The sequence below is a fragment of the Mercenaria mercenaria genome, chromosome 13 (assembly GCF_021730395.1).
Source record: "Mercenaria mercenaria strain notata chromosome 13, MADL_Memer_1, whole genome shotgun sequence".
Classification (NCBI taxonomy): Eukaryota; Metazoa; Mollusca; class Bivalvia; order Venerida; family Veneridae; genus Mercenaria; species Mercenaria mercenaria.
The window spans coordinates 32,491,087-32,559,746 of record NC_069373.1 but is presented as its reverse complement, the minus strand read 5'-3'; the positions used below and the strand labels follow the sequence as shown (position 1 = coordinate 32,559,746).

The following is a 68,660-nucleotide window of genomic DNA, read 5'->3' as shown; positions in this document are numbered from 1 at the left end:
AGAGCTATTCGGTAGAATTACGTAACTAACTCTCTATTTTTTGCACTGAAATAAACCAAAGAAAATGTTTGTTTTGAAATTACGATATATAAATTACGCATTGTTCGTTTTGAATCTCCCTTGAGATCTTAGGAATACCGAAACGTCAACTGGATTATAGTGCACGGTTATGGCAATATTTCTTTGGTAATTTTAAAACACTTCCGGCGAATCGGGTAAGGAAACAGCTATGGCCACGCAGTGCAGCGTAAAAAAAGGGATGGGGTGGGGTGGGTGTTTTGGAGCGGGAAATATCCAATTTCTAAATTATTCGGGAGGACGTAGCTTCTATCCCATACCTTTTCTCCAATTATTCAGGCTAGTAGTTTGTATGTTTCAACCGGTTTTGCTTTTAAAATTGCGTTGAAAAGCACCGCATTTGTCTTGTAAATTTTCAAAATTTGTCGGGAATGACCCCCAGACCCCTGTTTATAAATTATACAGACAACTAGAGTTTACTTGTCAACTTGATTTGCTAAAAGATTTTGTTCTGAAAGTGCTTTGAAATGCACCATGTATCTAGTCCATTTCAAAAATTCTCGGAGAGGACTCATACACTGCTGAAATTCTAGATCTTGGCATGTAAACATACCATACTCTGCGTCATTTTATATTTGAAAACTGTTCAAAAATAATGTTCCTTTCACCATCGTAACCATACTCTTTCCCGAAAATCCTTGCCTTGGTGTTTTTTAGGTTGCTATCATCTAATTGTCGGCGATCTGATATTGTTAGCGGGGATCATTTGTTTCAACTCGATTATCTTGTCATCGTTAAATTTCGTTCTAATCTTCAATCTTCGAACAAATTCTTACTTTTAATATATTTTTTTACCACTTTGACATTTAACTGCCACCGCCTTTATGATGATAACATTTTCGAAAAATACCAAACTACAATATATTAACTTGAAAAGCGGTAGGTTGAAAAAACTTTGGTCTTGTCAAAAATATTTGATAATCAACATGTTTACAAGTCTTCCAAGTAACCTAAGTGAACATATCAAATGTTACCAAGGAAGTCTCCAATGTGCTGCTTTAGTTTATCATTCGCTATCTATTGCAGCCTTACATGTCAGGTTGTCAATACGAAATATACATTAATTAATTAATACTTAAACAAATACCAAGGCACGGCACAGATGTTAACGGTCATGATAAACAATCTATGTCCTCAGAGCGACTCTGCCAGGTATGAGTTGAAACCCTTTTTAAAATTGACTCCAGAGGGGTCAGTATATCAAAATAAATATCTATAGATATCTTTTTGAAATGCTAGAGTGGATGTCTAACATTGTCTAACAGTCCCAAACCTCTGTATAGGGATTAACAACTGAATACTAGTGATTCATTTCTCAAATCGTTATTTTTTTCAGTTGGCCCAACTATTAAATATTGCTGCAATAATTGCAGTGATATAAGCGGGGCATAAACAGCTTTAAGATAAACTTCGGTTCTAAACCTCGTTAAATCGTTGAAAGAAAAGTCTGTGTTGTTTGATCAGTCATGATTAATCAGCTGTAGATAAGATAAGTATTTCAAATTTAACTTTTTTTAAAGTAGTTTGTTTAATTTGCTCTCCATATGCGAAAAAACTTACAAACAAATAAGGCCGTTATCAGCTAAAGTAACTTAATGTATTTTTTTTCTTAATGCATGCGAAAATGAATGTTTCTTCTACGCGATAACCCTGTTTGAGCAAATTTGAGCGCCTAAAAATGGGTAAAGTTTTCACGTCTGAGGCGTATTAAGGTGCAGATTCAATTGCGGGATTCAAAGAAACATTATTTAAGTTCACATCTTACAACATAGTTGCGTTAAAAGAAACATGAAAAAGCTAAACGCCTGAAGATAACATTCATCGATTGCACTTCTTTCCAGATTGTTTATTGTCATAATGCTTGTTTGTTGTAGGCCTACATGCGTATTATACGTGTGTTGGAAAATGATAACGGGTTTTGACAGTGTCCGTTGTTATTTTCTGATTTTACAAACACACAGCCACTAAAGAGCAAGCAAAATGAAAATGATTGTTTAAGCAGTACACGTCTTACCCGAATGAAAACTCATGAAATGAACTTCGTGATTATATTGAATGCTTTGGCAATATCAAAATACTATTAGTGCAAGGTTATAAGTAAATGGTATAGTTTATATTAATTTTTACATTGAAATGAACATGGTGCCCACCTTGAAAAAATTATTTGATTGAATACAATGAAATACGAAACAACTTCTTCATAATTATATAGTTCTTAGCGAGGATCAATATTCTCAACTAATATGATTGAATTTGCATTTGTAAAATGTCTACTTGACTGATTTTTAGCTCACCTGAGCCAAAGGCTCAGAGTGAGCTATTGTGTTCGCTCACCGCCCGGCGTCCGTCCGTCCACACTTTCCTTTAAACAACATCTCCTAAACCATCAGACTAATTTTGATGAAACTTCACAGGGATGATTCTTGGATGGTCTTCTTTAAAAATTGTTCAAAGAATTGAATTTCGTACAGAAAGGAAAAACTCCTTGTCCAAACCCGCAAGGTTAGGGCTTTGATACTTATGTAGCATCATCTAGTGGGTCTCTACCAAGTTTGTTCAAATTATTCCCCTACGGTCAAATATGGCCCCGCCCCGGGGGTCACATGGTTTATATAGACTTATATAGGGAAAAAATCTGAAAATCCTCTTGTCCAAAACCATAAGGCCTAGGGCTTTGATATTTAGTATGTAGCATCATCTAGTGGGCCTCTACAAGGATTGTTCAAATTATTCCCCCAGGGTCAAATATGGCCCCGCCCCGGGGGTCACATGGTTTATATAGACTTATATAGGGAAAAACTTTGAAAATCTTCTTGTCCAAAACCATAAGGCCTAGGGCTTTAATATTTAGTATGTAGCATCATCTAGTGGGCCTCTACAAAGATTGTTCAAATTATTCCCCCAGGGTCAAATATGGCCCAGCCCCGGGGGTCACATGGTTTATATAGACTTATATAGGGAAAAACTTTGAAAATCTTCTTGTCCAAAACCATAAGGCCTAGGGATTTGATATTTATTATGTAGCATCATATAGTGGGCCTGTACCAAGATCGTTCAAATGATCCCCCCTAGGATGAAATATGGCCCCACCCGGGGGGTCACATGGTTTATATAGACTTGTATAGGAAAGAAACTTTCAAATATTCTTGTCTGAAACCACACGACCTAGGCTTTTGATATTTGGTATGTAGCATTGCCTTTTGGTCCTTTACCAAGATTGTTCAAATTATTCCCCTGGGGTGAAAAGAGGCCCTGTCACGGGGTTCCCTTGTTTTACATAGACATAGATAGGAAAAAAACTTTAAAAATCTTCTTGCCTGAAACTGTAAGGCCTATGCTTTTGATATTTGGTATTTTGCATTGCCTAGTGGACTTCTACCAAAGTTGTTCAAATTATGCCCCTGGGTTGAAAGAGGCCCTGCCCTGAGGGTCCCAAATTTTACATAGACTTATATAGGAAAAAACTTTAAAAATCTTCTTGTCTAAAAGTTCAACGCCTATGCCTTTGATATTTTGTATGAATCATTGCCTAGTTGATCTCTAACAAGTTTGTTCGAATATGCCTCTGGGGTGAAAAGAAGCCCAGCCCAAGGGGTCACTTGATATATGAGTTATATAGGAAAAAATACTTCAAAAATTATCGGATCATATTTCCTAGACTGTTTAATAATAATTACCTGATGACCCCAAGTGATAAGGGTCACCCGACTGTGACCTTGACTTGCTAACCTGTTTTCTTGTTTTTTAAGATACAGCCTTGAAATTTGGATGACATGTATAGTTTTGCACACCGATCTGAAAACTGCCTTTCAGTGACCATGAATGTGACATACTGACCTACTTTCTTGTTTTTAAGATACAGCCTTGAAATTTTGATGACATGTACAGTTTTGCACACTAATCTTAGAACTTACTTTCTTAGTGACCATGGTTATGACTTACTGACCTACTTTCTTGTTTTTGAAGCTTTAGCAAAGAAATTTGTTCAAGAAAGCAACTTAACTCAGGTGAGTGATATAGGGCCATCATGGCCCTCTTGTTTACATTTTTTGTTGTTGGAGGAGCTGTATTAAAACAATAACAAAAAAAATCGATACCATGGTGATCTAATCTTCTAACATAAAATTCTACTAGATTCTAAAAAACTTTTGATGGACTTGAGGTTACTGTGAAAAGAAAATATTTTCGATGAAAGATCCCGCCCACGCCATTCTTAAAATAAAACGTATAAAATATGTTCTTCTTTTCAGACTGAGTAGTTGTTTACAGTTCTGAAATATCCCTTGATCTTGATATTTGTGCGAACGTTTAACAAATATTGTACAAATAGAAAACGCATTATCAAGGTTTTCTTATACTAGTAATTATTTAAACTGAAATTACTGTAATATTCAAAACGAAAATTAGTGTCAAGGGGACTGTTTACCGTGCATTGACAATATTATCAATGCCGATCAGGTATGAAAATAATACCCCTGTCAGCCTTGCACATTTTCTTTAAAGTGAAAATGGAAATGAGATTGCATGTGTTATTTTTTTTTTTGTTAAAACTCTCTAAAGAAAATATAAAAGGATATGGGTATAATATTACTTTAAATTGAGACTTTTATTGATATGGTTTTAGAATGAATTATTAATTTTGTCGTTCTGATATTACAGATATGGAGCGTATACTTGTAACAACAATTTTCATATTGTGCTTTACCCTGTGTCTCTCTTTCACCGTACCTCCTGGGGTGGAGGTCAGATGTCCATCTAGATACCGTGTGCAGGTAGGTCCTCTGTAATTTATTTCTGCCATTCAACAGAGTTTAAATGTTCATCTCTCTACAGTGTTCAGGTAGATGCTGTGTGCTTTATCTCTCAGTCAACGTACCTCCGGGTATGGTTAAGTTACCGTTTTCAGATTGAGGCCATTATCTCAGTCAACGTACCTCCTTGGGTGGAGGTCTGAAGTCAGTTAATGTAGATGTTATATTTTCTGACAATGTTTCAGTTAGTGTTTCGTGTTCCGTGCTTTATCGGTCAGTGTCTGCATGGATCGATCTCGGGTGTCCATTCAGATACCAGGTGCAGATATGTACCCTGTTTGCTTTATTGGTCACGGGCAACGTTACTGCAGGGGTCGATCTCACGTGTCCATTCATATATCGTGATTAGGGAATGTGTTTTGTGCTTTATCGGTCACAGACAACATGTTCAGATACCTTGTTTACGTTGTTGCTGTCTCGATCGGGACAGAGGACGTGCCTAGATAGTATGCTCAGGCAAGTCCCCATTGTCTTCCTGAAGTGGATATTGATGCGAAGGCAGAGTTTATGTTCCAGTAATAGTGTTGAATATGGTTGTTTGAACGCGCGTACATTTGTTTATTTTATAATGTTGACATGCATTCATTTGTTTCGTTATTTTCAGGCTGTTAGCGACAAGGCTGTTCAGTTTGAAGTAGTAGATAACAAGACAGGTAATGAGTTCGACCTTTTTTGTTAAGTAGTTAGCTGGCACGAAATAATCTAGATATAAATGGGGGAAAAAAACGTTAAACGTTAACAATGAGATTGGTAAGCGGGAGACACATAATTGAAGGATCTTGGATGTCTGATAACACAAGAAAATGCGCAGTATCAGTGATTTTGCATTAATTTTGTATTTTCATTCATTCACAGCCACTTTTGTCTTTATATTTCAATCACCCGTGCACATAATGGTCATATTCAGGTATGTATGGTATGAGACATTGTAATCAAGCATATTTATGCGCAGACGGAAACTGAAACTGTTCCAGATGTGCCCCGTGTACTGAATTTTTTAATTGTCCTTTGGCGTGAAAAAGGTACTGAAATCCATGTCGAGAGAAATTAATCATTAGTCTAAGAGCTGTCCCTTTTAATGATTTCGCTAAATCCGCTTCTTAATCGTCTGTTTATCAAATACACCGCATTTGCAACACGTGCATTATTCAATTTCAGAATGTGATAGACTAACGAGAGCAAGGCAAAGGAAAGGGATCAAGGACACTGATGTAGAACCGTCTATCACATTGGTCTACAAAGACGGACATTACAGGGCCAATATAAGCTGGGAGTTCTATCTGCGTGGTATGAGCTTAAATGAGCTTAGAACAAGGCAAAGACTGGTATATTTACCAAACACCGGCAAACCGATATCTATTTATCATATTGGCCCGACACTCAGCCGGTTTCAACATGTAACCGCTAACTGTCAGAAACTATATCCGACCGATACCAAAAACCATATTTTACGAAGAAAAAAAAAACCCACACAACATATCGGTCCAGTATGGGTCCGATAAAGAATGCTTGCTGAGTATGTAAAGACCGTTTCTTAGCTAGTGTTTAAAGAAGTTCTCACAGTTGTAAAGAGTTATTCTTTAAGTCCGGATATTACTGCGAAAAGATTTTTCTTTTGGCATAATGTATGGTAAAATTAATAATATACGTCTTTCCAATAAATATACTTTCAAATGTAATTTTGGTTAAGATTGGTTTACGATTTGACTTATTACTACTGTAATAAAGGTTGTGAAAAGTATAGTGAGCATGATCATTTTGAAACATGCCACTGATCAAATAGAATAGAACATAGATAACGGATCCTTTCGAAACAGACCATCTGCAACTCTGTCGTTCTTTTCAGGAAAAAGACTACCGAGGGTGTTTCTTATAAATCTCACATTTTATGACATCAAAGACAATCAACATCCTAAATATATGAATGATTCATGTGTATTACTGCGGCTGATTGGGAACAGAAAAGTGAAAACCAAGGTAAATACAGTGGGATAGAAGTATACCATGGTGTAAATGTTTAGGTCTGCTCAACCCGGGCTGGAGGGCGTGGACGGTAGCATGCAATTCCACTACCGTCAATGAACTGGGCTTAATCAATCCGAGCCTGCAACATTTTTCGTTTTTGTCGTGTTGAGCGACCCGTGGAGTTTCCACTTTTTCTATTTTACCATTGGTTCTACCGTCAGGGGGATAGAAAACCATTCTTGGATAGAAAGGTACAGTGATTAACCATTAGGTCTCCTGTCCGTTGGATAAACATTTACTATGTTTTAACATTGGTTCTAACGACTAATGTAAAGAATGATAGAAATGTACCATAATTTACCATTGGTTCTAACGACAAATGTAAAGAATGATAGAAATGTACCATAGTTTACCATTGGTTCTAACGACTAATGTAAAGAATGATAGAAATGTACCATAGTTTACCATTGGTTCTAACGACTAATGTAAAGAATGATAGAAATGTACCATAGTTTACCATTGGTTCTAACAACTAAGGTAAAGTGGGCTATAAATATACCATGGTTATCCTTTTGTTCTACCGTCAGTGTGATATATAGAAGTATACCAAGATTTACCATTGGTTCTATGGTCGGAGGAATAGAAATATAATATATCTTGGTTTACCATTGGTTCTATGGTCAGAGGAATAGAAATATAATATACCTTGGTTTACCATTGGTTCTATGGTCAGAGGAATAGAAATATAATATATCTTGGTTTACCATTGGTTCTATGGTCAGAGGAATAGAAATATAATATATCTTGGTTTACCATTGGTTCTATGGTCAGAGGAATAGAAATATAATATATCTTGGTTTACCATTGGTTCTATGGTCAGAGGAATAGAAATATAATATACCTTGGTTTACCATTGGTTCTATGGTCAGAGGAATAGAAATATAATATACCTTGGTTTACCACTGGTTCTATGGTCAGAGGAATAGAAATATAATATATCTTGGTTTACCATTGGTTCTATGGTCAGAGGAATATATCTTGGTTTACCATTGGTTCTATGGTCAGAGGAACAGAAATATAATATATCTTGGTTTACCATTGGTTCTATGGTCAGAGGAACAGAAATATAATATACCTTGGTTTACCATTGGTTCTCTGGTCGGAGGAACAGAAATATAATATACCTTGGTTTACCATTGGTTCTCTGGTCGGAGGAACAGAAATATAATATACCTTGGTTTACCATTGGTTCTCTGGTCGGAGGAACAGAAATACAATATACCTTGGTTTACCATTGGTTCTATGGTCGGAGGAACAGAGGAACAGAAATATAATACATCTTGGTTTACCATTGGTTCTATGGTCGGAGGAATAGAAATATAATACACCTTGGTTTACCATTGGTTCTATGGTCAGAGGAATAGAAATATAATACACCTTGGTTTACCAATGGTTCTATGGTCAGAGGAATAGAAATATAATACATCTTGGTTTACCATTGGTTCTATGGTCAGAGGAATAGAAATATAATATACCTTGGTTTACCATTGGTTCTATGGTCGGAGGAATAGAAATATAATATATCTTGGTTTACCATTGGTTCTATGGCCGGAGGAATAGAAATATAATATATCTTGGTTTACCATTGGTTCCATGGTCGGAGGAATAGAAATATAATATATCTTGGTTTACCATTGGTTCCATGGTCGGAGGAACGGAAATATAATATACCTTGGTTTACCATTGGTTCGATGGTCGGAGGAACGGAAATATAATATACCTTGGTTTACCATTGGTTCTATGGTCGGAGGAACGGAAATATAATATACCTTGGTTTACCATTGGTTCTGTGGTCGGAGGAACAGAAATATAATATACCTTGGTTTACCATTGGTTCCATGGTCGGAGGAACAGAAATATAATATATCTTGGTTTACCATTGGTTCTATGGTCGGAGGAATAGAAATATAATATATCTTGGTTTACCATTGGTTCTATGGTCGGAGGAACAGAAATATAATATACCTTGGTTTACCATTGGTTCTATGGTCGGAGGAACAGAAATATAATATATCTTGGTTTACCATTGGTTCTGTGGTCAGAGGAACAGAAATATAATATATCTTGGTTTACCATTGGTTCCATGGTCAGAGGAATAGAAATATAATATATCTTGGTTTACCATTGGTTCCATGGTCAGAGGAATAGAAATATAATATACCTTGGTTTACCATTGGTTCTGCCTCAATGCGGTAGAATCACAACATGTTTTACCATTTAATTACCAATAGGTCTCAAAACAGGTATACATACATAAAAAAGTTAAGACAAGAAGCGAAAGCTGTAATGTAATACAAGACATACTTTTTACACAGAATGCATAAGGTTTGATTATTACGGTATATTACGGTATAATCGGGCCATGTGGTCTAGAGTTATGTGCTCTTGATCGATTAACTTATTTTCCAGATTTATATAGAATACTTTTTTTCCATAGTACAGTACATATTGAGAGGACAAATTGTTATCCATTCACGCAAAAATGACTGCTAATGGGAGTTTGAGTTGTAAATATATTGTGAGCGATCTAAGGCCATCGTGACCCTTTTGCTTTTCAAAAAAAATGACGAGAGATGTTCATACCTCAGCTAATGTTATTATAAAATCAGGTATTGAACGCAAAACATTTGTTCACTTGATACATTTCAGCATCAAGTGCAGTTTTATTTTGACTGTCTGCCACTGCTGAAAGAACCGGACATCGGCCTGGTGGTTCAGTTGTGGAGCTATTCTAGACAAGATCGCCCTTGTAGATCCCTGCGTTCCTTACCACAGGGGAAAAGTAACTGCGGTCCAAATGTCCAGTGTTCGCAAAAGTACAGCTACCCCATTTCTGAAAGTAAGAAATTTAAACACTACATTTTATGTTTAAATAATATTGGCGGTGTATTTAGATGAGCCTAGTGACTGGTCGCCTGACATAGAGGCTCATATACTGTAAAAATAGGTCTTGAACCATGTTTTACATAACTGACTTCTACATGTGCTCACATGCGCACATTTTTGTAAAGGAAATCAAGGGAGATAATAACACAAGCTACAAATAAAAAAGAAAACTATTAATTATATTTCTTTAATGTAGAGATAGGCCCTAAACTTTTCAATGATAGAATTACATTAAATAAAGTCTAGAAATTAATTTCCAAGTCCTTGAAATAACCAAAAATGATTTCACAAATGTGAAGTTTATGATAGTTTTGTTAATATCAATAACAGAAGTTTTAATTTTTAATTTAAAGTTGTGATCCACAAAGAATGACAACTCTTGCCTTGGGCTAGTACTTATAAGTAGAGATCTATTAGTTTACTTCCCTTGCAATTACACAATTGAGTGGAAAATGAAAACTGTTTAAGACACAATATCATACTTTTTTGCACAACAAAATCATTAAGGATTTATTCATTTGTGTTTGATTTACCCCTCAAGACATGGTTCCTATGATTCTGTCAACTTACATATGGTAAAAAATTAACTTTTAACAAGCCAGTAATAAAACGAAGTACCAGTAGGTAAATAATAGTGCAGATAATACAGTTTTGCTTGTATCAAAATGTCACAATAGATCCACTTTTGTAATACAGAACACCTGGTAGGATTAGTAAAGGTGCAATTATATTGATCTCTATTTCCTATGCCTATTTAATGTCTTACATTACTTGATAATAACAACAGACAGATCTGTGTTCATTAAGTAACGATAGTGTGTCAAATATAAACTGACAAATCTATTTTTAATATAACTTCAGATGCCCACACATACATACAGTGTGCCTGTTATAGAAAAAATCACGGGGTGCCAAAATTGCACTGGAAATATGACTACACAGACGAAGTATTCTATATCAACTTTACAAATGTACCACCGTACCTGAATCATGCAGTGATAGACATTGTTGATGGACATACTGAGGACAATCTTGGTATCATTGTAAGTTTCGCTACACTGCTTGCATTGATTAAGACTTAAATTCCTTGCATGTCCATAACTAGTTGAAACATGCTGCTTTGGGAGAACGAATGTATTTACTATTTTATATATGTAACAGAATACTAAAAAGGTAGTTGTATAAAAAATAAAATGCACTTACATTAGCTTAATACTTGTTAAAAGGCTTTAATCTAAAATATAATTTGATATTCGATACAAAGGAATGTTTAGACTTTTCCTCTTTTTACTGAAGTTGCCTACCTACAAAATATGTGAAAGTTTATGAGTTGTCAGCAATTACTATTTCTATATCTTGACAAAATTCACATCTAAGGCACATCTTTTCCGGAGACCATTGTACTATCATAATCAGACCTTATCATAACTATCAATTTATAAAAGCTAAATCAGAAACCAGTACAATTTTAGTGGCGTATTTTGGACATTAAAACAAAAGATATGTTGGTATCTTTTACTGTAAATAGATTAGTTATAGACCATACTGTAGTTATGTCTTTTACAGGAAGTGAGAAAGTCCAACATGCGAGATGGTGAAATACATGAAAAATCTGAAAAATTTGGACTAGGCAACTATACAGTATACGTATGTGTGAAACTAAAAGTATGTAGAATTAACTTACTAATCGTTAACATAATACATGCTAGTTTGGTTCGAATAGGGGCTAGTGTAATAAATTCATTAGACGATTCACTATTTCATATCTAGTAGGTGTAAAATATCGGTATATTGACCGCGTGGAGCTATGTCATTTTTGCGTTTGAACCTGTTGAAACCATGAGACCTTTCAGTAATTTGACTAATAAAAAGGATTTTATGGGCAACATTGTTAAGTTATTCTAATTTCTTTGTGTTACTTTATAATTCAGTAAGCAGACGATATAATGGCACTTCTTTTAACTTTAAGGTTAACGAAAATTTTCCATTTAACTATTACACAAATGCAAATATAACTAAATTAAAGTTCTAAACATGCCTGAATGAAAAAGGCTCAGACGAATGTATCAGTTTATCAGTCGGATAACCCTAAAGTACATACGTCGCGGACATTATTTTGTATAACTAGTGTGGTTTTCAGTAAAAAAAAAATCAATTTTCTGCAGTGAATACTTATAAATACGCATGTTTATAGCCTACCAACCGTTATACTAGTATAGTTTCGACATACAGTATTATTTAATAATATTTCCTTTGTTGTATGCTATGACCTCTAACCACAATTTACGGAAGAAAATCAATTTTAGTAGAAATTTTCCATAGAAATTACCATAAGAAATAAAATTGGCGATTTGAAATACTTATATCAAAACAGTGGTAAGTTCATGAAGAAAGAGAATTTAAAACTAATGTTTTTCTCGTTGGTGCACTTGGTGAATTCTGTTCCACATACTGACCCTGTATTAACAATTGACAACTATCTCTTCTTTTGTTTACGGTGATGGGTAATTCCGACTAAAACAGTTTGCAAGTCTTTGGATGGAGGAAAAAGCAAAGAAAGCAACCCTATTTTATATTGAAATAATTTTAAAGTGGACCTTATAATTCAATTAAAAAAAGATAAGGGTTAACCTATTTGAAATATTAAAGTAGGGAGGACTGCCATGCTTAGTTTAAGAATTATGTGTTAGTCTGTTGCATGATTTACTTAAAATTATACTACCAGTACTGTTTGGTTTCAGATGCGTGCGGAAGCATGGAGGGGACATCTGATTTTTTTATTTTAATTTATGTCGTGGCCACGAGTTATAACTAAGAAAAAAAACGAAAAACAAAAAAAATGTTATCTCGTAGCCACGAGATATAATAAGAAAAAAAAAACCCCAAAAAACAAAAAAAAAACAATATCTTAATTCGTGGCCACGAAATAAAACTAAGAAAAAAAACAAACGAAAAGCGATATTTTGCTAATTCGAAATATAACTAAGGAAAAAAAAAACAACAAAAAAACAATATTTTGCTAATTCGTGGCCACGAATTTTTTTCTTAGTTATATTTCGTGGCCACGAATTAGCAAAAAAAAATAAATATCGTCTTTTGTTTTTTCTTAGTTATATTTCATGGCCACGAATTAGCAAAAAATCGTCTTTTGTATTTTTTTCTTACTTATATTTCGTGGCCACGTATTAGCAAAAAATCGTTTTTTTTCTTAGTTATATTCGTGGCCACGAATTGGCAATAAAATCGTTTTTTTTGTTTGTTTTTTTCTTAGTTATATTTCGTGGCAACGAATTAAGAAATTGTTTTTTTTTTTCTTAGTTGTATCTCGTGGCCACGAGATAACATTTTTTGTTTTTCGTTTTTTTTCTTAGTTATATCTCGTGGCCACGACATAAATTAAAATTAAAAAATCCGATGTCCCCTCTATGCTTCCGTAGATACGTGAAAAGACTGCACACTTTTTATATAAGGCTGTGTTTTCCATTTTATTTTGTCAAATACAGTGTCATCAAAACATAAACTAACACGCGTGTTTTAACATAGTTAGTTCCCCTTGTTTGTCCTAACTCACATTTCAGTTCTTAAAAAATTTACATAACTTCTATGTAAAACACTCCCTGCATGCCCAGTTCACTTTCAGTGGCCGTGGAACATATTGCATAGAGACACGTATCATTGATCAGTTGTTGATAAGTAGCTGTACAGTCTTACATTTGCAACACCCAGTTTCGCCTGTTTGACGCAACATAATGGACAAAATGATCTGGTTTTTGCAGCTACTGTCCAACAGAGAACGATTTTATAAGTTCAGATGAAATGAAGCATAAGTTAGCAGTCTCCAGTGCCAGTTTAGAACTTGCTTCTTTCAACAATAGGTTACAGCCTAGATGAGCACCCATGATTTAAAGTACTCAGCCTGAGTCATATCCTATTGCAGAAATATATGACGACATTTGAACACTGTTATCCCTAAGGTTAAGACAAATGTAGATAGAATATAAATATTTGTTTCTCATACACACAGTAATTTACGTTCAGTTCAGCATGTGCGAGAACATTTGATCTAATATTAATTATACATTTGAGCCGCACCATGAGAAAACCAACATAGTGGTTTTGCGACCAGCATGGGTCCAGACCAGCCTGTGCATCCAGGGAGTCTGGTCAGGATCCATGCTGTTCGCTAACAGTTTCTCTAATTGCAATAGACTTTGAAAGCGAACAGCATGGATCCTGATCAGACTGCGCGGATGCGCAGGCTGGTCTGGATCCATGCTGGTCGCAAAGCCTCTATGTTGGTTTTCTCATGGTGCGGCTCATTTTATGAGGCTCTTACCTTTCATTCAGCTTTACCTGGAATGTTCGGAAGCTGGAAGTACGGAGTCTCTATACAGTGGTGAAATTGATGACAATTGCTGTGTCCGTGGTAGCAGCTGCGATGGCAGCGATTATTACATCTACAGTGACCAAAAACTCAATGGTATCTGCGTTTTTACTCAACTTTCGTACTCTTGAATGACACAGTGATACCTGGATTTTAAAACCTACTCAAGAATTTTTTTTAATGTATTGCTTTGTTTAAAGCTACTAGTGCACAGTTTTTGGAAAACTATTTTTATATGTATACTGATAAACAATATATATATCTGACTGTAAGCAATAAAAAACATCATATCATATATCATATTTAACCAGTACTTTTCCCCGACCGGGGTTGTTTCTAGAAAAATCCAGTCCCTAATTAGATTATTGGTACGCTACTGGTTTGAAAACCAGTTTCGGGTACTATAGGATTGCGTATTCCCGTCCGTCCGCACTTTCATGTCCGGCCCATAAATGTCACCAGTTAAGGTACTTTAAGATCACTTGGCACAAATGTTCTCCGTTATGAGACGTGTCTTGCGCAACACCCTGACCCTAGCCTAAAGGTCAGTGTCACAGTCAGCAGGATGTTTTGTCCTGTCCGGTCTGTAACTCAACCAACCATCAAGACATTTTGATATAACTTGGCACAAAACAATATTTTATGTGTATTTGTACTTTGTAGCTTTAGATTACAAGCATTATAAACTTAGGACTATTGCCCTTGTCATATAAAATAGAATATTCCAAACACAGTTAATTGATAAAATGTTTCATTAAATTCTTTTATAGGAGTTTCAGAAACAAAACTACATTTCTGTTTAGTTCTGACTAATGCGATGTAAGATGCGTATAAAAACTGTATTTTCTGTTTATTTCATCGCAGTTTCACGAAGTAAATCAGAAAAAATAACTACTGTGAAACAAGACATTTGGGATGAGGAAAAGCTAGAGACAATACTTGGAATTGTGGGAGGCATAATACTTACAGTAATAGTTACAACCGTGACATTTTTCATCTGTCGCAAACGGAAATTACCCGAAAGTAGAAGTTGTAGGCCACCAACAAATGAGATAGGTAATATCTTGATGAAGTCATGCAATGTTAGAAAGTTAACACTGTTTTAGATATATGTTTGGTAATACCGATTTCTTTCTACATTTTAATTTCCATAGCTCAGTTTTCTAGCATTAAACTGCTCTTCTTGTCGCTTTTCATGTGTTTTAACAGACGTATTCAAACGTGTGTTGGCAGAGAGATTCTCGCGCTCAAGTGCTGTTAAAATCTTTTTAGATATGCGCGTTCCGTGTCAAAGCGCAAACGTATTATGGGCCCAAAACAGATGATTCAAAAGGAAACGACATCAGCCTAATAAAACGCCGAAATTACCGCCGGAATTCATGGAAATTCATTGACGCTGAGGGACAATAAGTTCATTTTTTTTGTTTTTAGGCTTTTTTATGCTAAAATAGTGTTAGCGCATGTTCATTTCGTGTTATAATATTTCAGAATACATCGGGAGACGTTGGTACCCTCGCCCTACCGGGCTTCGGCACCGAACAGTCCCTTTGGATGATGCAGATGTTGTTATATGAAACAACATGCGTTATTCCTACAATAATACATACATAGATATGTTAATGTCAGATTGACTTTGTCGAAAGACAATAAAATCAGTACATTGAAATATCTATTGAAAATAACTGTACAGCATATAGAGAGCTATTGGACATAATTTTTGTTATAGGCAAATATATTTTGTAGCATTGCCACCGCCCTCCCTCCTGAAAAAAGTCTTCATCTGTATAATTCCCTAATCAAATATTTTATATAGTGGTATTTATAACAGGAAGTTTTTCCTTTTGGGTTCACTGAAAATTGCGTTATATGTGCGCTCGCCTTGAGATAATTTGTTATTGTGCTTAAGGGAGCAGTTACATTTGCTCATTGTTCTTATCAAATTGTATCGCATATTTTTATAGTGTTCGTATACCGTAAAAGACACCTTACTTCTATTATAGAAATGAGTGAGCTTTCTCCCGAACGAGTGCCACTCAGAGATGAGCCACTCAGAGATGAGAATCAAACACCGTTCATTATGACAAACAATATTCGTATTGAAACAACATTAAGTCAAACACAAGGGTTGGAGCAATCCGCAAACCATCCAGTACCAGTGCTCACTGAAAGCTGTCAACGAACAGAGAACAATCAGACCAGAACAACATTTAAGAAGTACCAGGTAGTGTTGCTCTATCATCCAGATGCGGACAACCCAAGGCATATTCAGAGGATTGCAGACTTCGCACAAACTTTGACTGATAAATATGGAATTATTATAGAAAGAAGTACAACTGAAAACTGGGTTGACTTTGCGGAGACGGCCTTTGATAGGTTTCGTAATATTGTATTAATAATTTCCAGTGGATTATACCGCATGCTTCGTCATTATCTACATTCGGAACAAATACCCGAAGAACTACTTTCAGCACGTAACCGAGAGATAACGCCATGCATTGTTCTAAATAAAATGCAAACTCAAATTCAAGATCATTCAGAAGTGCAGCATTGCTCTAAACAAAAGGGTATTTGTCTCCACATTGTAAATCTGGACAACAGAGGGGACAATGACCGTGTTCTAGAGCATTTTCTAAATGATCATCCTTTTTTCAAAGAACATTCCCACTTGTATGAATTTTATAGAACTGACTTATATTCAGAAGATCTCACACCGCTTATAGAAAATCTAAAACCAAGCGTACAGAAGGAAATGCCACAGGAATTGCAACGCAAATTAATGCAGATAAACGCGGAAAGTGCGAGCTTGACAGATACGGTTTTTAGTCCTTAAATTCATCATATTTCAGACGTTTAACTGTTTTCATTTGACCTCTAAATATTATTGAATAAACATTATCAGAGAGACTTTCATTGGTGGGATGTCCACACCGACCTGAAAAACGTTAAATGTGCGCTCGCTTGGAGATAATTTTTTATGGTGCTTAAGAATGTAATTTTGATCGGATGTTTCTGGTGAAATAGAAAACTGGATCAGAATCTTACAGCGACAAAACATGAAACTGCATTTTGCTTTTGTTTTTACGCTGAGATATTACCATATGTACATCTATCTATTAACGGGCGGGTTTGTAAAATACCGCTGCAGTAAAAGGACAATTATTTGATACCATGATTGTGTAATTTTTAACTTGTTTCTGTAGATCACTTTATAACCTTGTAGCCGAGTAGTGTTGAAATAGTAACTTGACTTCCATGTTTGTGCATAACAATCTTTGTATATAATAATCTACCTCAAGTACAGATTAAAATCCATTTCCGTCCATATGACTTCTGTAAGACTAGGATAGATTTATTCCTCTATCCTCCTACAGATGGTTGTGAAATATATAAGGTTTGTTTTTATATGTACATCACTAGGATAATTGAATTGTCCTTATTTAACTATATAAATGAAAAGTAACTGGTGTAGAAAAGAGGAAACCCTTTCCCCAGTTTTATTTATAATATTTAAGACAGAAAATATGGTTTGTTCAGCTGATCGAGTCGTAATCTATGACACATGGGCAAAGACATATTTCACTGGAGTGCAAAAACTAGATAACTTATGTTTTATTCCGAAAATAACATTTTCATTAATGTGTTCTAAATAGACCTACAGTGCGTTTGACATTTTGAAATATTTTGATGATTTTTCAAAGAATGCAAAACTGTGTGTGAATTCAACACAAAATGTTAAGTACAAAAACTTGAAAACAACACTTATACTGTTCTGCATATATATTTTTGATGAAGATATATATGTTATACTCTAGATAACTCTATCCCAGAAACTTGACTTTTTATTAAAACATTGCATAAGGAATATACTGTAAAGTCATCCTAAAGTTCAAAAGATGTAGCAGTTTGAGATCTGAGTAACTTATTATTACTCGTGGGTAAGCTTTACTGTTGAAACAGAAAATTAATATTTTTCTGCCATATCTAAAATCATATGCCTACAACGTGTAAAATATAAACGAATTGTGTTGTAAACAAGTAGGTATCAAGAAGACCTCAACTGGGGTGGGGGAGGGATCAATAATCAGCACCTATCCTTATCGATTTTCGTTTTCAAGAAAGTACATTTTAGTTTTGTTAAAATAAGCAAATTGATGGTCCAGGAGTTCATTAAATGTTTCGTTGTCTTGCGCAGTCTTATACCAATACAGTTTAAAGCATACTCTTTGGTACCTACAAACTATGTTCCTTATATCCTTATCAAGTTATTGAGCATATTTGGTGTACTCATGCTTCAGATTACTTGTTTTAATTTATGCAGTCATTTATATTAGAAATTTAGCGGATGATCGTTTTATTGATACTGTCTCAGTAAGAAAATAGCGAGGCTAGCACCCCAACGCTAACTATACCTTCCACAATGTTTTATAGTGTTTTTATCATGATAAAATGTATTTTGTTGATTGGATTTGAAGCATTTTTATATGCTGTATCTTAAAAAAGAGGCAAATTGCAGATGGCTTTCTTAGTAGCTCTGGGTTCCAAAACGAGTTATCTAGTTTTGCACCAGGTGACGATATGTTACATATTGGTTTACCGCGTTCACAATATTTAAGAGGAACAAAAATTTCACAACCAGATTATAAACGGAGGTGTCAAGGAAGTAATTTGTAATGGTGTTTATGTTGTATTTTATGTAAAATTTTATTTTTACACAGTTGCCTATTGTGCTCAAAAAGCTTCAATAATAACTTTATTTAAATAGTCTGACATTTTGACAGCAGCCAGTCTAACATATGATCCTCTAACACAGAATTCTACTAAGTAATGTACAAACATTGCATTAAATGTTTCTTTATTGTAAATATACCCTTTCTTCTGTGGACAAAAATTGAATTTCAATGGACATCATCAGACAGTTTGCAAAATCAGTTTTTTGGACTGAAAGCATTATCATTCTATTCTACCGCCATCTTTAACCATGCACTTTTTATATGTATTTTTACATTATTAAAACCCTGTAAAGTACATTTTTGTCGACAACTACTACTATTTGTATGCAAATAATGGATAATTATCTTGAGGGGTGCTGCACATTGCATTTTCTCTCATGAACAGACCTAGTCAAACCAAGTCTGCTTCTGTTTTTGATAGGTTTTCGTTCTTTGCCACCAAAGGATCTTCTTACAGATTTTATTTATCATTGTTAATACCTGAAAGGTCATATTTTGCAAATATTTTTATGTATATTTTCTTCGTGTTTATAGTTAGAACAAACTGTTACTGACATTATTTGGGTATAACTTTGTTCAAACGTTATGAATAATATGTTTTTAGTTCGCTTGTTTAGTCAGTTCAATAATTATTATGTAGTTGAAGTGTTAAGTGTAAGGGGGGATGAATTTCCAGCTTTGTTGCACTGCTACAGCAATATGATAATATGCTATTGACTGTTACCATGTTAACGGCCATCAGTTGCATCGTTATGTTTTTTAGCTCACCTGTCACATAGTGACAAGGTGAGCTTTTGTGATCACCCGTCGTCCGTCGTCAGTCCGTGCGTGCGTGCGTGCGTCAACAATTTCTTGTCTGTACGATAGTGGTTTCATTTATGATTTTATTTTAACCAAACTTGCACACAACTTGTATCACCATAAGATCTCGGTTCCTTTCTTGAACTGGCCAGATCCCATTATGGGTTCCAGAGTTATGGCCCCTGAAAGGGCCAAAATCAGCTATTTTGACCTTGTCTGCACAATAGCAGCTTTATTTATGATTTGATTTTTACCAAACTTGCACACAACTTGTATCACCATAAGATCTTAGTTCCTTTCTTAAACTGGCGAGATTTCATGATGGGTTCCAGAGTTATGGCCCCTGAAAAGGCCAGAATTAGCTATTTTGACCTTTTCTGCACGATAGCAGCTTCATTCATGATTTGAATTTAATCAAACTTGCACAAAACTTGTGTCACCATAAGATCTCGGTTCCTTTTTAGAACCGGCCAGATCCCATAATGGGTGCCAGAGTTATGGCCCCCGAATGGGCCAAAATTAGCTATTTTGACCTTGTCTGTACAATAGCAGCTTCATTTATGATTTGATTTTAACCAAACTTGCACAGAACTTGTATCACCACAAGATCTTGCTTCCTTTCTTGAACTGGCCAGATTCCTTCTTGGGTTCAAGAGTTATGGCCCCTTAAAGGTCTAAAATCGGCTATTTTGGCTTTTGCAGCCATATAGAGACTTCATTTATGGTTTTATCTGATACAAACTTCCAAAATATCTTCAACAACAATAAATCTTGGATTCCATGACAAATCAGATCCAGTCGTAGGTTCCAGAGTTATTTTATATCTGATTACCTCCCCTGATTGTAGTCAAAATGGATTTATATCAGTAAATACTTATAGGACTTATTTGAAATTTCATTATTGTTATTAGTTGGACTGAGACAATCAGAGTAGATAACTATGGACTGATTTTATGTCAAATTACCTCCCTTTATTTCAAATTAAAATGGGTATATCTCCGTAACTAATGAAGATACTGATCTGAAATTTCATTTATGCCAACATATTTATTTGGCAGATCCTTCTTTTGTTCACTTACAATATATTTTTCTTAATAACTTCCCTTTTACGTTACTATAAATAGCTTATTTTTAGTAACTTTTTTATTATTGGCCGTAGGGAAAAGCCGAGACCACTTTTCTGTGGTACAAGATGGATGGTACCTCCAATTTTTAGGTGTTTTTGACATATCTATACATTGTAAGAATTTTTTTCTTCTTTTTGGTTAAATTTCTTCCCTTTGTTGTTCCTGTCCTTTGGATTTAGATATTTTTCTGAGGACCTTCTTGTCCTCAAGTGCAATGATAACAGGTGAGCGATATAGGGCCATCATGGCCCTCTTGTTTATATTTTACCACCCAACTTCTATAGACAAAAGCATGTTGTCGTGTCTCCACTGGTTTAGCGGCAGTGTGTATATATACCAAAAGATCTTGTACTCCGTGTGCATTTACGTAAGCGAAGCTTCATTTTGTTTGTGTACTTTTTGTGCCCTCACCCCCAATTTTTTGTCTTATGTTATATTTTGGTGGGGGAGGGGCACTTAGATTTGCCAATGTCCGTACTTCTGTCAAACGAAAGGACATTTGTTAGGTACAATATATCTAATTTTATTCATTCCGTACTGCATAATGGATAATTTTTGCTTTTTTTTGTGCTAAAAGAAATACCCAATAAATGTCCGTTCGTAAGACCGTCTGTCCATCCGTCCGTCCGTCCGAATTTGTGTCGTGCATAATTATCTAAAAATATTTGACCCAGAGTCATCAAACCTCAAGGGTTGTAGATAGGGATGTGAAGTTGTGCACCTTGGTTTGACCAATGTTATGACCCTTGACTTAATAAAAAAATGTCTGTTCGAATTTGTGTCGTGCATATCTCAAAAAGTATTTTGCAGCTTGTGAAGTTGAACACTTGGTGTTCTGTTTACGGACCTCAATTCTGGTCTTTGATTAAGTGAAAAATATTTATAAAGTGCTCCAAAGTTTGTGCTCCATATCCAGCTTAACAACATTTGACTTGATTTCACTCTGCAAGACCAAAGTAATGGTCATTGTCTTAGTAAAAAGTATGCATTAAGGGAATGAAAGTTTGTGTCCCATATATTTCAAAAAGTATTTGACCAGGAATCATGTGACTTTATACTAGTGTTTTTCATTTGTGCACCTGGGATTTTATTTATTCTTACCTTCTACCCACGCCTTTCTCCATAAATATCTTTCATTTTCTTTTATCTTGTGTTTCTTGTTATGTTCTGTGGTATCCATAGTCTCTCCCCCACCTCCTCCACTCAGCCCGAGGTAGTATAAAGGTTTACTTAGTGGTAACATTATGACCATACAGTGACAGGAAGTAGGGGCACCGGTGTCCTATAGACACACATCTAATTTATATACACTTTACATACTTGGGCCTCTCATTTTCAATGTGTTGCATTTTGCCACACCAGTTTAAATAACCTAAGTTTTATATATTGGGCAGCATCTTTTGTATTTTGAACGGGCGGTATACTGATGAGATTTTTATTCAAACAGTTCAGGTTTTAGGAATGGTAAGGAAACATTTTATGAATGATTCACATTTGCAGTATCAGCGGGTTTCCTGACCAGTTAGACAATTCCTTTGATATTATACATAATTTCAAAAAAGATCAGAAAATTGGCACATTGGCATTTATAATTGTTCAAGTATTTTGTTCAGTTCTGCGCAATGAAGTTTTGGGAAACAAACATGCAGTTTGACTCAGTTCGTCGCTAGCTTCGTGTGTAACTTTAAAAAGACACAACAGTTGTAAAAACTTTAAAAAATCAACATTAAACAAATGGTTCGAAGTTTTCTATTAGGGAAACAATTAACTAGACTTATAATAGTGATTTTTCTACGATACTTACATTTTTGCCTATTACATTAAAATGATTCATTCAGAACTGTCTTACTGCCAACAGAATGATGTTATAAAGATCAATATCCATGTCAAAGAAAACCTAATGATCAAACAGTAGGACAGTCAAACGTTTGAAAATAGTCATATGCTCGCATTTTTCAGAAACTGTTATACTCTCCAATTATCAGTTATTGGTTTAAAAATTCAATAAAAACTTGCATTATAAAAGCCATCGTAACTAGTTTCATTTTTAGAATTTTTGACTTTCTGCACCTGTTATCGGGCACTTCCAAACACGTTTTAGAAATAAAATAAAATGACTTAATTATTAAATACATAATGTCTCAGTCAGGAGGTATAAAATACTTTGCGGATACAATAGTTAAATTCAGCTCTTTTATTCGTTACACTGTTCCCACTTGACTTTATACAACCGAAAGTTTTGTTTGCCCCACTTTCGTTACCCTTGAATACAAAAGCTTCAAGAAGGCTTTCAAACATAAAATGCTGTAGAAACGCAGCTCTTACAAATGTAATAGTTTTTACTTTTAAATGCATATTCAGGTAGAACGGGTGAACAATCAAAAAAAAAATCTCTAATGATCATAGAAACGTCGTAGAAACTGATTTTTATAGAATAAAGCATACATGTTTTCCCTTTTCGGCGTTTCCTATTGAAAAAATAAGACACCGAAGGTAAGGTTTAAATTGACCCGTTTTCACGTATTTTAATGATTACTTATACCGTCAGATAGTGACTTAGATCTATTGGATAAATGACTGTTTTCTGTTACGTAACTTGAATATTTATGCAACTGTATACTTAAAAATTCAGATTTCGTGAAAGCTTTGATTTTACGTTCTACTGTATTAACAGCGCAAACAAATTTGAATTTTATATTAATGTAGGTTAATTAGATTTTGGTCAAAAAGTGAAACACGTCGTAAAATGTTGCTCAAATATGACCGGCCACCTCTTATACGTTTGCTTGTTTTTAAACCCATTTATTTAGGTCAAAAATATATTAACTATTGGTTGTCATTATTAACTATTGGTTGTCATAAATTTTCTTGTTAGATCTATGAAAAATCAAATTTGAAAGATTCTTATGATTTTAACCTTTACTTCTTAGTGTATGATGGTTACAATATACATGTATAGACTGTTTGCGTTATATTCTATTAAATGACATATGCTTATTGTAAACTTGATAAATATTATGATATCAGTATGGTTGTTAGCTCACTTGAACTTTGGGTTCGGGATCAGCTTTTAGTATAGGTCTAGATGATCCGACGTGCAATGGCCATCGTCAACCTTGCGCCAATGTTTTTACTAAAAGTAAACAGAATTACATCGAAGTTGGTCTGAGAGGCCTGAGAGGTCGTGATATGAACCTCTCTCACGTTTGATTAAATGATTCCGCTTCATTTGACTACAGAACTAGGGTCCGTTATAGTCAGATATGGGAAACAATTTCAGAAACAATTGACGGACGTTAACCAAACTTTTCAATAAGCATCTTTGTATGGACTTTTCTCAAAACGTTCATATAGTTTAGTTGACCGCTCTTAAGGCCTGCTAGAACTTATTTAGAAAACAATCTCCTTTAGCTTCATGGGTGTTCAGTGTACTTGGAAGAAAGGTTAAGCGGTCACGACCAGATGAGCGCTCTAAGGCTTTCATATCCCTCTTATTTCGCTCAGATAATATGCATTCAAATATGGTCTCTGTGACAATGTACATATATATACATTGACTGCCTACGTTATACAGTCAAACTTGCTCAAGAGACCATGTCTGTTAAGGGACCACTTGTATTAAGAGAACTTTTGAGTTCCTTTTTGTGTTGTTAAAGAACAAATGATATTGTATTAAGAGACCACGACTTGCCATTTCCTTAACGTAATTTGACACTGTATTCTGTTTTAGAATTAATCTTTTAATTAACATGTATGCTTAGTTAATCTTGGCTGTCTCATTCAAACTATTGTTTTCTTTTTTCAATAAAACAATGATATCTTGAACAATTGTGTAATCTTTTAAACTATTTTGACCAGAGATAACATTGTGTCACTCAAGAAGGCTGAAGTCTTGAATCAAATATCAAAAGGAGTTGTCAACCGACAACACAGCTTGCCGCCTAAGGTGGAACGTTTATGAATGGGGGATGTATTTTTGAATGTGTAATGTTTGGTGGGCGGGATTGGTTGAGTAAGAAACAATACGGAATTGAAAACACCATAAAACAAAAGTAAAAATAGTATAAAAGTAAAACAGAAAAGGCTAACTAAAAGAACTAAAAGTTGTGTTATCAACTAAGCACGACCTTGACAACGACACTGACGCCGACGCTGTGAGTTGTGACACTCAGCACGGTAACCTAAAATTCAGTGCAAATAATTGAGTACTTTCCCTTTTTAGTATTAAATTGGGACGGTGATCAGAAAACGTTGTTCAGTGGGTTGAATCATTACCCCGCCCCCACCCCGCCAAAGGCGAAGGGGATATTAGAAATGCTGTCCGTGCGTGCGTGCGTGCGTGTGTCCGTCCGTCCGCAACGATCTTTGTCCGGAGCATAACTCCAAAAGTACTGGAGGGATTTTCTTCAAACTTCATACACTGATAGAACACATTGGGAGGAAGTGCAGTGTGCAAGAACAATAACTCTACCCTGCCTATTTTTTGAGTTATTCCCCTTTATCTTATTTTCTTAAAAAAATTGTCCGGAGCATAACTCCAAAAGTACTGGAGGGATTTTCTTCAAACTTCATACACTGATAGAACACATTAGGAGGAAGTGCAGTGTGCAAGAACAATAACTCTACCTTGCCTATTTTTTGAGTTATTCCCCTTTATCTTATTTTCTTAAAAAAATTGTCCGGAGCATAACTCCAAAAGTACTGGAGGGATTTTCTTCAAACTTCATACACTGATAGAACACATTAGGAGGAAGTGCAGTGTGCAAGAACTCTACCTTGCCTATTTTTTGAGTTATTCCCCTTCATCATATTTTCTTTAAAAAATTTGTCCGGAGCATATCTTCTTCATGCATGGAGGGATTTTGATATATCTTGGCACAAATGTTCACCACTACGAGGCGGAGTGTCATATGCAAGAACCAGGTCCCTAGGTCTAAGGTCAAGGTTACACTTAGAGGTAAAAGGATACAAGAATGAAAACCTTGTCCGGAGCATTTCTTCTTCATGCATAGAGGGATTTTGATATAACTTGGCACACATGTTCACCACCACGAGACAGAGTGTCATGCGCAAGATCCAGGTCCCTAGGTCTAGGTGAAGGTCACAGAGGTCAAAGGTCAGATACAAGAATGACTTTGTCCGAAGCATTTCTTCTTCATGCATGGAGGGATTTTTATGTAACTTGGCACAATTATACATCATCATGAGACGAAGTGTCATGCGCAGTTCCCTTCTTTAGAATTACTTCCCTTTGTTGTTACTTTAAAAAGCTTTTATTGTAATTTTTTCATTACTAGTAGTAGGGAAAAATCGAGACCACTTTTCTGTAGTACAACATGCATGCTACATCCAATTTTGAGGTGTATTTTGACCAATCTCTACCTGGTAAAGATTTTTTTGTGGACTTACAATTTTTTTTTTTAATTTTTTTAAGATTAACTTCCCTTAGTTGTTACTATAAATAACTTATATTGTAACTTTTTATAACTGACCGTAGGGAAAAAACAAGACCACTTTTCTGTGGTACAATATAGATGTTACTTTCCAATTTTAGGTGTAAGGTATCTCTACCTGGTAAGGAGTTTTTTTTGTGGACTTAGAAAAACGAAAGACTTACAATGATTACTAGACAACCACAAAATTAAAATTCCATTTGCAAATACAGGTGCTAGTGTAAAGAAATTGCTGTGACGGGCGCGGGCGTATATTGTGACATTCTGGCACTCTTGTTCCCTGTTAGCTTTCCATTCCTTCTTTTTACAGTAGCCATATAGAAAAACATCATAGCTATACTGTTCATGAAAATTAATAACATTTAGCAGTAAACCACCTACCACTGACTTATTCTTTCTTCCACATCTTTAAAACCCCTGATTCGGACCACAACTAGACGGTTCTTCAAAGCTTTCCCTGAAATTAATACTTTCAGACACTAACTTGCCAGGAACTTTAGCCTTCAGTTATAATATGCCCGGCGGGGTGATTAGCCATGTCTAACATGGCTCTTGTTATACATGAAAAGCGCATCCAACAATTTGACTCGATAGAAGATGTTCAAGACCCTCAAACATTTGATTATAACATGATCCCCGGTCGGAACTCATATTTACAAAGACAGTATGATTAAAGACAATACGTCTGAAACCTTTCTTCCTCCATTTCTAATGAATTAATTAGGAGGTGATGAACAACTCTGCACATTCCTAAAATTGGTAGATTGACTAACCAGCAACATGTTTCATGGTACTGTTATAAAGCTACCTAGGACAATCTGCCATTTGTATCAAGCTTGAATTGTAATATTTGCTTGAAGTCCCGTTCCCCGTCTATAGGTGCAATACAGGAAATTGTTGAAAAGCATTTCTTCCAGTGTTTTGATTTGTTACAAAATCTGTCAAACTTAAATGTTATCTGTTGCCGCCTATCTTTCTCACCCCTTAGGCTAGTATATTTCGAACATAGAAAGCTTGACAGCTGGAATCTTTTTGTGCCATGCACAATTTGTGAATTCAGTCTGCGCATCTTGTCAAACATGAAGTTATTGTAGTCGAGTGACATTTGGGTCAATTATATCAGTAAATTTCATACACTCGTGACTTATTTGCTTCTTAATATATAAATCATATTTAAAAAAAAAACGAAACATATCTATAGTGATACAGTTTATCAGTGACTAAATAAACTCTATATAGTTAAGCATATGAAGAATAATTTTAGACAGTGTTAAAGATATCTAAACCAAAACTTTTGTCCTTTCTTGTGTATCTGTTTGCTAGTAGTTCATGTCGAATTTGCCGATCATATTCTATCGTTCATTTTGTATGAAAACTTTAACCATCTCGTGTGGGAAGTGATGATCGGCACTGATGAAACGATGAAATACGCATATATGATACGAATACAAAAACATAAATGTTTCATCAATGTGTGAACGTCTCTGCTAAAGCAGTCACATTGCTTGAAGTAAAAGATATTGGAATTACACAAAAATAAACGTTTTTTTCCTCTTTCTGTACAAAAACCAAGTAATGTATAAATATTGGAAATAAAACTGCATCGCCATTTTATCATAACGTTAAAATTCAATCCGGCTGAATGTTCATAAGAATTACACGGCAAGTTTCTGCTCGCTGCCGTCTGCATATCGTACCGTCGGCGGGTCAGGATATAATGCTGAACCTGACGGATTGATCCCGACGGAACTGGTTCCTTGATAAGGAGGCGGAGCCACAGGTTGCCGTGTTGTTACGTGCGGTCCAGGCTGGGTGCCAGGCTGAGCAACCTGGAACGGTTGGAAAGGTTGTTGAGTTATGACAGTTGTAGTAACGACGCTCGTCGTGGGGGCTACGTTTATTCTGTCGTCATCGTCTACCTTGTTGTTATGGTAATACTCAACTGAAATATAAAACAAATTCTAGACGCCTTAAAATTGCACACTCCTGCATATCAAATTCAGTATAAACTTTCTTAATCTTTTACATCATGCATCAGATATCACTTCTCGGTCATATAAATTTCTTTTCTTTTATAAGTAGGAAAATAAGAGAATATGAGGATCGTATATGATTGCATGTGTACGACAGTATTTTCTAGCCTACCAAGTGAATATTAGAATAATTAATTTTTAAAAACTTTTGTTAAGTATAATAACTCTGCTGTGATATTGATTAAATGATTATGTTCTCCCTGTTGTATTGTTAGTGTTTGAAGTTGTCCTTTTTAATCCTCGTTATTTTCTTGGTTCTCTTTATTGGATGGTAATTTCATTTAAATCAGTGAAAAGATAAAGTAATTGAAAGACTTTTGAAACATTGATATTGCCTTAATATAATTATTGCAGTGTCAGTTTAAGTTAGTCAATTCTAAAGAATTGCCAACACTCTTTTATTTACAACATACTGTTGAAAAACGGCGTTAAACCCAAAACAAACAAAACAAAACAAACCTACCACTCATCATGATAAATAAGATTCCCCAATAGCAACTCCAGCACCATCCAATAAACATGGCAAGTGTAACAACCAGTTGGAGGAAGCCTATTCCACAGTTCGCCAAGCAGCTTATACCCTTAGATGATTGCTCCATGTCTTCCGTCCTTCCAAAACATAACATAAACAGTCCCGCAATAGCTGTGCCTACAATGTGCAAATGTATTAGATTAATTTAGCCTCCATCTATTAGCACCATGCTTTTATAAGGGAATGTTTTCGGGGAGACGTGGGGTTGAAAACAAGATGAATGTGATGGAGTAATTTGAGGCGGACGTTTAAAAAACACGACACCCCGTTACATGGTGCAGACAAGAAACAGGATTAAAATGGAATGTTTCAAACAGTTAATTGCATGATTATCCAGCACATAACTAATTTAGCCCGAGAGGAATAAAACGACGAAATACTCGTTATGTGATGTGAAAGTTTTCTTATTTTGAATTGTTTTTTTTTACAAAGTTCTATAACTTCGCTAGTTTCAGTTTTACATAAAGTGTCCAATATAATTTTCTGCATGACGTTGCTGAAACGTTAATGGGCTCGGCTGATTCGTTTTTACGCGATGTTGTCAGAGTAAGGATTCGCACCAGAGTATATAGAAGTACTAACCTATGTGAAACAAAAACTGTTTAAGGAAGTAGTCATAATAGAATTTTAATTTTAGGTGTTTTAGAACATTAAACTCCGCCAATTTTTAAATACAGTCCACCCATGTGCCGGACACTTTTGTGTATACACATTTGTTATCAGCGTGCCGATTAACATAGTGTAAAATTGTCGTGCTTAATGTGCATTACATGGACACAGCGAGGCCAATAATATGATACGTGAAACACACCTTACATTTCTGCTAGCGGTAACAATTACATGTTTTACATAATTACCAGGGGTTTCCAAAGCATGTTGTCAATGTCCCACAATAAGATCGTGTGCAAATTGATATATCTCTACTTAAACCCATTGCATGATTGCAAATAATTGAGCCTAATTATCAACTGTTTGAAATTATGGCATACAATTATATATGATAATATATAAGAAACAGCTTAAGTACATTGACTTGATTGGTTTTATATATAGTACAGTATGGAGTAGAAAAAATGTTAATAACTGAATAAGAAATCATCGCTTTCAACATATGCACGTACGAAAGTACCTAGACTCACAGAGCTCAATTTCTGCTTGAATAGCAACACATTACGAAAGTATTTCATACCTTTTGAGTCAAGTGTTCTAGCTTTGAACACTTAACCGATATTTAAAAGGCTAGGACTAGATAATACTTTTAGCATTGCATCAATGTCAAAAATTCTAAATAATTGTGTGTTTGTTTTTCTACAGTGTTTGAAGCTAATTCATTAGCTGCCCGTCTCCTGAGTAAGAAAGTGTGTCCCGCAACAAAGTTTCGATCTGGCCGAATAGACAATATAATTAGGCACTGATCGGGGCACATAGACAATATAAAGTACTAGTAACGTATATGCACTGACTGGGTCATATTGACAATATATGTAAATTTATATGCACTGATCGTGTTGCATTGACAGTATGTGGGAACGGATACGCATTGATCGGGTCACATAAACAATATATGTCAATGTATATGCACATATCGGGCCATAAAGATAATATATGCTAACGTTAAGCACTGATCTGGCCGCAAAGACAAAATGTACTAACATATATGCACTGATCTGGCCGCATAGACAATATAATTATGTTAATGTATATGCACTGATCTGGCCGCAAAAACAATAATTTATTTAAGAAATAATAAGTTTTCAAGTGTGGTTTATCGTAGATTAACCCGTGTTTTGAGTTCTTATGTGTAAGAATATCATGAAGGGCGTAGGCCTGAGTGATATATTGTTTCGCATAAGAACGAAAAACTAGGGTTATTCTACTATAAATCTCACTTGGGAACTTCTTATTTCGATTCTAATACGACATACTAGTATCAACAGTGTTAGAAAAAATGGTAACTTCCTTTTACGACCGTGCTACGCACCTGCATCGGATGACGTCATTACACGCGATTGGTTTATTGCAGAATAACCCGAGATAGATTTTGCTCTACATGTATGTAGGTTATTCGCTGGTCGTGTAAGAATATGTATTAACGTATATGCACTGATCTGGCCGCGTAGACAATTTCTGTCAATGTATATACACTGATCTGGCGGCGTAGACAATTTTTGTCAATGTATATGCACTGATCTGGCCGCATAGACAACATACGTTAATGTATATGCACTGATCTGGCCGCAAATAAATAATTTATTATGTATGAACGTAAATGCACTGATCTGGCCCCGCAGACAATATATGTCACTGTATATGCACCGATCCAGCCGCGTAGACAATATATGTTAATGTATATGCACTGATCTACCCGCATAGACAATATATGTTAATGTATATGCACTGATCTGGCCCGCAGACAATATATGTCAATGTATATGTACCGATCTAGCCGCGTAGACAATATATGTTAATGCATATGCACTGATCTAGCCGCATAGACAATATATTTTAATGTATATGCACTGATCTGGCCGCATAGAGGCCCCGCATAGACAATAAATGTTACTGTATATGCACTGATCTGGACGCATAGGCAGTATATGGTAATGTATATGTACTGATTTGGCCGAATATACAATATATGTTTATGTATATGCACTGATCTGGCCGCAAATAAATAATTTATTATGTATTAACGTATATGCACCGATCTGTCCGCGCAGACAATATATGTCAATGTATATGCACTGATCTAGCCGCGTAGACAATATATGTTAATGTATTGCACTGATCTGGCCGCGTAGATAATATATATTACTGTATATGGACTGATCTGACCGCATAGATAATATTATGTTAACGTATCTGCACTGATCTGGTCGCTTATACAATATGTATTAACGTATATGCACTGTTGTGACCGCAGTGTGACGTATATGCACTGTTGTGACGATGTGTATTAACGTGTATGCAGTGATCTGGCCGTATAGACAATATATGAAAATGTTTATGCACTGATCTGGCCGCATAGACAAAAAAATATGTATCAACGTATATGCACTGATCTGGCCGCGATAACATTCTGTGTTTATTTATATCTACATAGACAATTATATTCACGTAAATGTACTAATCTGGCCACGGAGAGAAAAATGTTAATGTTTATACATTCATCTGGTGACACGAGCAATATAATTATGGTAACGTATATGTACTGATCTGATAACATAGACAAACATGTTAACGTGTATGCACTAATCTGGCCACATAGATAATTCATATTAAAGTATATGTACAGTGCTCGTCACACAGACAACTTATGTTAACATATACATTTTGTATGCACTTATCTGGCCATATGGACAAAATATCTCACCGTATATGCACTGATTAGGCCTCATAGACATATGTTATAGCCGCATAAACAATTTATGTTAGCGTATATAAACTGATACGATAATACTTACCCAGACCGGGTATAAGAAAGTTGAGAACGCAGCATGTTATAGCCGCTGGCATTGGTAATGCTGGGACCCAAAATCTTTCCGTTTTTCCTTTGTAGTATCCTGATCCCATTCCGAACCCCCATCCTGACCCAAAGCCAGAGCCGTCGCCTCTACCGATTCTGAAGTTTTATAAACAGTTCTTTTGTTTTTGCTCGTACAAATGTCATTTGAACCATACTATACACAAATATCTATCTATCGTGTCCAAAATAAATGTCGCGTTTTCGGTTTAATACCCAATAGAAATACTTCTATTCCATTAAACATTTTTGTAACAAAAATGTAACACCACTTTTATGTACAATTGTTCATATATTGATAATATATTAGAACAGTTAGTCATCTGGCGTATGGTTTTTGCCATACAAAGTGACCTTGCCTGTGCCAATGGCTATGCAAAGTTACCTTGCCTGTGGCAATGAAATTGTAAAGCAACCTTGCCTGCGGCATTGTCCAAGCAAAGAGACCTTGCCTACGGCATTGGCCTTGCAAAGTGACCTTGCCTGCGGCATTGGCCTCGAAAAGTGGTATTGCATACAACATTGGTCTTGCAGAGTGACCTTGCCTGCGGCATTGACCTTGCAAAGCAACCTTGCCTGTGGCATTGTTCTTGCAAAGCAACATTGTCTGCGACATTGACCTTGCAAAGCAATCTTGCCAGCGGCATTTGTCTTGCAAAACAACATTGTCTGTGGCATTGTCATAGCAAAGTGATATTGCCTACGGCATTGACCTTGCAAAGCAACATTGCCTGTTGCATTGTCCTAATAATGTGACTTTGCCTGAAGCATTGACCTTGTAAAGCAACCTTGCTTTGGCATTTTCGTAGCAAAGCGATATTACAAACGACATTGACCTTGCAAAACAACATTGCCTGTGGCATTGTCGTAGCAATGTGACATTTCCTAAGCAATTGACCTTGCAGAGCAACCTTGCCTGCCACATTGTACTAGCAAAGTTACATTGCCTACGGCATTGACCTTGCAAAGTGATATTGTATGTGGCATTGTCCTAGCATCTATCTACATGACTCTAGCATGAGACACGTCTAATCATTTTTAGCTTTTGCATTAATTATTCTTTGAATCTCTTCAATTGTTTAAAAGTTATATTTATTACACTCTTTGGACGGCCGAAATAACTAACTAATACATGTGCGGGCGCCGGACAGTATGATAACAATAGATGTCTCGCTTTCTGGAGCAAGAAAATAAAATCGAGTAAAAATATCACCCATTTTACTTCCTGCCTATACACAATTACCATTATATTCACGCTCTATTACAATTACACATCTATTTCTTATCTTTAGCTCGACTATTGAAAGAATAGTTAGAGCTATTGGACTCACCCGTGCGTCGGCGTCCACGTCCCGATTTGGGTATGTTTTTGTATGTAAACTGGTATCTCACTGACCACTAATGGGAATGGATTGAAGCTTCACACACTTATTTACTGTGATAAATTGATCTGCACTACACAGGTTCCATAACTCTATTTTGCTATTTTTACAAAATTATACCCCTTTATCAACTTAACAATTTTGCGGTTTAAGTTTTTATGTAAGCTGGTATCTCAGTACCCACTTAAGGGAATGGAATGAAACTTCACACACTTGTTCACTATCATGATCTGACCTGCAGTGCACAGGTTTCATACCTCTTCTTTGTATTTTACAAAATAATGCCCCTTTTTTGACTTAGTAGTCTTTGGTAAAGTTTTTGCATGTAAGCTGGCATCTCAGTACCCACTATTAAGAATGGATTGAAACTTCACACACTTGTCCACTGTAATAGGCTGATATGCATTGTATATGTTCCATAACCCTGTTTTGCATTTTTACACAATTATGCCCCTTTTTTACTGTTATATTCATTCAATTGAATGGGGCTGTTGAATAGTCGAGAGTTGCTGTCCTCCGACAGCCCTTATTAAATTTTCTAATATAAAATAACTTGTACAAGGGCGTAGTTGTTTGTTATTCTAGCCGCTCATACTAGAAAGTATATAACATAGATTGGTAACAAGCTTAGTTCATTTGGTTTGTCTGTATTTATAATTTTCAGTTAGGTGACAATAAGATTTTTTCTAAAAAAGCGTTGAAAACAGATTCATGTTCATAAGCTGTACAACGTGAAAATGATCGACCGTTTAATAAAATAATACGCAACATGAACATTCAAAAATATTATTTTGAACTTTCGAGAATATTATTTTTATCGTATAAATCAATTAACGAAACAGTTCTTACCTTAAATAGTAATAAGTGATTTGATGCACTCTCTCCTTTAATACTCAATACAAGAATGTTTTACAATTTATTGCATTGTGCCAAATATCGTTTCTGGCATTCTTTATTACAGTTTGTCCGATCATAAAAATCATTGATCATTCAAAACTTCAGTGTTTTCTTAATATAATTACAATATTATGTACACTCTAAGGAAATTATAATAATTGTAGAATTATCAACAAAAGCATTCAAAACTTTTAACATGATCCTAATTGCCTAACGACTCTTGGGCAGTAATTTGTAACAATCAACGTAAAAAAAGAATGTTAATTATGTGATCTACTTGAATCCATATATTAAATAACCTAATAATATAAAGCGGGTATAACACAAAAAAAAAATATAAATAGACATTTGAAGCAATTAACCTGGTTAACTTAAACGTTATTTCATGAGGCTTTTTGTGGGGGTGATGGTATGGAAAAGTCAATCTCTGTCAGTCTCTACCGGGGATGACATTTAGAACTATTGCCCAAGGATTATGTTTTCTTTTTCATGGAATGTTGGTGTACTTGTTTTCAGTGGCTTCTTCTGATCTTGCCGTAAATGTTATGGGCGTTTTCATTCTGAAGTCTGAATTCTGCCCTTTAAATACACACGTCTGGAACGAAACCAAACGTTAAGAAATGACAATATTGCCTGCATTACAGTTGATAAAAATAAACAGAATGTTTAAATATTCCAGATTGTGCAATATAGCCTTATGAAACCACTATATCAATACTTAGAAAATCAATACACATGTATGTTCAACAATTTTGTTATTTCAAAAAGAGGACCAACAAACGTCAATATAGTAAACAAACGATGTTAGCGTATGGAGACAGAGCTATCTCCTTGGTGACACGACTATCTCCTTTACAACAAAAAGTAAATATTTATCAGCCATTTCGATTTTCGGTGCAAATTTTAATTCCAAATTAATTGTATTCGTTAGGGCTACCTCATGCCTAGTCGGTTTGCTTTTTGATACCAGTTAAAAGACAGTTATGTGACAACGAATATGCTTTCATGACAAAATGGCCAGATTCACCGTTAGATCAGCTATTTATATTAATTGGTAAATATCGACCACAAATCAGAAATACATTTATCAATTTTAAGTGGCCCGTAAAGTTAAATCAATCCTACATTGCCTACCATTCCACGATTTTTGATATTGGATACAATGCTTATAAAAATGTCAAAAATATGATGACACTCACTATTGTTTACGGTGTTTTCTCGCGTCATGTACTAGCTCGGAAGTTGCGACAGAACGATTTACCGTACACCTCTGAAAGAGGTAGCTCTGTTGTTTACAAGGCGTGCAGATAGACAGACTATTTGCTACAATTTCAACTTGTCTTAAAAAGCCACCTGTTTGAAGCAGCCGGTTCGTAATATTCACTTCTCTGTCTGCTCACTACATGCTTGACTGTAGTATACATAGGCACAATGCAGTAACAATACAGTTCTAAAATTTATGTTAACCTCCATTTGAAGATTTTGGCTGCAACAGAATTCAAAATCTTCAGGCAGTTGTTACAATAACACTTTGCTTACGACTTTTGAGAAATACATCAGTATCATCTAATAACGGGAATTATTTGGAAATGATAAAAAATTGTAGCTTTATATATATTTTCACCGGAAAGGGAGGTAATCATCATATATAAAACAATAAAACATATATTTTCTGCACATGGTCTACGTAACAGACTTTTGTTTGTTTGATTTGGGTTTAACGCCGTCTTTCAACATTATTTCAGTTGTGTAATGCGGGCGGTTAATGTAACCATTGTTCCTGGATTCTGTACCAGTATAAACCTGTTCTCCGCATGTAACTGCCAACTTCCCTACATGAATCAGAGGTGGAGGACAAATGATTACAGACACAATGTCTTTTATCAAATCATGACGGAGGACATACGGCCCGCTCGAGGATCGAACTCATGACTCTACCTATTGAGCTAAGCGGGCGTGTATACATAACAGATTTTATGTTGCAAAACGAAGCATAACACCATACAGCTTGAATATGGGCAAGTCCAACCTGAAGCAAAATTGGAGAATTTACTAAAACGTATGCACAATTACATTAATCTGTCTCCGTGAATTACCATTAAAATGCTTCAAAACATAGAGCTTTATTAAAAGCAGGTGATTTTGAGCAGTTGATATTTGGGCTAAACGAGTCTTCCGTTTTGATAAATGGTCAATACTCTGCGGGTTTTATGTACTTGCATCGAAATATCATGCGAAATGTAAGAAAATGGATGTTGGTAGCGACAGACCGTCTCCTTACGAAAGCTTGCCTATAACTTGTCTTGTATTGTTCAAAGCATTTTGTGCTTATAGTAACAGTTAAGTATCGTTGCGTTGTCTGTTTTACTTCTCCGACTTTAATTTATGACATTTATATTTCTTTCTATATGCTATGTTTTTTTTTTAATAATAACAATCTATAATCACATTACTTATAAAGTCAAAGCCTTATCCCGAGTAACCTGAGTTTGCTATTTACCTACAGAAATTTGAAGCTACATACTATATGTAGTTATAAAATAAGGTTTAATGTAGCCAATTTTTATTCTACTTGCTTACAGTTCTTGCTTTGTTAGGGAAGGAGCGCCTGTCTCTACTTATTTTTCTGTCCTACTAATAAACTAATTAAATGTAATGTGGATTCATTAATGGACCTCAAATAATTAATAGTATTAAAAGTGGAATTGCCTTTTTTAAAAACTGTTTCTGCTTAAAGACAAAACACTGCTTTTGTTGAAATATGCTGCACAAGTGCAACATGCATATTTTATTTGCAGTATCACTAGTCCCACATACATATTATGCTACATGTATTAGCAAAACAAGTTGTTGTCATAGCTAATGATATTTGCTGTTGTTGCAGTTTTTAAGGGAGCGGGGGAGAGCTGTTATTGTTTTTCTTTTCTTTTTTGCTTAAAAAATATAGAACTGGTTTACGCAATAGTTAACTAGAAGTATAGAAGTTTAGACCTTCTTGGCCGTGTTGTTAAGATCGCTGACTTCAAACCACTGGCCCCTGGAAACCCTGCTCTGCATGTAGAATTCTGTTTAGTTAGCTTGTGAAAATTCTGTGAATCTGCCCGTATGCTTCGCAAAATGTTCAAACAGGTACGTACCATCAAATGCTTGAGAGTGTCCATATGACCAATTTAAAACTATGAAATCATCAAGTACTTTTCTAAGATTGAATTCATTATTTTTTAATGAGATGTTTCCACTTTGGCAGTACTTTTAAAGAGGAAATTACAATCCCTTGTTTACACAGAACTTAAAAATATTCAACTGTTTAAAACTAATGGGAAATTTATGAAACTCGGACATGTATGTAAAATGTCATTAAATATAAGGTTTGAACGAATGGTAAAAAATTTAGTTTTGAATTTAGGTTAATGTGCTATTTTGATTTCGTAAATAATATATTACCACATATTGTATTGCCGAACATTTGCTATGCGATTGTCACTTTTTCAGTTTTATTTATATGCTCAACTCTGTCCTCTTTCACATGTTTTAAAATGTCGAGCAACATCATTTAAGGTACTTGCAATGACAATCAGCAAGTAGGCGGTTTCGGCATTCTCCATTTTCTACATGTTTAAGTACATATATGTCCGTAAAATGGCGAATTGCATAGCGAGAGTACGTAGTCATATGGAAATTACCGGGTGTCAATAAAAATATCTCTTCCAAGGCTTCTAAATTAACAACATTTTTTTTAATTTATGAAGCAGATAACAATGCATACAAAATATTAAAAATCATAAATACTTTAATTTGACAGTTCATGATTACTATATGATTTCTGATGTCATTTAATGAAACACTTTTTGGACGAGCTACCGGTCAATTGTCAAAACTATTGCCCCTCGATCCGACTCGTGAAATTACTACGCTGACGAATTACGTCTTTGTATTATTTTTGTAAATTAAAAGAGGGTTCTGCTACTTATTATTTCTAAAATAATGTCGAAAATTCGCTATCAACACTTTATTTTCATTTGTTTTAGTTACAGTTACTAACAAATGAAAGAACATTCTAAATTTCAAAACTTTTGAAATAAGTTTGCAAACTTGTCCATTTTTATTTCTCTTCAAATCGCATTATTCAAAGCATCATTTGTCTTTAAATATTCTCTGTTTACACATAAAGACTACGTACAACACCAGTTCAGCCAATCCTGGTAGAGGAAATGTCATATGGAGTTCAAGCTGAGTGACACTTGGAGGCTAGATACTATGTTTTATTATGCTCTGACATTCTTCTAAGTAAACGTGTGTGGCTATTTTGTTAAATGCTTGGAGTATCACTACAACACAGAAAATTGTGTATCTACTGAAGTGGACTCAATTGTAGCGTTAAAAATATCAGTTATTGTAATAACAATGAACTAGACGTTTAACGGTGTTTTACGACGCTACGGAACTTATTTTATTTATAAGGAAAAATTGCTAATATGAAGCGTCACTTGCGTACTGTTCATGTAATGTAAGACTGAATTGTTGGAGTAAAATAGAGCGTATGACGTTGCGTATATAATTCTGTTTTACACACCTGCTTTCCCTGCAGGAATTCTTTTCTTGAACCGAATAACACTTTGTAAACCATATTACATCATTCGTACGTTGGATAATGCATTTGACGTGAGTGAGTGATATGAACCAACGACACAATGCAAGAATTGCAACGAACCAGATTACCATTCACAAGTTTTAGTACTTAGACAAACGCTGCTCAAAGGTAACCGTGTTGATTACTTTTTGTTTCAGATTCTGGCAAAAAGCTCCATGGGCTTTTCCACTTCGAAATGAATAAAATTCGTCCATGGCTTTTATAGTAGTCGCAACTTGACCGCGATGGTTGACCTTAGGCTGATTATTCATATAGATTATTTCATTGTAGCAAATAAGGGGTGCTTAGGGAAGCCGTGTATTGTTCAGATTATGGAATTAGTTTGTATACAGTGCAGTATCAAAGTATATATACTTAGATTTGATCAGTTAAAACTTTCCAATACACTAATTTATATTTACACAAATTTATATTTCCATTTTCTCGTGCAGCTCATGTTTTATACACAACTGCAGTAAATCTATATCACGATAAAGCTACGTCAATTTTGAATTTATGAATGCAAAAAGATGAAGCGTCACTCCTTTTCAATAATAGGTTGTGCCTCATTATATATTATAATACAAAGGTCAACCATCGGCGTCTACTATAATATAGCGTACCGCTGACTTGTTTTTTACGTTTATCTATATTCCCGATGAATACCTGAAAAGGAATGCTTCGACGACAAAGTACTTAGCGTTCCTAAGACAACCCATTTACTTATGGAGTAGTTTAAATTACTTTGAACTATTACTATACGGACTTTACCTCAGGTAAGAAATCGGTTGCTATTCAAATAGGTTTCAACAAATCTTTTTTACTACAATCAAAGTAAAATCAAGTGATTGATACACGAACAATATTGACAAAAAAAGTGTGTTACAGTCTTAGCAATTTCTGATTCTAAATGAAGAATGATTGTGACACTGCTCAAAATATTTGTTATCTTCATATGTACTTTAGCCACTGGGTTTCAATTTATAGCCATATGGATGGTGTATAAATGCAAGCGCATACCATTAAAAATAAAATGCACGAACATAAGCTTCCTCGCAAGCGTCGCACTGTTATGTCTGTCAATTGTTTTGAGCCAGAGTACAGTCCGCATCTTTGCAAGGGATTACCTACTCTTACATTTCATACGAATAACCGTAGTAAGAATATGCCATACCGTGTCATGGGCAACTTTGGCTCACATTGCAGCGGATCGAATGGTGTCTGTAATAGCACCCTTTCGTTACAATAATCTTTTAACTAATGGAATTGTCAAACTCTTGACATTTCTTGATTGGATAATACCAGTAGCTGTTGCGGCTTTGGCGTGGACTTTCACAGCACTATTTTCTTTAGAGCAAATATGTGGTTATAACACGCATTATTATACGTGTTCGCAGATATTACGATACGCAAGCTTGGCTCTTTATTTAGTATATGGAATCATGTTCCTGTCATCGCACCTTGTCATAATAGTACACCATCAGAAGAAGAAATGAAAGAGCCACTTTAAACACAAGAAGTATGAAACGGATGTCCAAATTTACAGAACTCTTACTGAAGCTTTCATTTTTAAATTTCGTACTTCAGTTGCCTTTCGTAATCCATGAGATTCTCGTGGCCATATTCGAAGAATTGTTGGACAGTAGATGGCGTAACGCTTTTCAAATATTCATGCTGCTCTGTTATATTGCAAGCTCTGTAATAACGTCACAATTTTGCATTTGGAAGATAAAAGAGTGCCGTTACAACTTCATCAAGACATTTTTGTCATGGAATGAGAGCTACAGGCAGACAGCTGAACAAATGAGATCAAATATATTCCAAATTAGAATTGCGGAAAATAGACTATAAACCGAACTCCGGCAGCCCAGAAAACAGTAAACATTATTGTCAAACGGGCCAGTTGATCCTTCAATCAGAAAAAAGATTCTTATCAAATCACATGTACTACATTAAATAAAGGTTGCAACAGCAAGGAAAATTGTATTCCAAATGGATTGAACAAATTAAAGATTTACTGTATTCAAATAGGTTTGGAAACATTTGGGAACAACAATAAACCCTGAACAGAAAATGGTTTTCACTAGCTTTTAAACAAAAGATCAATGACCAGTACTTACAAATTTGAAATGACATTACACAAAATTCTTCTAGTAGCATTAACTACCGAATGTTTAAAACTGAACTGAAAATGAACCCATTTCTCAAAACTTCGCCAAACAAACTAAGTAGAATTCTTATTGCCTTCAGAACAAAAATTCAAATTTAGATTACCAGTTGAAGTAGGGAGATGACTGAAAGACTTTATTCTTTATGTAACAGAAATGAAGTAGGAGATGAATATCATTATATATTACAGTGTAGTTATTTTCATGAAGAAAGACAGAAAAAGATTAAAAAGTATTACTTTAGTCATCCAAATGTACTTAAGTCCAAGGCACTATTTAACACTGAAAATAAGAATGAATTGTTAAAATTGTGTAATTTTATAGACCTTATCATAAAAACTGTCAGGCAAGTTAGCCAGATTTAATAATCGGAGTTCTCTTTGCATCAGTAATACTGATGGACAAAGATATCTGTAATATTTTTGTGTAACTGTTCTATTTCTTTTCTTTTATTTAAATAAATAATTTCAATAACCAGAAAGTCAGTTATCTAAATCTTGCAAGAATTATGTATAATGCTAAATGGACAAAGATATCTTTAATGTTTTTGTGTAACTGTTCTATTTCTTTTCTTTTTTAAATAAATAATTTTAATAACCTGAAAGTCAGTCATCTAAATTTTGAAAGAATTATGTATAGTGCTATATACTGTTTTGACTGAAAGTTATGACAGATGAAGTAATACTTAAATTTAAAGTACAATTATAAAATGTTTGTTTAAAATGTGTATATATATGTTTAAATGATGGAACAAAACTACTTATGTTTAGAAATAAGTATGTATAGGTTTTGTACAATATATTATTGTCTACAATTCAGCATATACATTTTAATTAGTCATAGCTAAAGAGATAGTCATACAAATGTACAGATGGAGAAAGGAAACTTAAAATGTGTATGTATATGTTTATACAATTATATATATGTTAACAAAACAGAATGTACAGATTTTGTATAATTTAAATATTTACAAGTTAGTATGTACAATATAATTTAATTTAGTCAAAGCTTAATAGATAGTCATTTTGATGGAGAAAGAAACTTTATTTAATGTTTTTTGTGTAACTTATCTATTATTTGAAATAAGAAATTTTAAAAATCTAAAAGTCAGTCATCCAAAGTTTTTAGTATGTATGAATAACCTATAATGCTTTAAAAAAGTTTTTAAAAAACAAAATGACAAAAAATATTGTTTTAATACATCTAAATTTGGTAAGAATTACCTATAATGCTATATATACTATTCTGACTGAAAGATATGACAGAGAAACTAATACTTGGTTTTTAAACTGTGTACAATTATAATATGGTTATTTAAAACATTATATGCATGTTAACACAACAATAGAGACATGTTTTGTACAATATAAATGTTTTGGTATGCATAGTTTAATTAGTCACAGCTTAAATAGCCATATACCCCTAATAATTAAAAGATCCAGAAATCACAACATAAAATATAAATAATATATAAATTAACCTTATTATTATTATCATTATTGAGATACTTTTGATTCTTATCTGGAACTAAGTACAATAATTTAAATATTTTTAATATAATATGGACACAGCAACATTACATACAATTACAAGAGACTGGCTTAGTATTTTAAGTATGTCTGTGCTCATGTTCCTTTTATTTTCCTTTCGCAAAAGGAACACTATTACAAACATCAATACATCTATATTTTTATACATTATGAGATTGATCCAACTACTGTCATGACTGTTGAATAATTATTTTATATTATCAAGAAGTATGTTTTTCAACAATTGTTAAATGCAGTATGCGTAACCCAGTCATGTCTAATGCCAATGCCTTCTCTTTATAAATATGTATAAATTTATTCATACACTGCTTTAATGTAAATAAGATAGCAACTTTGTACCATTTTGCATATAGATCTATATGCCGGTTAATGTTTTGTGTTTAATTTTTCTAGAATGGTATAACCTTTTAAGCATATTACATAGCTTGGCTTTTTTTCTAAGACATATAATGCTAAACTCTACTATGTCCTACTAAATGGTTATGACTAATAACCATACTGTATAATTATAGATATTTGGTGTGTTTTTTTTCTTTTCTCATATTCATGAACAATTTGTTAAAATAGTATACTGTATGTACTACATCGAAGTTATTTCAAAAAGGTACCTAACCAAAATGAAATATTTATTTGTCTAAAAATACTTGTTACAATAATGACATGTTAATTTACACATTTATTTTTAAGTTACCATGAATGGTTTGTTAACACCAGTAATGTCTACACCTATGTCATATTTGTATATTTGGTAGAACAGGACAACGGTTATTTACAAACCTGAAGGTAGTCATTGTGTCATAATCATTGACCGTGTTGTTTTTGAGAAAAGCATGCTTAATTTACTTTTAGAGTCCCTCACACGTGATCTACCAGTAAAACAGTGTTCCGTGATTAATTTTTAAGGGGTCAAATTCAGTGTCACAAAATGGTTTTAATGTGGATAGAGATATCAATAAATAGAATTCACAGCAGTTGTGTCATTTTATGAAATTTAAATTTAAAATCTTTGAAAAAGACAGCATTCTCAATTTCTCAATTTGAATTTTATCGTCAGCATGCGATTTAAGATATTGGTCCATATTTCAGTGAAAAAAGTTCGAACGTCATCAAATCGTAGAACGAAGCATTGTTTTACATGAAAATTTAACAGCATATAAAACATTTATATTATTCTACAAAACCATTGTCAATTTACTCATTTATGTATTGAATTTCGGAAAGGGACTGCATGAAGTGGCCACATTTCTGGACAGTTCAGCGCCTTTAAAAACTCACCATGTTAAAAAAGCTGTTACATGTTTTCGTTTTGATGCATTTGCAACATCGTGCGAGTGTTTAAACTTTACATTACTTGGTAAAACATTGTTTTTGACAATTGTTTACATTTCTTTACAAATGGAATTTTTATTTAAAGGGGGACAACTCACTTAGAATATTTTATATCATTTTTTTATAAAACGTTTGTTCTTATCACATTTTGGGATACAAGAATGTCAGTATTTTAGGGTAAGAAGAAAATATTTTCTTAATCGGAATATTATACACGACCAAATGTAAACAAGATCAACAGTTTAATGAATATTGCAAAAATAAATGTGCCTGAATACAATAAGCTATGCCTCTTTGTAAAGGAAATAATTGTTAAAATTATGTACATGTCACAGTGTGAATATTAATACTACATTTTATATGCTACTTATAAGTTAGACTTAAGTAAAATGTTGTTCTCTCCCGACAGTCATATATCAACTTTACAGAATTTTATTAATCATGTTTTATCATTAACTATTGTATACGGCACGGTTATTAGTTTCTATGCCTTTTTTGTTGCCTCACTTGTTTGAGTAATATTATGTTATACCTCATGTTGTCATGTATTGTGACCTGAGAGAAATAAATAAAATTGAAATTGATATTCTTTATTACAGTTTATTTGATCATGAAAATGCCATTGATCATTCAAAACATCAATGCTTTCTAAATATAACAACATAATTATTCTGTAGGTTATACTCAGTGATATTATACCTGGTCCCTTTGTATCATGCAGTCCATTCAATGTACCTTTATGAAAAAGTTCTTCTGAAGTCAGTTTTTGGGGCGGGCTGGGGTTGCGCTTTTCATTACGTCTCATGATCAGCTATCATTTCTATGCTCCAATGGATCGTCTTGTAGAATTATATACATGTGTTCCGTTTGCTATTTGTGCGTGTACAAGGTAATCAAATGACAAATATAACTTTTATTTACATTGTCCTTTAATTTTGGAGTGAGTTTTTGTGTACAATAAACCAATTTAAACTCCCCAGTGGTGTTTTTGTCAACGAACGTTTAAAGATGGCGCCCCACTGTGTTTCTATATATATTCGTCCCCGTCTATAAATTTTACTTCTGTCTATATATTTAACTAAGCAATTATCTACACTATCATAAAATGTGCATGCCTATTTTTGTTTGATGTCTACATATTTTCTAGGACACGTGTTTGGCCCGTACAAGTCTAAACGTTTATTTGATATAAACCTAGTGTGTATATATATAAACACATACATAAATAATACATCATACGAAGTCATGCAAAATAACAACAATGTGTAGATAGATATTCCTATATATAAGAAACTAATAAATAATAATAAAGAAAGGCGTGTATTCCCATGCAACCAATGTTGATGCTTTTGCTGAACTACTCAACTTTCACTGGCCTATGAAAGATAGAGAAAAATATCTGAAACAGTAGAAATATGTAATATATTTCATAGAAAAAAAACTGTGAAGAAGATTATGTGAAAGAAAGTATCTAATATAGTCGACTGGAAGTAAGAAAAACTACGATAAAAAAGTCCATAGGACTCTACAAAAGAGAACGGATATCATTTAAAAGAAAACAATATTTGATAAGAATATAAAAATACTGCGCGTATGGAGATAACACTAACTAAACAGAAAGTGTACACAGCCAAATAATGGATCACACATCGCATATGCAACAAGCTTCTGGGTAAGCTATCCTTGTTCAAAATATGGATTTTTATGACCTGCTTATCCGTAAAAAAATGTTGAACATACCTTTCACATCCTCGGACGTTTTAAACTTGTACTGGCAGGTATTCACCGTTCCAATGCAAAGAGTCGCTTTTACCATCAAGATAAATCCAACATTTGATAACAATATATAAGGGAGAACAAAAATAATTCCTTTGCCTGTTCTTTTTTTAAAAATAACCAGAAATACTAAGATGTTGTCGGAATTCTAGACATGGCCAGGAGCAAAATAACTGTGTGTAGATGAAGATATCCCAGTTGCCCGTTTCGAAAAATTGTCACCTATTACCTTTGAGTACTTTCGCATGCATACAAATTAGTTAAACATGGCGTTCAAATACGTTCTGATGACAGAAGTGTACAAGACACACTCTATGCAAAACATAATATCACGGACAAACGTTTGGGAGGAGAATGGAAACATGCTTTACGACGCCGATGAAGACCTTTAATATCGGTCTTAGATATGTATATTTAAGAACTGATATAAACCATATTGGGACTTCTTGCAAATCCACGAATTGCGCTAGTGATTCTAGGATGATTATTATTTGCAAAAAGTCTCAATGTGGTTTATACCCGTATAAACGCACAGAAATAGCATTACATTCTTACGATTGCTTGATGCCAAAGATAAGTGGTTTGCTTTCCGTGAATGTAATAATTGAGAAACAAAATTAAATGTCAGGATATCAATCTTTTAAACAGCTAAATAGGACAGGAAAGCCCACCTCCAATTTCAAACACATGTATTCAATTAGGGCGGAAAAAATAAAATGAAACCTAGTGCAATAGCATGTATTTCTTGGTGTAGGCTCCCGTAATGATACAATGACAAGTGTTGTTATTAGAACACAATGGCATTCTGATATGTTCGGCCAAGGCGATGAGAGTCACTTCGAAGAATTGTGTGCATTTCCAGAAAGAGAGGGAAGCTATCATACACCCATTCCTGACATCGACGCGTCCACTATTGATGGATAAATACACGTAAATATAATAAAGCTGTTGAAATGGGGAGCTGGTGTCAGTTTAGCACTAAGACGCTTAACTGCATACTGCATTAAAGATCTCGTAAAGTACTTTTCAGTTGTACATGTCTAATGATTTTCAAGTATATTGTTTATATAACTTGTTTGAATATGCAGAAATGCATGTTTGGGTTCAATACGGGTGTCAAGGCAGTCTTTGACAATCTTCTTTAAAACGCATTCTGTCAAGCTGGTATAAATGGCACCATATGCTGATTGATTTTTTTTTCTGTGGGATAACGCAAGCACTAATCTCAAAGTTTCGACATTATTTATTTTCACCACAGTTTTTAGCTAAATATAACAGACAGAGTATTTTATTTCATTTTGACAATAACCTAAGTCTATCTCTAGCTGTCTCTCTTCTACCCCTTTTACGCTATAACTCCTTCATTTCTACATAAAAAGAAAAACAAATAAAAAAGATCAGAAGTTAGTTAATTTTCAGAGTGAAACAACTAATGTCTGAAATCTTTTTGAAGCAGAATCTAAAACAATCTAATATCTAAATAAGTACTAATAATGCAAAAAATAGATCAAAACATGAAAAATAAACCTATAGTAGTATTAATATAATAGTATTAAAATATCGCTCAGGATCTTATCAGATTTCTAAGATATCTTGAGTGTAATTAAGATTTTGGCACGGTCTGACACATCTGCCAGTAATTACAGTAATTTCATAATTTGGATATAATAGTAATTTTTCACAAATATTGAAACAGTCATTTAAAAAACTGGTAGTATCTCTAATTGTATGTCACCTAGAAGTTGCACTTTGTAATAAAAGGCAATCCCCTTCAGCGGATGACATCAAATCTTCACTAGAAATCAAGAAATAAACAACAAATCAGACAGGTGCATGTTCAAAGGTAAGTAATTATTGCTTTCCGTTCATTTAGCGGTAGTAACACAATTTTCTTCCTTTAAGTATTTCAATATACATCTAAAAGTGTATATAGTTTGAATGAAAAACTGCGGTATAGAATTTTACACATGTACATGAATAATCATAACACAAGTACGTTCCATTTTTACGAGTCGACGTTCGATTGGTCTCACAGTGTCATATGATACACGATTTTATCACTGCGTCAAAATGTTCTCTCGCGAGCCGTCTGTCCGAACACAATTTTGGAGTTTTTATAGTTGATGTATGCTTTATGGATGCCACCTCACCGAGTTCTTTTGGTAACATTAAATCTGAAACAAGAACGAATATTATAAATACAAGCAAAACATTTTCTTTTTGTTTATAGTGAATGGTGGCAACGCATAATGACAATTTAATGAAGTGATTATACTGACAATTTTGTTGCCTTTCAGTTTCCTGTTTACGAAGAAAAATCATGGCTGTTACGAGGAAGAGACACATTTAAAGACTTCCAGTATGAAGCTTCCGCCAATGAGTACAAATTCAAATTTACTGTGGAGCAGCGTACACATCTGGATTCACCCCACTCATTTCTACAACTATTTGCAAAAGCAATCGACAATCTTGCACGACAAACTAGTGGCGACACTGTTCTTAAACAGGTCAACGAGGAGTTTTGTAAAATGTGCTATGCGTCGCCAGGAATGTTGTTCGGTCCAAGACCTTCTCTTGGTGATGTCATCGAATCGCCTGGAACGATTAATTGGAGGCGTCTTGATCCTGGAGACGGTTGTCGGCGCCCTCTACTAAGATACTTCGCAAACACTTCCAGTATGAAGATCCCAGCCTCGGGACTGGTTCGACCTTCCGCCAGGTGGATTGTTTGGGCCTGAAAATGTCAGGGTTTTTTTTTTAAATCATTTTCTTTTTTGTGTAATATTTTTCAAAGAAAAAACGTTTTAATGATTCTTTAAAATTAAATATTTATTTTTAATTTTCGTTTTATTGATCAAATCATTAAAACATTACAAACAAACTTTGTTATTAAGCTGTTTCTTGAGAGAAATTGTCTAAAAATAATAAACATACATATGTACTTAATAATGAAAGTTCAATAATTCAAAGTCCCAAAACCTTATTTTCTTTCATAAATATAAACTACTTTCAACACTTCTAAACTCATAAGTTTTGATATTCTTAAGCTTATTTCTCCTTTTTAGGTGACCATTGCTTATCTGCACAGAAAAAAAATGGCGGCGTCCTCGGTGAATTGCATGAATTTGTTTTTAGTACAATCTTCTGACCTCGTGCAATAGTTTTGACAGTTGACTAGCAAGCCATTCAGTGCGTGCTTCATTACATGACATCAGAAATTATTTTCACATTTTTGTAGCATTTTACTTATAAGCCTAGTAAACATGCGTTAGATATTGACTGGTCATAGAGCTCAAACTATGAACCGGCTATTTATTCATTCATTATTTGAGCCGTGCCATGAGAAAACCAACATAGTGGGTTTGCGACCAGCATGGATCCAGACCAGCCTGCGCATCCGCGCAGTCTGGTCAGGATCCATGTTGTTCGCTAACAGTTTCTCAAATTCCAAAAGGCTTTGAAAGCGAACAGCATGGATCCTGACCAGACTGCGCGGATGCGCAGGCTGGTCTGGATCCATGCTGGTCGCCAACCCACTATGTTGGTTTTCTCGTGGCACGGCTCATTTTCTTTATTTTGTTGTGTTTAACGTCGCACTGACACAATTATAGGTCATATGGCGACTTTCCAGCTTATATGGTTGAAGGAAGACTTCAGGTGCCCCTCCGTACATCATCTAATTACGAGCGGGCACTTGAGTAGAACCACCACCCTTCCGTAAGCCAACAGGATAGAAGAATTCAACGCCTCGGATGAGGCTCGAACCAACATAGGTGAGGGGCAAGTGATATCAAGTCAGCTTACCTTAATCACTCGGCCATGGATGCCACTGGCTATTTATTTAAGGAGTCAATAAAATTACAATTATTTTTTAAGCATTAAGATATTGGGGAAGCCATTCGTTTACCAGAAATAGGATAATAAAATCATGATTTAATTCCATCATAAACGAACTAAAACAAATAAATAATACGTATAATGTACGTTTACATAAATATATTTACTGATTAACACGACCTCATTTGCGTGTCAAAACGTATTTTACATACTGACAAATATTATTTAAACATGTCCAAGTTCACGCGTTGCTTCCATATTAAGGTAAGTCAGTTGTTGTGATATCCGAGTGGCTACTCAACTTTTAATTGTTGTTTCCCGGTATCTGTGCCGATAAACATGGATCAAACTTGTTATTATAGTCAAGAAATATTATATATATTATTGTTGGAACATGAAGCATAAAATATGATGAATACTTCTAAAAGATGAACATACACTGGGTTCTAGCTGCAGTAGGATTTTTGAATATTGGATATGTTATATGTGGTACATTTATTTTCTTATGTGTGGTACATTTTCTTTTGTTGATATATTTCAACTGCTTTGCCTTACACATTATCAATACTGAACGTAGTTTTGTTGTTATCAATGTTCATGCTGTATTTCCATTTCATCTTTTCTCTTTTGGTACTGTTTTAACCATCAACTTCCTAAATTTCTATAATGAACTTGTCCATCTTTCACTTTGGACAGTTCCATTAACTGTTAAAAGGGGTGCTTACAAACAGAAAGACAAAATTAATCATGTTTACCATGATGAGGGTTAAGTAGGAGTTTTTGAATTGCTCTTTATAATAAATGCCGTCAAAATACGGTCAGTTTAAGTTACTGAAAAAAGAACAACAATAACAAAAAAAACATGGCTTTACATGTTCTTTTAATCCACCATAGCAGATACCAGTATAACACTGGACTCGGACACAGAGTGTGGAGGGACATACAACCTCAAGGATGGTACCTTGCAGATTATTTACCATGGTACCAGGTTAAACGATTGTACTTTTACTGTGGATACAAATGATTCTACAAAGAAAATTTGTGCTTATTTCGAAAAGATGAGCATTAACTCCTGTGAAACTACTATAAAGTTCTATGGATACCATGGCAAATACGGTGAACGTATGGATTTTCATGTAAGTTCCCACATAATTAATTCATGCATGAGTTAAACATTGTTTTTAAACAATTCATCCAAAGTAAACAAAGGAATGCTTTAGATAATCATATAGCAAAACATTAGACAATTCTTCCTATACTCAGAGATATTCTATTAATATATTTACACAGCACAGCAAATGTTCGGGCAAAATGCCATTATAAGCTATTCGGTCATAACATCACTTTACGGGTATGTACATGCGTATTCTTATATTTTGGTATAAGTAAAAAGTTGGTTGACTATTGATTTTCAATTCTATTTTAGACATTTTCCTGTGAATCAGATGAGACAACTGAATACTGCCCAGCCCTCGTCACTAAATTACATATTACCCTGAAACACTGGGGACCACAGACTGCGGATGAAGTTAATATGAAAATCACGTATAAAATTGACAGTAAGTAATTGACTTGAGTCACTTTCATTACGCTTCCAATTCCTACGAATTAGTATATGAGCCGTGCCATGTGAAAACCAACATAGTGGCTTTGCGACCAGCATGGATCCAGACCAGCCTGCGCATCCGCGCAGTCTGGTCAGGATCCATGCTGTTCGCTTTTAAAGCCTATTGGAATTGGAGAAACTGTTAGCGAACAGCATGGATCCTGACCAGACTGCGCGGATGCGCAGGCTGGTCTGGATCCATGCTGGTCGCAAACCCACTATGTTGGTTTTCTCGTGGCGCGGCTCATATGATTTGATTTTATCTGTTTACATCTTTGAGCTACAGTCGACTATTTAAATGCTTTGTACTGTTAAATTCCTGAATGAATAGTAAAATAACCCAATTATAAATTTAGAAAAAATAAAGGAAGTTTTTCGGGTGATTTCAAAACTTGTAAATATTTCAGATATGAATTTGAAAGTCAAAGATAAATATTCAGAAGGAAACACTACCCCTCCCCCAAAACCGTACCAGTATAGCAGTAAATGTATGGATGATAAAATCGATATCTGAAGACATAAAACAATATAATTTTCTAAAGCCGCTTATTTATTAATACAAATATCTATATAAAGCCACTGTTGCAATATATGTATTACTTGCAGACACATATATCTATTTGATTGTTGGTTTTGTTTGCCTGGCGGTCCTTATGATCATTATACCCGCGGTTATCATCATACGCTACAGAAAACATAAAGCTGGTGTTAAACTGGTCAGCAACAGCAAACAAGATCTCATCACGACCCTATGTAAGTTATACTTTTACTTATCTAATCCTTTCATAACACTCTTGTATCATTTTATCTGCAATCCATCATTTAGGTCATTTGAATGGTTAAACAGAAACTTCTTAATGATAAACCGTTTGTACCATAAAAATACCGTACTATTCAAATAACATTTACAGGCGTTTAATTACCATATAATTATATTTAAAGAAATTGTTTCAGCGTAACTGTCTACATGTTACTTGAAAAGAAGCACGCAAGCTACACAAGACTTAATACTAGATACGCTGATGTCGCTGAATTGAGACAAAAACAATCTAACCACGAAGAATGACAAATATAAACTATCCGCAAAGGATGCAAACACAAGCGGACTTTGTGCAATAAATAACACAGATTAAAAGAAATGAAATTAGTTAGCATAGAACTTTTCAACTGGGAGGTAAGCTTGCAGTAAAAGAATCCCAGTTCCTGGTGGAAAAGCAAAAAAGAGGAGAGTTATAATAAGTCGAGGTCGATAAAAAAGACAGTTATAAATATTCTAAAAAAGAAACTTTAGTCTGACGCAGGTACATAAATGTGGCGAGTGTAAAGAATTGATTATGTAGAAACCTCGTTAAAAACATTATGATGCAAGAAGTTGGAATAAAAATCCGGTAATAAACCGGTAATAAACAGAGAATTCGACAACAGTTTTAACCTTTAGCATGCTAGATAAATTGTCGTCTGTTGGAAATGTCGTCTGCTAAAATTGTAAAGTTCATTCAATTTGCTCAAAAATTGGAAGAAATATTGTCAGAGTATCAAACAGCTTGGAACCTGATCAGACGCCGATTTAATCGGCGTCTGATCTGGTTCCAAGCTGTTTGCAAAGGCTGTTAAATTCGCCTGCAGCAGGCTAAGGGTTAAAGAGAAACATGTTTGAACATACAAATTTTTACGAATATAATTTATGTTATTAATTTGGTGTCCAAGTTTTGTTCTCTTCTCTTATATAAAAATTCGTATATGACTTTCATATAAGGGAATATGTAGCGTGTTCTTCATATTGGCCGTTCTTTACACAATACAATTCCCAATTTTATATAAAGAAATAGAATGGTAAAAGAAGGCATGGTTTGTATAAAGCATCGTGTTCGATGAAACAGGTCAGAAGACAGATATCAAAGCAGCTCAGTAGCAGTGGGTTTTAAGAACTGCCTATCGCAGTCTTCCACTTATTTTGTCAAAGAGGAAAGCGAAGCGTCCAACTGTAAAAGGGCTGAACATGTGGTGTGTCGCAAATTGTAAACACTCTTTGCATGTTATGACACCAAACTATAGATCAGGTGAGCTAGGGAGATACCATCTATATATTACAAACTATGTCAGAATAACTCTGGTGTAAATAATGACATTCTGATAATATCATTTCGCAAAACAGAAAGGTTTGAATAATTGTAACAATGGTCAAACAGACTGTTTATCAAGTGAGATATGATCATCTGAACATGATCCTATTCAGTTACTATATTTTTCAACAAAAATATCTTTTGATCTGTTCGTATAGACCTAGTATTTGTCTGTGATAGGTAGATGATCTTTATTATCGTGTTTCTTCAATAAAAGAAACAACATCCTAACAATTGTAAGTAGTGATACTGTCAAGTATTTTGACCGGAGATAACATTGTGTCAACCAGGAAGACCAGTTACTGAGATTAAATCTGAAAGCTATACATCCAAGTTGGTTAAGGTCATTTCCCTGTAGTTAGCAACAGCATACTTGAGTGTCAAATAAATGGCGTCCGGAAACTGTGTTAGATTATAATGATAATTGAGGTGCGCCATGAGAATACCAACATAGTGGCTTTGCGAACAACATGGATCCAGACCAGCCTGCGCATCCGCACAGTCTGGTCAGGATCCATGCTGTTCGCTAACAGTTTTTCTAATTGCAATAGGCTTTGAAAGCGAACAGCATGTTGTTCGCAAAGCCATTATGTTGATATTCTCATGGCGCGGCTCAGTTATCATTATAATCTAACACAGTTTCTGCACGCCATTTATTTGAGACCAAACATGATCCGGACGAGACAATGCTGAACATAACGTCATACAAGAATCAGTGCCTGTGTCAGTACATGGTCACTATAGTTTAAGTAAGTCGTCAAAACGTTCATATTTGAGTAGTTGTATTTTGCCACATAGACACGCAATAAGATCAACATACTCATTGTGTACAAACAGACAGACCACCCAAGTTTATAATTTTTGAAAACATGCAAAATTAGTATCATGAAATAAATGTTTTATGTTTCATGTGTTTGGTTTTTAACTAGTTAAACCTTTTTCAAACGTAGCTCACCTTCACTTTTTCTAAAATATCGGTCTAAGAGTAGGAAAATCTGTATTTACGAAAGTTGTAGCTCACACGACAGCAATTCTTTAAAAGAATAGAACTTTGCATGGATCCTTTGAAATGGCCAGAAAATACAACAACACTGGTTCAAAATACTGGTTTACTTTTTTAAGGTTAAATTAACTTCATAGGCTTGTAACGGGAAAGCTTTTATCAATTCCTGTAACAATCTTAAAGTGTTAAAATGAGCTGCACAAGTGATTTATGCAAATGAATTTAATAACATAAAACATTTTCAGGTCATTTTTGTGCAGCTTTTTCTGATTTAGTTTGAATATTTGACCAGTAGACTACTTGTAGTAATTCTGATAACTATCCTTCTATTTTATAGATAGCACTTATTTTTTTTATCATCATTATTAGTATCATCATTATCATTGCTATATCGTTATTATATCATTACTTTTGAAGAGCCTGTTTTCTTCGTAAGAATTACGATCCATTATACCAACCCCATTATTAACTTACTGGTAAATGGCTTATATCTCTTATCTTTGTAGAACACTTTCATTATCAAAACTTGGCAGCACTTAGTTTTAAGTTATATACGTAGGAAACGGAAGCAACAAACGTATATCATACCTAAAAAATATGACATACTTTTACACTGTAAAATTATTGCACAATAATAACCATGGTTCTGTAAAATCAGAGATTTAACATGGGATTAATGTTCGTCAAAGTCGTGTTTTTGATTATTTCTTGTCTAAAAGTCCTCGAAAATAATAGACTAAATAATGTTGAAAAGTTACTGATTACGCATAGATTAAACCTTGTGTACTAGTATTAGATTAGTCGTAAATTCCATGAACTTTGATCACGTGCAAATATCTGATACTACAGTTACAATTTATCTATAGCTAATTTTATCTTACAGGTTGTCCCATAATATGTGATATCATTTTATGTGTCTATTTATAAAAGGTATGGTTTCACAACATAGGCTCAAAATGACGTATCTTTCGCTTATTTTGACCATCACTCTCCCTCCACAGACGTACATGTATGTTCCTGGTACAAAGCTTCGCATTTCACCATTTTTTTCTGATAGTAACAGTTTATGAGATTAATAGACTTTTGCTGCAGATATACGTTTGTAGACTCTGTCTGTCGAATACCTCCATAAAAGGATATCTTGGTAATTCAGATTACGTGAATGGACGTCAATTTTTGTTAAAAGGGACGTCATTTTGGAGATAATTTGTAAAATCACACTTTTCATAACTAATGAATATATAGTAGTATCTTCAATAATGGAAGATTAAAATATATATACCGTACATGTATATGAAATAAAATGTGCAAACTAATTATATTGACTACATGTTTAATAAACTTCACTTTGGGTATAACAGTCTTCCGTGCGAGGAAGGTCGATGGTTCTACCAAGGTGCCCGCCTGTTCCTGAAATAATGTCTGGTGGAGCAGCACCAAGGTTCTTCTCCAAACATTGAAAGCTGGAAAGTCGCCATATAACCTATAATTGTTGTCGGTGTGACTTTAAACCCAACAAAAAATATGCTACATAATGCATACATAAAATTCTTAATAAACTATACGGATACACAAAATGGTATCATATTTTTATACAGTTTGTATCAACAGAATCAACATTATCGTAGATTTTTCAGAATATATAATAAGGACAGTGAATGCATTGTATTTACCGTAACGTTAGTTTCCGTCTCGGAAAGCAATAGATATTTAAGAACTTTTCTGGAAATGGTGTGAAATTTGATAGATTTTGTTTGCAAAAATGTGCAGTGTTTTATAAAGTCCCAATGATCATTGTAATTCGGTGATTTATTGCATGTGGTTGGTTCGTCATTGTCATGATGCTTCGAAATATCACTATGAATATTGAGACAATTTAATAAAGCATCACTTTCATGATGATCAACAATGTCATTTTTCTCTCCATCACAGACATCTGAAGAGTCAGTTTGACTATCACAGAAAGTTACAAAGTGCATCCCAATGTCTGATTGTCTATCTTGAATCACGGACCTAACTTTGTCCAAAGCAACACATGGAATATATTCTCCATGTCTTTGTTCTAACAATTCATTCCACCGTTTATCAATCAAGTCTTTGTCAGATATAGAAACACTTTCTTTATCATATATAGTTTTATTATCAACATTGTAGCCCTTTTTCTTGTATATTTCACACAATTCTATTAATCCCCAAGATAAAACAATAATAACATCCTTGTAGTCTTCTCCAGCTTTTTCAGCAAAGTCCCTCCAGTTCTGGAAGGCTGTTTCCGGCTTATCATGAACTTGTATATCATATTTCTGCAAACACAGAGTTAAGTTATCCACATCTGTTTTATGTATTTTCGTGTCTGGATGATAAAGTATCATCACGTCTTTCTCCCTTTTTGATATTCCCAATGTTCCGACAATACTCCTGGTTATTTGTCTTTCTTAAAAGAATGATCAGTTTATACAATGAAAAACTTTTATTTACCAGAAGAAAATTTTCTTTTGGGAAAATTAAAGTAGTTTATTTGGACATTCAAAATTTATTAAATGAAACAATTTTATAACCCTTAAATACAATGCATAAAATTAGAATTTAGAAAAAGGTCTCAACTACTTTCGATTATTTACGAGTTCTTCTTTTAGTATATATATTAAAGTTTAGAAGTATGTATTAATGCTTACATTCGTTAGAAGTATGCATATGCTCTTTCATGGAGTTTTTGTCAGCTATACATGTAATATCTTTCACATACTTCAGAAGATAATGCTTTAAATACCTGAATACCACTTGCTTGGAGTATATGGCTCAACCTGAAGGTCTCTACCTGCATCACAGCTTCTTCTAATGTTTTCAGTTCTTCTTTCTGATAATTAAGACAATAATAATATTAATGTGCAATCCCAAAATAGCCATTTAAATTAATGGTTGCTTTATCTGAAATCAAGAAACGAAGCGGTGAAACCGCACAATAAACTTTTAGTCTTGAAACGAATGTGCTTTTCCTTTTGGAACGACAGAATCACCAGATAAGCTCTAAACATTCGTAACACAATTAATAAATGTCATTAAGTTGAAAAGAATACTATATAGTTAATGAATGGTGATATCGTTACTTTTATATTCGTAGAGTGCTGTTCTGTGTTCAAAATGCAATATATTCCTTAAATAAACACTAGTCAAATCGTTCCTGCTTCAATTGCTTGACGGAAAGATTCACGTTACAAGCCACGGACCAACTCTCTCAAATGTTATAAGAAATGTCAAAGTCTGTAAAAAGTAAGGATGGCACGACTATTTTAGAATACTAGTAAAAAGTAACTGACGATCAGTCGTTTCCATGGTTACAGAAGACAAAGCACTGCAAATGATTCAATTATTTATATCACCAAATCAACGTTGATAAGGGATAACTGCCAATTTTTAAGCCAGACATTCTACCAAAGAAATATGATACTTCTATAGCTCTTTGATTCTACGCAGCTATTTTCTGTAAATTTAAATTGATGAACCGATTGACTTTAATAATTTCCTATCAAAGGCTCCTGTTCTATAAAAGAGGGGAAGTAATTTCATAAACAGAAAAAGCTAACAAATATCGTGTAGTAATTAGACAAAAGACGACTGCAATACGTCAACTACCAGTCACTATATAACAGGTTGGTTTCAAAGAGTGCCCATTCAAAAAAATATAATCTCTTAAAAATGATTTATTCATAGCACAGATGTAGACAACAATGCAAACTGTCTTATTCTCTATTATCTCCATGCTGATGACGTACACAAAACTAGAATAAAGTTTTTTCTTACTAACTTTTGCCACGGAAACATTTCAGCCAAACAATCACTGTGACAATGCAGCAGACGCCGATCAGTCCAGTAACCATACCATACACAACAACATCGATCTTGACAGAGTCATCAGTATTCTTCTCTATGTTACCACCTAAACCACTATCGAACTTTTCACTATGCTGACTGTTGTGTTCTGTAAGGATAAATCATGTATTACATTCATTGTAATCATATTCAAACTAACGCTTTTACATCAAATAATCGCAATCTTCATATTGTATGATTGGTATATATATCTTTTAAAATTATCATTGCCATTGATAAAGTTACAGAAAAAGCTGATATGATCATAGTACGTAAAATCAATCGAATGTTTCTCATTGCAGAGTTGGTGCAGCCGTTCTGCGCCTGCGCGGAATTATTATCCATTGGAGCGCACGGCAAAATTACTCATTTTTTTTGCATGTCCGCACGCATTTAGAGTATCAAATGCATAATATACTGACTAGAGATTAGGGTTAGTATCACCATGGTTACAAGATATATACATTTAAGATATTTTCTTTCAAATTTAGTTAATCCGGTATATACCGGAGTCTGTAATATATCACAGGTGCACCAACTCTGTATTTAGTCACAGCCAAATCAATCGCATTGGTAGCCAATTAGAAGAGCGTTCACTTCGAGCATGCAGGTCGTGGGGTCGCTCCATATCTTCGTCATACAAAAGATCTAATAAACACTGTGAACATGAAACGCCTCCATGCAACATCATAGCAGACTCGGTTTGCCCGAGTCTATCTATTAGAGCTAGTGAAATATGCAACACTCCTCATGCCCCCTACCATGGTATCACTAGATCCCTTTCTTCTCAAAAACACTTATGGTAATATCAGATGTACACAGTGATAAATACAAAAATACAAACTGTAGAACACGTTTTATAATCGGCCTAAAATAAGTCAGTATAATCCATGAAGTCAAGAGTTACCTTCCTCGTACGGTCTTGCTCTTGCTGTATGACTTGAGAAGTGATCGGGGATTTCTCCTTCAGAGCAAGATACTGTCAACTGAAACAGTGCAAGCAGACTACAGTAAACACATTACTATAAGCCTATTTGTATGCAAATTAAAGTAACAAATGAATATTTGTTCAGCATTTAAATGCATGAAGTCCCTGGTATAGCACTGAAAATGACAAAAAGTAGATATAATGTAAAGGAAAGAAACACATACCATCGCATAAAATTCAGAGAAACCTAGACTCTGGGAAACTCCTGAGAAGTAGATTTCTCTCTCTGCATTCACTTTTACTGGTAGTGTAAGGATCGGAACATGCGGACTGTGGTCAATGTCTTCAGGAAATATTGATACACGTGCAATGAGATAAGGGTTGACATTTGAGAAATAGCCTCTGAATCTGGTAAAATTTGTTGAAATCATTTCAGCTTTCAGATTCATACGAAGTTCATCTTGATTACGTTCTCGGTAGCAATAACAGGCATCTGAAATAAAAACAGTTGTATCATTCTAAATTTCAAAAACAAGAGAGTTTTCAAAAAAAATGAAGATTAAGACAAACAGATCAGCAGGTGAAGAAATGTAAAGCTATATTTTTATACATTTTTAACTGGCATAAATAAGATCTGTGAAAAGATATTTTGGAAGTACTGAATGCAACCAAGCAACATGATAGCAGACTCGGTTAAATTTGAACGAGCTTTGAAATTAAAACAATACTCTTAGAACCTGCATCTGCGCAACAAAACTCTCATTCAGCTGGCTGCCTACATCATTTGAAAAAGATAATATTATAGTTCTTTTTATTTTGCTCAAGCCGGCAACGGAAAGTATAATTACTTTTGAAGTAAAACATGTGGACCGTTCTATGACAGAACATGTATTATTGATACAAAAAACAAGATTGAGATAATAAAATATTCATGAAGAACATTCTTTATCCTTTCAAATCTGATTAGAAGAAATTATTGAGAAATTATGCGGCGTATGACTAACTAAACATCATACATTTGAATATTTAGAAACAGTTTAAAATGATTTTACTGAATCGTGTGTGTGTGTGTATGTGTTGTTTTGTTTTTTTTTTTGTTTCATTGAGGGCCTTTTATCTATACACCTCTATATTTTCACGGTACTTAGGTACTTTGAAATTTCGTTTACAAAAACAACACAAGTAAAATTTATTTGTAAAATATGAATGGATATGATTTGCCTTAAATAACTGAATTACAATATACTAGTTTCTACACGAACATAAGAGAAACAATGATTTTCTAATATTTTAAACTATATATTATGCTAAAATGATATCATTTCAATTATACAGGATTGCTCAATGGAACGTCCCATTTGTGTTATGAATTATTTGCTTACATCAATTAAAACAGAAGACAAATGTTGAGACTCGAATATATGGACAGGGAGCGTATCAAAAGTCCACTTAATTCTTGCGACATGAAGATATGGACAGGGAGCGTATCAAAAGTCCACTTAATTCTTGCGACATGAAGATATGGGCACGGAGCGTATCAAATGTCCACTTAATTCTTGCGACTTGGAGATATGGACAGGGAGCGTATCAAAAGTCCACTTAATCCTTGCGACATGAAGATATGGACAATGAGCGTATCAAAAGTCCACTTAATTCTTGCGACTTGAAGATATGGACAAGGAGCGTATCAAAAGTCCACTTAATTGTTGAGATTCAAAGATATGGGCACGGAGAGTATCAAAAGTCCAGTTAATTAATTCTTGAGACTTGAAGATATGGGCAAACAGCGTGGCAAAAATGAAGATATCGACAAGGAGCGTAACAAAAGTCCATTTAATTCTTCAGACTTGAATATATGGGCAAACAGCGTGACAAAAATAAAGATATAGGCAAGGAGCGTAACAAAAGTCCACTTAATTCTTTAGACTTAACGTTATGGGCACGAAGCGTAACAAAAGTCCACTTAATTCTTGAAACTTGAAGATATGGGCAAGGAGAGTAACAAAAGTCCACTTAATTCTTGCGACTTGACGATATGGGCACGAAGCGTAACAAAAGTCCACTTAATTTTTGCGACATGAAGATATGGGCACGGAGCGTAACAAAAGTCCAATTAATTGTTCAGGCTTGAATGGCATTTTATTCAAATGAATTTAACTGACACATACCTCTTGATGACAGAAAAGTGTGCGTAGATACATGGTACATGTGACATAGATGAAGGCAGTAAGTGATGTTCAGATCTGTAATGTCACAGCCACAAGATGTCAAATTGATTCGATGTAACTCGGCTATAATGGTAGTGTTTGTGGTTGGTGGTACCTTTATACAGTTCATGTTAGCATATCTGCTGCCCTGCACACAAGAATTAAAGTTTGGTCATTCTTTGGATAACAAATAAATTTAACAATATTCTAGAATTTCTTTACTCTTAAACTTGGTATCTGCAACGCACAGCTTTTTTTATCGAGGCCTTAGAAACGTGGATAGAGAAGTGAAGACTTTTGAAAGATGCCTGTGTGAAATCCCTTACAGAGGCTCTCATCAGCAGGCCAAATATCTCCTGATTGCGGACTAAGTTTGGAATTATTCAGCACAATGAATAAAAAGCATCGCCTTAAAAGAATTCTAATGAAGCTGCAAAACTATAGATCCTGAAAATCAACGAATGTTACAATTGTTACTATATCAAGTAAAATTCTAAACTTACATTATGTTCAATACTTCTACTGTCTACATGTATAAGAAAATAGTCTGTTGTTTCCACCTGATTATTAACAAACGAAAGCCTAACGATCAGATTTGTCATATCTTCATCTGAAATTTAAACAAAATGCCAAGTTGATGCATGGTGTATAAGTGTTTAGTATACAGGGCAATTATTGTTATTTCACCTTAGTACGACACCTGCAAATAACTATAACCTAAAACACGCGAAAGGTGAGTAAGTTTCTTAACCTTACCCTGCTAAATTTCTATAATTAACTTGTCCATCTATAAATGTGGACAGTACCATTAATTGTTTGAAGGGGTGTTTATTGAAAATTTACTGATTGCAGACTATGATGTGCAAAAGCATCATCACTTGCCAATCACTTGCCATAAGCAGGCTAAAGGTTAAAGGAGTTAAGGAGGAAAACTGTGTGATGTAAATCAGAATCATTTTACACATAATTATCTGACAGATCTTGTATGAACTCAGTAGATTGATAATATTATTATTGAAATTATTGCTAAATGATATCGCTAGGTGTGTTTCGGCATGATCACTTTTCAGAACATAAAGTGAGCAGTCTGTGTTAAAACTATTAAAGGTATACACACTGTTATCAGCGATTCTAAAGAAATTTCAGATAATGTTAATTGGCAATACATTTAAAACAGTGAAACAATGTAATATCCTACATCGCAGCAAACGTACAGCAAATATATTTGTGAAAAGAAGAGTGTATAGTTTTTCGTGTGTTCAAATTATATATACCGTAGAGAAACATTTTCTCAAAATAACCACTAACTGAAAATTCCTTACGCATGTGACAATCCAAATGACCGAACAAATGTTATTCCAAACAACAACTCAACAAAATGACCAGCATTTGTTTCAGAAGACATTGGGAGAAAACTTGTCTTAGATTTCAGCGGAAGAGGGTGTGGTAGCGGGAGATGAATGTTTGCATTAAATCTTGTTCAATAGGTATGGGCATGCAATCCTAAGCATTTCTTGAGAGAAAAAAAAACCGAAAATTTTAAACTACCTTTATTAAAGATCCATTTAATGCTTCCAGTGATGACATTGTCCTCTTTAAGTTCAACATGGAAACTAGCAGTAATATTCACATCTTGAGCAATGTTAACCGCAGTTTCTACCCGAGGAATCTGTGCTTTTTGTAACTTCATAAACTAGGAGAGAAAATACTACAATTAAGGGGTTACAATACAATTTATACAACTTACTAAAATATTTTATAATTACAATGTTGGAGCAGACTTCATTCCTGACTAAACTGAACTTCGTAGATGTTTGATTTTTTAAGACCGGTCTACAAACCTAGCTTTATCACATTGAACGTATGAATGTATGCGGTACTGGCCAAATCGGGGTTCGAACCTGAAGTCGCTGAACATCTTACTAATATTAATGAGAACAGGTTCTCGTTTACCAGAGTTCTACCGTAGATCACTGGTGGGTCATTGCACGACTATGTTGCAGCTCTATTGAATGGGAATGATGAAACGAAACTCATTAAAAAAGTTTACAGGCCAGCCTAAATTGAAAAATTAAAATACCAGACTCAGTTGAAAAGTTTATAGACCAAACGTAATTGCAACGTTTACAGACCAAACTCATCTTAGGGGTCTCCGTTGCCGAGTGGTTAAGGTCGCTGACTTCAAATCACTTGCCCCTAACCGATTTGGGTTCGAACCTCACTCGGGGCGTTGAATTCTTCGTCATTCATGTAAGGAAGCCATCCAGCTGGCTTACGGAAGGTCGGTGGTTCTACCTAGGTGCCCGCTCGCGATGAAATAATGCACGGATGGGGAACCTGGGGTCTTCCTCCACCATCACAGCTGGAAAGTCGCCATATGACCTATAATTGTGTCGGTGCGACGTTAAACCGAAAAAAAAAGGTTTAAAGAAATAGTTTCACAATTGTCTTGCATTTAGTTTTTACTGCAATTAATTCAATTTAATTATACTTTTCACATAATCATACGTCTCGGTTCACCTTTACCAAAGCAACAAACAGAAAATGGCATACCTTATTCCTATTAAAACATTTTGAAGTTTCATTTGAAACGTGTTTCCTATTTAACACAGCTGATAAATTTCCACCACATAAAACTAAAACAAATATACCAAATATCCGAATAAACATTTCCTTGTATGTTTATGTGTATAAATATCCTAATTATCGCATAAACATTTCCTTCCAAACTCAAAACATTATATCGATAATAGTTAAAATTTGTATACTAGTATTCTAGTATTCACAGTTTTATATAGATTCACTCGTCTCTATATCCTGTGTAAAATATTGAAACATCCATCCAAATTTTGATTAAATGTCAGATATCTATAATATATATTTTTTTGTTCATAACTGAAATGATGAAACACCCACACATATATGGCGAGCAATGTTAAAAGAAACAGTAACTGGTTTGTATGTAAACTGAAGTATTTTAGCGTTCTTTTACAAAAGCAGTTACTTTAATAACATCACCTCGACTACTGAGATTGAAACAACTTTTTTACAACTTTTTTTGCAGTTTTAAGCGGTTAACAAAATTTCAAGCTCTAATGGAGGTGAACAGCGATGAAAATCATAAAAGCTGTACTTTAAGTCTTCAGGGGTGGATAATGTTTTTGGTAAGAGGTAGGGGTGTCAGCAAGGTGTACGCAAATATACATTAAACGGTGACTCTGTTTAATAAATGAGCGGAATTTATGGCTATTCAGCTCTACCATACAGTGTTGGCACAAGCTCTTTTTTCTCAAATATTATTCATAGACAGCTCCCATTTCCAAAGTTTCATCCTTAATAAAGATATACATGTATAACAATTAAAACTGAAAATTCTCCTTAAATGACTTAGAGTTTTAGCCAATCAGAGCACAGCGTACGTGCTCAAGCTGAGTTATTGCGATTGGTCACCGTCTGTCGTCTGTCCGTCTATCGTCAATCAACATTTCTTCGAAACCTTAAATGTTCCTTGGATAGTCCACAAGTGTTCAAACAGTTCAATTTGGTTGCAAACAGGTTTCGTAATGAATTCATGGAACTCTTTTAAACAAAGTTATACAAATTAATGTGAATCATCGTAAAACGTGGTCATCAGGCGGTGTGGAAACTGCCTGCTTGATTTTCACTGAATAGGTTTACATAAATGATTTTATATACTTTCTACCAAGATAGTTAAAATCCCACCCACCGCCACATTAGTATACATACCCCATCAGACTCAAACACCCTCTTTAAAGTTTACTTCCTCCGCCCCTGAAGAAATAACCCGAGATAGATTTTGCTCTACATGTATGTAAGTTATACGCTGGTCGTGTTAAAATAATTATTATTTAAGCTATAATCTTTAGTTTTATTTGAATGACATATTTTACAGCGCAATTACTTTGAGACTATCCCCAACAGTTACTGTAGTAGGCTGTACGGGCTCGTCATTGATCGTACCCGTCCATAATGTCGCGGCCTCGAGGTTACAAGTTGTGATGATTTAACTTAAAACGATAATTTATATTACATATGAGCCGTGCCATGGGAAAACCAACACAGTGGGTGTGCGACCAGCATGGATCCAGACCAGCCTGCGCATCCGCGCAGTCTGGTCAGGATCCATGCTGTTCGCTAACAGTTTCTCCAATTCCAATAGGCTTTAAAAGCGAACAGCATGGAGCCTGACCAGACTGCGCGGATGCTCAGGCTGGTCTGGATCCATGCTGGTCGCACACCCACTATGTTGGTTTTCCCATGGCACGGCTCAATTATGAATTTATTTATGTGTAACTAATAGCCGAAATTAGAGCGTACAGATAAAGGTCAATCCAACTGCTTCCTTCCAATACAGTTGATAATCCACAGATGATTGAAACTGGAACGCTTTGATAATTTTACTACGATAGTGATTGGACCTTAAACTGTACAAATATTTTTTACACGAAAACTTTATACCATTTTCACTCATCAGTCTAAAGTCCATACACTTTGATGTAAAATGATCAAAGTATTCCAGTTTCAATCATCAACTGAGAAACACGTGCAGAGTATGGCAATCGAAACTATTGAATGATGTTATCAAAATTCTTGCAATTCTGTCATTAGGAAAACAATTTAGAAGAAAGAAGAATCATTTTTTTTGCATATATAGTCATTGGTCTCTCAACTGAAAATTTAGTGTTTTTGGGACAAAATACATTCGAATGTCTACCACATGTATCAAGTAGTGTGTAATCGAAGAACAGTTAACGTTTTGGATTTTGTATATTCAACGGTTTGGTGCCACTATATTTACATTATCGTTATTAAGGTTGTTTAAACCAGTTACAATTACAGTTATCTCCTTTACTTATTTTTGGGATGTCAGTGTGGCCTTGTATATGGACTGCATATAATATAGTGAGTCGGATTTTACAACAAATCGACATAAAAAATTAATGTGTCGCCGAGAATAAACTCTATTAAAAGAAACAAACTCATGATCATAAAACAAATTATTTAAGCTAAAAGAGAAAACTTTATATAAACGATTCCAGAATTAATATTGTGACTAACAATCTTTGTGACTATTGCATAAGAATCCAAACGTAACCTATGATAAACGATTCATTTCTACAAATTTTGGTTTTCAAATGAAGCATTATATATCCTGATAGGTTCAAACAACTCATTAGGTGTAAGGACGTTTGAATGCCAGTCTGTTGCAGGTTATCCAAGTCATTCATTTTTTTTTAATCCTTGGTCCCTATTAAAGGCGTTTTTTTCTGTCCCCTCACTAATTCAAAAGCCCCGCCCCACTAGTTCTTCGTTAATCCAAATGTCCCGATTTGGTGAGTTTGTATGTAAGCTGTTTCACCAATAACTACCAATTCATTTCCTTCTTTATTTCATATAAACAATGAAATATCGAGACCTCATTTTCAATACTTTAGAGCATTTAATGATATGAAAACCATATATGGTGATTTAGTATGGCATGTCTTTTTATCAAAAATAGAAAAATATTGAGTTATGTCACATATAATAAAAATAGTCTGTTCTGAAACGCATCACCCTCGAAAAATGCTCCCATGAAAATAGCCGTTCAGTAATTACACGAATGTAGACATTTTCTCAAAGAATAAATTTAACTAATACCCGGAAATTCACAATGAAAACGGCCTAGATCTTTTCTCAATACTGTGACAATTAGCAATAAAACTAAGCCAAAAATATAAATGACTCATTATACAAGATTTCATCAACAGCATGGAACATTTGGACTACTTCATATGTTACACTGAGTAGTCACTTCCTGTTTGGTGTTATCAGTCCTGGAAATGATCTGACATGTAATGCACAGGTTCCATAACTTTATTCCGTATTTCACAAAGTTAAGACCCTTTTTCGATTTTGCATTTGCATTGATGCACACAGGTATCTCAGTAACCGCTGAATTAATTATAACTTCATATTAGTATTCACAACATGAATAACCAGGGGGTAGGACGTAACGGTGTCTTTCGGCGGTGAGAAAATTGTGTCTATCGGGTATAGGCCTATATGGCGGATTTGTTGACAATGGGCGGATATTTTGCCAATTAAGTGAGTTTATCTTTTACTTTGGAGAAACATTGCAAGCATGCATTCTTTGACCACGCTATTCATCTCCTCCCGGAAATTTAACCGGAGTCTGTACCTGGCGCCGTAAAAAAGTTATTGAACACTTTATACGGAGATAAATAGTTCATGTCCAGCACAAATCCACTTTTCCATTGAATTTAGTAAAAAAAAAAACAGTACAAGTTCGACCAAATTCATGATAGCCAAGGCTTTAGAATTATTAATTCTTACGACTGCAAAAGCACAAGCGCAAGAATTTTTATTGCCGATTTGCTCCAGTTCAAGCCGATTTCAGAATTGGAATACCATTCCAATGTACAACATTTCGAGAGCCGTGTCGTTTTCAGCTGTACTATATTTGCAAGCCAGCAGTTCATGTTGCTACAGTCACAAATACGGATATGTCCGTGCGTTGAGGTACGGTGCGGATGGGATTGGTCTGTGTGTGTGTGGGGGGGGGGGGGGGGGGGGGGGGTCATTGTGTACACTACGGTAGCGCTTTCATACCGTCGCACTGACCTGTGTACTTTCGCTCGGGGCATTATGAGTAAGAACTATTTTCAACATGGAGTCGTAAACAAGGAAGTGAAAGTGTGCTTTGCATTTTTAGTTGAATATTCACCATTGTTGTTTCCAGAGTATGATTAATTCTAGTGTATCCATTTTAGTATCATTTGAAATGATGAATTTAAGTTATCTGCAGTTGTGCAAATCGATTCATACATGAAAACGGCATCGTTTAGCTTGTTTACCTGCAAAATTGTGCATGTATATTTCTGTACAGTTAGACGGAATGTGTGACGTCACGCTGTATGTATAGAATGGGGTGGGGGTCGGACACGGAT

General features: G+C 34.6%; 4 protein-coding genes across 10 annotated transcripts; 2 read left to right on the top strand and 2 right to left on the bottom strand.

The window, feature by feature from the left end:
* Positions 1-4,060: 4,060 nt before the first annotated feature.
* On the top strand, positions 4,061-23,869 carry LOC123528954 (uncharacterized). Its single transcript, XM_045309054.2, has 11 exons — positions 4,061-4,085; positions 4,738-4,850; positions 5,494-5,542; positions 6,048-6,176; positions 6,736-6,866; positions 9,564-9,753; positions 10,662-10,843; positions 11,367-11,465; positions 14,148-14,280; positions 15,049-15,240; positions 16,185-23,869. The coding sequence occupies exons 2-11, from the start codon at positions 4,740-4,742 to the stop codon at positions 17,012-17,014; spliced, it is 2,046 nt and encodes a 681-aa protein (XP_045164989.2). The 5' UTR covers positions 4,061-4,085; positions 4,738-4,739; the 3' UTR covers positions 17,015-23,869.
* Positions 23,870-27,491: 3,622 nt separating this feature from the next.
* Positions 27,492-34,932, bottom strand: LOC123530235 (uncharacterized). The gene is made up of 4 exons (XM_045310989.2): positions 34,615-34,932; positions 32,325-32,482; positions 28,792-28,977; positions 27,492-28,237 (listed from the first exon to the last, which is right to left on the bottom strand). Exons 2-4 carry the CDS (start codon positions 32,431-32,433, stop codon positions 27,951-27,953), a joined length of 582 nt encoding a protein of 193 aa, XP_045166924.2. The 5' UTR covers positions 32,434-32,482; positions 34,615-34,932; the 3' UTR covers positions 27,492-27,950.
* A 15,352-nt stretch (positions 34,933-50,284) lies between these two features.
* On the top strand, positions 50,285-54,588 carry LOC123528957 (uncharacterized). 4 transcript variants are annotated; one of them, XM_045309064.2, is made up of 5 exons: positions 50,285-50,441; positions 50,847-51,088; positions 51,379-51,511; positions 52,165-52,311; positions 52,513-54,588. In XM_045309064.2, exons 1-5 carry the CDS (start codon positions 50,381-50,383, stop codon positions 52,515-52,517), a joined length of 588 nt encoding a protein of 195 aa, XP_045164999.2. In that variant the 5' UTR covers positions 50,285-50,380; the 3' UTR covers positions 52,518-54,588. The 4 variants fall into 4 exon arrangements, with proteins under 4 accessions (XP_045164999.2, XP_045165000.2, XP_045165003.2 ...); XM_045309065.2 differs by having other exon boundaries at positions 50,286-50,441; positions 50,850-51,088; XM_045309068.2 differs by lacking the exon at positions 50,285-50,441 and adding an exon at positions 50,443-50,464 and having other exon boundaries at positions 50,850-51,088.
* Positions 54,586-64,479, bottom strand: LOC123528956 (uncharacterized). 4 transcript variants are annotated; one of them, XM_045309058.2, is made up of 9 exons: positions 64,243-64,476; positions 63,238-63,382; positions 62,193-62,299; positions 61,651-61,837; positions 59,707-59,975; positions 59,462-59,540; positions 58,490-58,663; positions 57,455-57,541; positions 54,586-57,118 (listed from the first exon to the last, which is right to left on the bottom strand). In XM_045309058.2, exons 1-9 carry the CDS (start codon positions 64,357-64,359, stop codon positions 56,304-56,306), a joined length of 1,980 nt encoding a protein of 659 aa, XP_045164993.2. In that variant the 5' UTR covers positions 64,360-64,476; the 3' UTR covers positions 54,586-56,303. The 4 variants fall into 4 exon arrangements, 3 of the variants coding, with proteins under 3 accessions (XP_045164993.2, XP_045164998.1, XP_045164997.1); XM_045309063.2 differs by having other exon boundaries at positions 56,854-56,987; positions 64,243-64,479; XM_045309062.2 differs by having other exon boundaries at positions 56,972-57,114; positions 64,243-64,479.
* Positions 64,480-68,660: the final 4,181 nt, after the last annotated feature.

Coding starts and splice junctions, on each gene's coding strand:
- LOC123528954 (XM_045309054.2), top strand. CDS start 4,740: ATGGAGCGTATACTTGTAACAACAATTTTCATATTGTGCTTTACCCTG. Junction 10,844..11,366: donor AGGACAATCTTGGTATCATT/GTAAGTTTCGCT, acceptor TGTCTTTTACAG/GAAGTGAGAAAGTCCAACAT. Junction 15,241..16,184: donor GCCACCAACAAATGAGATAG/GTAATATCTTGA, acceptor CTTCTATTATAG/AAATGAGTGAGCTTTCTCCC.
- LOC123530235 (XM_045310989.2), bottom strand. CDS start 32,433: ATGGGATCAGGATACTACAAAGGAAAAACGGAAAGATTTTGGGTCCCA. Junction 28,978..32,324: donor CTTTCTTATACCCGGTCTGG/GTAAGTATTATC, acceptor TGCACATTGTAG/GCACAGCTATTGCGGGACTG. Junction 28,238..28,791: donor CTTATTTATCATGATGAGTG/GTAGGTTTGTTT, acceptor TTTATATTTCAG/TTGAGTATTACCATAACAAC.
- LOC123528957 (XM_045309064.2), top strand. CDS start 50,381: ATGAACATACACTGGGTTCTAGCTGCAGTAGGATTTTTGAATATTGGA. Junction 50,442..50,846: donor TATTGGATATGTTATATGTG/GTACATTTATTT, acceptor AATCCACCATAG/CAGATACCAGTATAACACTG. Junction 51,089..51,378: donor GTGAACGTATGGATTTTCAT/GTAAGTTCCCAC, acceptor ATTCTATTTTAG/ACATTTTCCTGTGAATCAGA.
- LOC123528956 (XM_045309058.2), bottom strand. CDS start 64,359: ATGTTTATTCGGATATTTGGTATATTTGTTTTAGTTTTATGTGGTGGA. Junction 59,541..59,706: donor TCTCTGAATTTTATGCGATG/GTATGTGTTTCT, acceptor GCACTGTTTCAG/TTGACAGTATCTTGCTCTGA. Junction 58,664..59,461: donor AGCAAGACCGTACGAGGAAG/GTAACTCTTGAC, acceptor TTATCCTTACAG/AACACAACAGTCAGCATAGT.